Source organism: Lagopus leucura, unplaced genomic scaffold (assembly GCF_019238085.1).
Source record: "Lagopus leucura isolate 7727_CA_CO unplaced genomic scaffold, USGS_WTPT01 Super-Scaffold_100047, whole genome shotgun sequence".
Classification (NCBI taxonomy): Eukaryota; Metazoa; Chordata; class Aves; order Galliformes; family Phasianidae; genus Lagopus; species Lagopus leucura.
In genome coordinates this window covers 196,413-260,939 of record NW_024962293.1, presented here as the reverse complement: position 1 = coordinate 260,939, position 64,527 = coordinate 196,413, and the positions used below count along the sequence as shown (strand labels likewise).

At 40.0% G+C, this 64,527-nt stretch overlaps 2 protein-coding genes across 4 annotated transcripts; both read left to right on the top strand.

Annotated features, from left to right (window-relative positions):
* The first annotated feature begins 4,173 nt into the window (after positions 1–4,173).
* Positions 4,174–15,301, top strand: ZNF831 (zinc finger protein 831). Its single transcript, XM_042884944.1, has 5 exons — positions 4,174–8,400; positions 9,253–9,395; positions 11,046–11,215; positions 12,205–12,356; positions 13,454–15,301. The coding sequence occupies exons 1-5, from the start codon at positions 4,174–4,176 to the stop codon at positions 14,300–14,302; spliced, it is 5,541 nt and encodes a 1,846-aa protein (XP_042740878.1). The 3' UTR covers positions 14,303–15,301.
* A 24,736-nt stretch (positions 15,302–40,037) lies between these two features.
* On the top strand, positions 40,038–56,120 carry EDN3 (endothelin 3). 3 transcript variants are annotated; one of them, XM_042884941.1, is made up of 6 exons: positions 40,038–40,128; positions 40,207–40,454; positions 40,849–41,086; positions 52,808–52,972; positions 53,889–53,986; positions 54,797–56,120. In XM_042884941.1, the coding sequence occupies exons 2-5, from the start codon at positions 40,403–40,405 to the stop codon at positions 53,956–53,958; spliced, it is 525 nt and encodes a 174-aa protein (XP_042740875.1). In that variant the 5' UTR covers positions 40,038–40,128; positions 40,207–40,402; the 3' UTR covers positions 53,959–53,986; positions 54,797–56,120. The 3 variants fall into 3 exon arrangements, with proteins under 3 accessions (XP_042740875.1, XP_042740874.1, XP_042740876.1); XM_042884940.1 differs by having other exon boundaries at positions 40,079–40,454; XM_042884942.1 differs by having other exon boundaries at positions 40,079–40,454; positions 53,889–53,997.
* Positions 56,121–64,527: the final 8,407 nt, after the last annotated feature.

The window sequence follows — 64,527 nt, the reverse complement described above, 5'->3', positions numbered from 1 at the left end:
GTCCTTGTTTCTCTCTGCTTGTCTGAAGTACTGACAGACGTGAGACTTCTTTTGCTGAAATGTGAGCCTCAATAACAGGTATGTAAGCTAAAATTATTTACAAACTAAAGAGGATTCCTCTTCTGTAAGCCTTATGATATTATATTTAAAGTAGGCATCACCAGAAGTTGTAAAAAATGCAAAGATTCCTAGGGCAGTGCAGTGCATTGTTTGTTCAGGGAGTTGAAAAGCTACATCTGTATGGTAAAAAAAAGAACCTGACTATTACACCTACAGACTGTACCTGCAGACCGAGCCCAGGGAGTAGCACTGCATCTGGATTTAAGGATTATAATGTTAATTATAAAGAAGTGACATACAGGCACAGGCACATACAGGCACTTATACAGGAATAAGCAGTTACAAGTTCATTTAATGTTCCTGATTCTGATGGACAACTGGCAGTGTGTGTGTGCCATGCAGATAAGAAACATCACTTGGTTGCACAATCCAAGATTATTATAACACTGCTGATAAAAAGAAGCAAGTTTTATCAACTATATTTGGAATTAGGAAAAAAAAATATACAGAAATAGGGAACACATATATTTAGTCTTTTTTTTCTACCAGTTAGCAGAATAAAACAGGTTCTGTTCTGTTGATTTGTCATATGAAAATACTCCGGTTTTTGGCTTTGTAGTGTTCCAGGCCCACCTACAGTGCATACCTGAAAGTGCACTTCAAACTAGAGACAAAATAATTGCATTTAATTGAGTTTTCTTGACAAGTTTTGATAGCTCAAGAAATTAATTTTTTCAATTTTGGGCATACGAAATCCTACACTTAGTTTTGCTTATTGAAAACATTTATTTATCTCAGGATGATCAGGATTTGGTACTGGTAGCTCCACGCTACAAGCCACAAATGGAGCTCAGATGGTTGTGTAGGAGCCGCCCAGTAACAGTCTGGAGGGTAATCAGCAAAGGAAGTTTTCCTGCTTTAAGCAAGGAGTGCTGAGAATCAGTGCTGGGGTATAATTAAGTTGAGATAAGCTATTTTTATCAGTGTACAAAGAAATGCAGTAACTTCTGCATATAAACAACAGATGTGAAAAATGCCATTTTTCAGAATACAGATTGCTACAGAGAATATGTTTGTAGGGAGTACAAGCCACAGAGGTATATTTTGTTTGCTGTAGACTGCAGCAAACTTCCATAGCTGGTTGAAATGTATTATAAAACTGTATTACAAATGTATTATAAAACTCTTAAAACTATTCTGCAAGCACTTGGGTATTTTCCTCATAGAATAAATAGTACAGAACACTGAAAAGATTTATGGGATTACACTCTTTATGGAGCCTCAGAAAACTTAACAGTTTGAGTGAAATTACACAGATTCTGATACTTGGAACTAGAGGATAAATACTAAAAACAACTTTCCATTACAAGTCCTACTAATTTCCAGTCTGGCCTCACAGTGACCATCAGCTGTGCAGGCACAGGAGGATATTCAAAGAGGGATAAGTTTGTGGCTCCGGAGGAGGCTTAATGGGGTGGAAGCATGAATTGCAGACTTTCACACTTCTCCAGGAGAGCACAAACACTACGATCTGTTTTGTCTGATGTGGTTTACTTGTTAGATCTTCTAGCTATACATTATTCACTTTTCTTCGAGTCCTGTCTATACAACATCCTTGGCAGAACTACTGCAGGCCTAGTTTATGAATGCCAATGACTCATGTTGTATTACTTGCTGCTGTCTTTGTTAAGTACAGTTGCAATTTATCTGCACTGAGCAGATAAAGCCTGCATACTATTATACATTTTGCAGCAAATATTAGACTTTATTTCTATACAGTACTGGTATTTCATGGGTTGTGCCATCACAGCTCCTACCAATCAGCCAAGTTCACAGTGTGTAAGTGCCTACATATGAAAGCAGCTTAGGAACCTAGAAGGGATGTGAAATGTCTACCGCCTCATTTTGCAAATTAGGGCAATCTATTGTAGGGTTAACTGCAGTGCAGAATATGGATAATTAATTAATTCCACTAATAAGCCATAATCTTGTAACATCCTTATGAATACAGTCAACAACTTTATTATAAAGCAGCTGTGTGGACAAGAATATTATTTATTATGTTTTATTACAAAGCAGCAGGGAGTGGACAAGAAAACTGCAGACCTGATATGTTGAATTTGGTTCACAAAATTGACGAGAAAGAAGAAAAGATTGTTTCCAGAAGGAGAGTCAGAAAGCACATCCCCACATCCCAGGGACTGCATTGCTGTCTTTTCCTTCACTTTTCCAATTCTTGCAGTAAGCAAAGTGTATTGGAAAGAAAAAGGAAGAAGCTTTGGCAGTGAAGCAATGGTTGCCAGTCAGCAGGGATCTACAGATGTGGTGTAGAATTAGAAGAGTGCGGGATTAGGCACCAGGTATACTGGATTTTCAAGACAAGTACTTGCAGTTGCATTGTGAGCTATGCATAGGGATGTCATAACCAAAGGGATGAAAGGTAATTTCCTACAACACAAAACCTTTACATTTACAAAGGATTGCTGAGAGCATTGCTTTATCGTCCTGTTTCAATGGTGCATATATTTCATATGCAAAGCACCTGAATTCTTAGTCTATTTATTAAGGTGCTAAATAGATTTATCATTGAGCATATAACCCACTGACCTTTATCTATTCCACTTGATAATTAATAGAAATTTTTTTTCCCATTATTTCATGTGGTGTGAGGTGCTGCCATTTTCATCCAGCTATCAATTTACCATCTCTCAAGAGATCAAACAGTAAATGAGGAATACTTGAGAACAATTGTACTGAGTTCTCCATTTCTACTTTATATGAATCATTTGGAAAGTTCCCAGCAACTGCATGCAAAGGAGATTTTGTTTTGAACAACGCTCACATACTGTGTGCCATATGGCACTAATCAAAGAATATTTTTGGGCTAAGCATTTATTACTCTTTCCCAGTAATGGTTAACTATTAAAACTACGTAAGGAGGGTACTGCAATGCTGCTGCAGACTATTCAGTAAGGCAACAAATTGCATATTTCACATTTAGCCACTGATGTTACTTTGTTTATTTTTGTGATTGTTAGCACAAGAGCAGTTATATTCATACTGCATATTGGGCTACAGCTTGATGCATCCTGACTGGATGAAGAGGAGGCAAGCAATAAATAAGTAGTTGTGAATATGGCAGAATAAAAATAATTTGAATAAGCATTCAAAGATCACTTTCTAATTGTTACCCAAACTAGAATGAGATGATGCTGATGTCTATTATGTTTTCCAGAAATAATTGTCAGCTAGCTTGTTTCAAACAGTTTATTTCTAAGAGGGAAAAAAAAGGCAAGAAAATTTTTTTGTTTAGGAAAAAAAATCAGTCTGGACCATTACCAACCCTGAATGTATTTAGGCAGATTTTCATAAGAATGGCTTTACTTCATCCAAGAACTTTGGATATAAAATGTTTTCAGCTGGAATTGAAAATATCTAAAAATAAACGGTGTACCATCCTATTCCCTCTAATTAGTCAAATTGAATGTGGGCTGCACAAACAACAGCTTTAATTTACCCTGCTATTTCACTGGGATACCATCTTTTCTACTTCGTACATATTTATGTAAACCTCATTGGTGTAAAAAAATTGGTTCAGTTTTAGCCATATCTGGTTAAACTCAGACGATACAGCCATGCTTAATGTCCCGTGTTTGGAACGAGTTGCCCAAAGATGTTTTACCCTCAGTGGTTTTCAATCCAGCCTCGATAACACACGCAGTGACCTCGGTGTACCTCAGAACTCGCCTGGCTTTGCTGAGTTTGGGCTAGAGCTGCATTTGCAGATCTGATACTCGGATTTATTTCTAATGCTTTGTGCACCTATTGTAGGTATGAAGTGCATTCTTCATTTTTCTTTACACTATTCAGAACTCTTCAATTTCTAGCTTAGCAATAAAAGATGAATCAATTTAACTGGAAAATACAGTAATTATAGTCTGTATAATGCCTGTATGTGATTTGTTGTATTATTTGCTAGCATTTCAAGTCCAGTGATTGACTTATATATACTAATAAAAAAAATGTTTATTTTAGTTAGCTGTCTGAAGACTCCTACTGGTCTCATTTCCCCTTCCCTACAGATACACGAGTACCTGACAGATAACCTTTGAAATGGAGGCACAGAAGCATCCTGGTCTGACAGCTGCACTAGCAGACCAGCCACTTCCAACCTCTTCTCTTCAGCCTGCACAGGGTCCTTCAGCTCTCAGCCAAAGCAGTGCGGTTCCTCCACAGGAACAAGCACTGCCTCAACCTGTGTATCTAAAAGCCCTCACCATTCCCCTGTACCAGCCTGTCCAGCCAGGATGCTTTCAGCCAAGCAGTCAGCTAGTGGCTGGCAGGAGCTGTGGAAACCTGGATAGCAGTAATATACCTCTGATCCTGAACCCACTTGTTCCTTCCGAAGGCACAGATCAGCCCCAGTCAGTGTTTCAGAAACAACTTGGGCAAACTCTCACACTGAACATAGTGAGCACTTTACCTGTTTTATCATCACCGAATTCTTCTGTCGGCGCGCCTATCGGAAGCCCAGGAAAATCAAAAAATGCTGGGAAATATATCTGTAAGCACTGTGGTCGAGACTGTTTGAAGCCAAGTGTCCTTGAGAAACATATTCGCTCTCACACAGGAGAGAGACCCTTCCCATGCACCACTTGTGGTATTGCATTTAAAACTCAAAGTAATTTGTACAAACACAGAAGAACTCAAACACACGTCAACAACACCAAACTACCCTCAGACTCTGACAACACCGGTACACTGGAGCAAAGTGAGAAAGCAACAGAGAGCATCACATCACAGCAAGGCACCAAAGGACATGGTAGCAGCTATGAAGACCGGGGGATGCAGGTGAAACAGGTGACTTTAGAGACCAGTGCTGTAACAGACAGTAAGAAACTTAATGACCTTTCAGTGCCAGCAACAAGCAATTCGTCAATATTTTCAGAAAATCAAGAAAGAACTCATCAGTCTTTCAGTTCAAAGACTGGTCAGGAAGTTTCTGAAAAAGAACCTCCAAGTTTATCATTTCCAGTTGCCTTGCCAAATGGTCAGTGCCAGATAAAGAAGATGCAGGAGCAAAGAACTCCAGCTGCCAACAAGCACATTCAGTTGCAAAGGCAGCAAGCAACATCTTCAGAAAAACAGTGGGATTACAAGCCATTTGACTGCAAGCTAAAGAAGTGTGAGAGCACCGACTCAGGGTATCTGTCACGCTCTGATAGCACAGAACAACAGTTGGCATCCTCCAGCCCGCTGCACAGCCTCTGTGAGCACAGCACTGAACTGGAAAATGAAACTGCCGTCAGCAGCTCAAGGTGCGCGGCCGGAAGCAGTGCAAAGTCAGAGCCAGCTGAGAAAGCTACAGCCTTGATGCTAGAGAAAAAGAGGCTGGAGGAACACATTTCAAAACTTATTTCTCATAACAAAATTGTGGTGGATGACACTCAATTAGACAATGTGAGGCCCAGAAAAACTGTCCTTTCTAAACAGGGAAGCATAGATCTGCCAATGCCTTATACATACAAAGACTCTTTCCATTTTGACATCAGGACTTCTGACACCAACAGGAAAAAGAACTTCTCTCTTTGTTCAGCAAAATCCACCTTAGCACCCCTAGAGAAATGCAAGCCCATGTTTTTTCATTCCGTCCCCACACAGTTCTCCACAACGATAGATGCTGTGCCTGTCACACGAAGCAACTCCCTGCCATTTGTGGAAGGCACGAGAGCGGTGCATGACAACGCAGGCTGCTCAAAACCGCTGTCTCTTACTAAGCAGTCTGTAAATACAGGCGCTGCTGCTTTGCTGCCTAGCAACAACCTCATTGCAAATTCGGTGGATTTTCCCAGCAGCCATCCTCGAGCTCTAGTCAGACAGACAGCAGTGGATGACATGCCACTAAGTAACGTGGCTGATCTTCCTCCCTCGGAGGAGCTGCAGATGAGTGCGAGGCTTGGGACCGGAGAAACAGTCAGCACTAAAAACAAGAAACACAACCAAAGGAAGCTAAAGATGTTCTCGGAAGAAAAATGGCAAATGTATGGAGATGAAACCTTTAAGAAAATCTACCAAAAAATGAAAAGCAGTCAACATGCCAGGAAAATCAAAGAAAGGGGGAATAAGATTGCAGATATTACAGGCTCCACTCCTGATTCAAAGGAATCAGTCAGCAGTAGTGACACTGCTGAAGAAAAAGATGTCAGGAGCTCTGCAAGTGACAGCCTTTCCTCCCTTGTGACAACAGAATTAAACACTGTTAAATCAGAAACTGGTGCTAATGGTAACCATATTCCACACAGCACGTCCTTAGAGGAAACCACAGACAGTTTAACCTATGTAATGGAGACATCACATTCAGTAAATGCGAGTGCACATACTGCAGTGAGCAAAGCTTCCCAAGATCCCCATGGCAGCGACACAGACAAACACACGAGTGGCAACAACACGTTACCAGCTCCAAGCAGTCGAGAGTGCAGGCTGCAAAATACTCAGTGTCAACCCGACACTAACAGAATGAAGGATGACTGCTTGCCCGTACTGAGTAGCAAATGGGAAGAATCAAGTCCTGGGAAAGAATCCAGTACGTTTGAATCAGATTATAAAAGCACTTCAAACAATTATGGAAACCATAACAGGAATCAGGAAACTGTCCGGCATGCCTTGATGCCCCTGTGGCTCCACTGCAGCAACAGAGAATCCTTAGGGAAATCCCAGAATTTACCATCAGAAAGAAAAAAGCTGAAAGTTGAAGTGGAGAAGAAAGAAAACATTATTTCAAAGTGCTACCCTAGGCCCTGTAGTGAAAGCAGTGCAATAAATGAAGCAGAGACTGCCTGCTGCACTATCGCTCCGTGTCTTTCCACAGCACCAGTGAAACTCTCCAGTAAAACAGAGGAGCAAAACCCAAGCGCAAGAATAAACGAATCAGCTGGAGGTGCTGAGAATGTGGATTGTGTAAAAACAAGCAGACTCCCCACTGGAGTCGTTCATTATGGTGACATTAACCCTCTTTCACATTCAGCAGAGATCTCAAAAGCTTCATCTGTGGGATTTTTGAGGTCTGACTTCAGGGGAAGTGATTGCGATACTTTTGCTTTGCACAACACAACAGATAAAGATGTCAAAACATGTCTTGTGAAAACAGGAGTACCACTTTTCAGTGACAGCACTGCTAACGCATCTTCCAAAATCCATCATCTGCAATCTGGTCAGTTAACTCCAGACCCATTGAAAAATGCCTTTTCTCCAAAATATATCCTTAAATTGCCACAGGACCAGAGAAACTCTGATCTGTCGATCCTGCTTCAATCCGAACAGATTACACCTCGTACTTCTGTGACAGATTCCTTAACCAACCCACCCTGCTCTTCCAACAGCAGATCACCCTGTTCTCATTCCAGTGATGTGCTTTGGTCCCCTTTAAAATTTGAAGTGAGACAAAAAGGCAGCAAAGGAGAGCTACGATGGAACTTACATGCAAACTGGAAAACTCCAGTATTGTGCTCACCAGCCAGTTCAGAAACAACAAATATCTTAACAACAGTAGATGGCACCTTTTATAAGGAGGAAATTATGAGAGGGGCTTGGAAAAGCAAACAGAATAAAAATAAACTGAATTATCAAAAACAAACAGAAGGGAAGTGGGTGAGCATAACTACTTCATCAGCACAAACCCCAAAGAAGAAGATATGCTTTACTTCTATGTATTCCAGTGGTTTTGTCATATCAGCCGACATCGCAGAAGAAAAAGTTTTACATCAGCTTTGCTCAGGAGGTGACTCTTTGATGACAGCATCAGGCCAAAGGGAAGCTTCTAGCAAGGATGCAGAGTCAACAGTCATGGGGTGGGACACAGGTGGAAGCCCAGGCATTCTTAAGGACATGTCACCAACATCGGAGGATACGGAGCAGACTCAGAGATCAAAAGATAGCTCCACTTATTTGTGCCATTCCTTTGGCACTTTTTATTGCCACGCTCTCACCACTCACTGCGAGGAATTCCCAGCGCTGTGCAGCAATAGCCTGACTTCCTACTCTGAAAGTTTTACAGTACTGAGCACCAAGAGCACCTTCCCATCACTAAATGCTGAAACTCGGTTAACCTGGTGCTGTTTAACAAAAAGCCTTCCTCTGCCTGCTGAGCAGAAAGGGAATGCAGACTCTGCTTATTCCTCCATGCACATCCACAAGGAGTCCAGCAATGAGTGCGCACTGTCAAAATGTGATATCTCTATTTTCAAAATGAAAAACATTAGCAAGGCTGTGGCCTCCAGCTTAACAAACAAGAGCTTAAACACACTGCCTTCATCCTTTTCTCAAGGACAACAGATGCAGGAGGTAAGATTAAGGGTCCTATTTCCTTTCTCAAAAGGGTGTAATCAGCTTACAAGGACAATTTTAATAGAAAAACAAGAGAATTAAGAAACAAATTAAGAAACTAATGTCCATGTTTATGGACATTTGCAGGCATTTGTGATGCAGAATTTATGAGTTATATCGTTACAAGTCATACTTGTTTGGTGCATAAAACATGCATAATTTTGTGTATGTACCTTTCACTCAAGAATTTCAGTAGAAATGCTCTCTAGTGAGAAGACCATCATTTCCTCAGTTCTTCCCCTGGGGTATTTCTTATATTCTTTTGTGACAGTATTTGTATTTCATAATTTTCGTTTTAAATTAATATTTGAATTAGAGTAGGACTTATGAGACAGTCAAGCTCAAGATTTTATTTTACTTGGAGATATTTAGAGTCAAAGGCAGGCTATGTATCAGATGTTTCCTTATGGTGAGAGACAAACATCAACAAAATCAAATTGCATTAATACTCTGTAAGCGTTTAAAGCCTGAAAGCTTTTTGTTTTTAAGTAAGTGAAGACAGACCAGTCTGTACAGATCCTAGAACAGCTCTATAAGACTCAGCTTGCTTTTTATATGGGGAGAAGAATGCAAAAGAACGCACGCTAATTCCTGTACCGGCCCACAAAAGCAGTGGGTTGTTTAAACTTTATAAAATCAGATGGACAAAGTGATTAGAAAAACGAACATGAAAATTCTAGGAAAAATGTCAGAGAATCCTATCAACTACTGTGCTACCAGTGCCATCTAATGAGCACAGATTCCTGCTATCTCAGTTAATGTAATTCACAACTTTTAATGTGCTTTCAATTTTTTCAATGTTTTTAATAGTTACGCTCAGCAGCTCCTGCTGGTGCTTTCAAAAACATATCAGAGAAAAAGAAGAAACCATCAGTTTGCAAAAAGGAAAAACCAGCAGCAAATAAACTCAAGAGGAGCCACAAACAGAAAAAAATTAAACCCCCCCCCAAATGGTAAGGAATGTGCTTTCATATGGTTTCATCTTCCCTGGATACAAACATCATTTTGCTGCGATGGGTGTAAAAGTGTCCACAGAAAACAGAAAGCCACCCCCAAAGTTCAGCCTTGTCAAAATTGGGGGAGAAAATAAACCTCATAGCAAGATCTATTCCCAACTGCAGCAGTTCCACAAAGGTAAATTATCAAGATTATCAAAAGTGTCAATGTATTATTTGCTGTCAGGAGCAAACTTTTCTAAGCAAAAGAGACATACAGCAAAGAAAGATGATGACTGGTCAGGTGAGTGTTACTGTGCTTCAGAACTGATTCTCATCTGTCAAAATTGCCAGCACTCTGTTTTGTTTGAAGGGAAGCAAAATACTTCAGTTTTATTCCTGTTACAGTTAAAAGCTATATGCAAGACCCTTCTGTCCTCAGATCTGTATCTTTTATTCACAAGAGAATGCAGAGGAGAAAAGTCAAGTTTTAGCAGCAAGTGAATAAAGCCAGCCGTAGTTTAAATGATCAATCAGTTTAAATATGAAGCTGAAAGAACATAAGGCTATTGAAGGCACACTGTACCAATCAGTGCAGTTCCTCTGACTTCAGTGGCACTTCATTTCGGTGGAAGATTTAGCCTCTAATGTTTCAGGAGTGTGAGGCAGCAGAATGTCTGATGAAATGCTTCAGTAAGAAACACATCGTGTGTGCATACATCCCTCTTATTTAATCTTATGACCAAAAACAGACAGAGCTTTTCCTTCAGGACAAATCACTGTTGGTAACTTAATCCCCATGTCTACCTTCATAAACAGCACCTCAATTTTGAAGGATCATCGGACCACACATAGAACACTCAGGTCTGTATTACCCAAACTGTCTTCTGGCATTCTTCTACATGTTCAGGTTCTTTTTTCCCCTTCTTCACCCCCTTTTCTTTTCTGCCAGCCTCAGGATTGATTTGGCCATATCAAAAAAGTACAGAGATTCAACTGAGTACAGAGACCTGAAAGCCAATCTATATCAGTAGCTAGCTGGCCAAACTTTTAATAATGAAATGCAATATATTTTTCTTATACACCAAACATCTAAATAAGCTGTTAGGTTTACTTAGCATATAATGTTTGATTCTATTGATACAGGAATGGAAACTTCCAACGTAATTTTGTCCCAATCATTAAAATTAACTGAACTAGCTGGAGAAAATGACAAAGTCGTTGCATTATCCAGTGTGAGTTTTCTAAGTATCTGAAACATGTTGTTCAGCACTGATGATTGCTGATTAGGTTGCACATAAGAAGTACAAAAAAGAAAAGCAAAATACCAACAACTGTGCACTCATGCGATTCTTGTGCATTTCAGTATTTATGAGCATGCAGTTTTAAAACTCCAAATACAGAAAAGTGTTTCTAGATCTGCAACTCCTGAACCCTTTTCTCCCAGCAAGCCAAGGACATACTGAAATCCAACACTGAGAAGTTCAGTAAAATAATGGTTGGAGTATCTTGTTTTTTGCATTAACATGAACTCACATCGCCTCCACAGAAGTAAATTCCTGAATTCCCAGGAAAAAGGCCTGATGTTGTGGTATTATTTGTATTCTATGATGGCCAGTCTTAAATAGCACATATCTGTTTCACCTTTCAATGCCACTTGCAATGCAGGTACGGAGGAAGGCACATACATGGATACGCTCAGCTGAAAATGAGCCGACTGAACAAGAGACGCTGTTTTCCAAATGGAACACTGGATGTTTTGAAAAAGGGCTGCTCATCACAAGCCTGTACATTTAACCACTGTAAGAAGTGCCATTCTCCTCAGTCAAAGGTTCAAGGTAAGAATCTCAAATATTTTTGAGTGTACTGAATGTTTGGCTTTGAAAAGGTTGAACGTTAGCAGTATTTCTGATATGTACCTGCTTTACATGAACTGCAAAAATGCTTTTGGCTTTCAGTATCTTCTGCAAGTGAAAATATAACCACACGACTTTCATACATATACTTAGATAAGTGAACTTGCAAATTATGAGGTCATTTAAAAAATAAATGACACAGAATAACCTTCCATTAGGAGCCTGCACAGTTTAGGATCAATATTTATCATTTTCTGAAATTAGATTGTATGTTTGCTGTATGAAGTGAGTGTATGGGAACTGCTGAGCCATGGCCTGAACCTCTGATTGATCACCTGAGGTGAGCCATGAGTCAGCCAGAGGAGCACAGGTGAAGGCAATTCTCCTGTGCTGCAGGAAGGGATGGAGCCTGGCTGCACCCCTCCTAGGCCTATTGAAGAGCTGCTACCAGTGGGGAAGGATCTCTTCTGGAGATCCTTCCTTCTGGTGTTTTGTGGTGAGCCCAGCATAAAGGTAAGCCTTCCATTTATTCTCTCTTGTTATCATGGTCCAGTTTGCCTAACTCTCTTGTCTATTTTGTGATTGTAACATCTTGATATCCATTGATTATACAAGCGAGTCTGGAGTGTTGACTTGGTTTCAGTAACCCAGTGAAAATATTCTGCTCCCTTGATTTAAAGGAGTGGTAGTAATGGAAATGTTCATGTTGTGACCTCTTTTGAAGCAGAGATGTTATCTTGTGTCTTTTTCATAGCAGATATGAATAGGTATTACTCTGCAAGACTTCTTTATTACCTTTGAAAACAAAGTTGAGAAAAGGTAGCTGGGAAAACCTATAAGGCTTAGGATAAAAAGTTACAGAAAGCAATAAATACATGAGAGTTAGATGAGTGAAATGATGAGAAATTCACTAATTCTGGCATGTGGGGGAACATTCAAAGTAAAAGTTTATTCAAACTTTTTCTCAATAGAAAATTATCTACACCAGCAAAAGGACTCATCTTGCTCTGTCTCAGACAAGCTGCTTTGCATAAGGAAGAAAGAAGGAAAAAATAACTCAGGAATATTTTCCCACATTGAAAACCTTACCCACGTTAAGCAAAATGACACAGAGGATAAACAAGTAGGTATTGCACCTTATGACTGTTGATTATGAGAAGAAAACAAAACATACCGGTAATCAAAACTTGAACTTTAAAGCTGCTAAACATAATGCAAGTTGAGAGTGCTTTATCACAGATTTTTACTAAAAATGTATTAAAGTTATTCTGGGGCGCTGCTGATGGAGGTGCCAGCAGATAGGGCGCTCTGTGCCACGTGGTGGAGCAGTTATTAGCTTATCACTGGGAAAGTGGGGAGGATGCTAAGAGACACATGCAGTGAAAAGTGTGTGCATCCAACATGGCATCAGGGCTTCTTCAGCCATCTGGGTACATCTGTGGGGCTACAGTTTCAGTACTACCAAAGGCTGCATTAGCCAAACGGGGCTTTAGGCACATCTGTGCATGCTGCAAACAGTGCTGTTGTATGCAGTGTCAGCAAAGCCTCTGGGAGAAACAGTCTATATCCTTATCCTAACTGTTTTACTTTTCCCTAGACTAGCCACAATCAAAAACAGATGCTACTGAGCCAGACTGGTTTTGTGTAGCAGGAGCACTGGTTCCTCACATAAAATAAGCATTTAGGAGAATAACTCTTATGATGGGTATTATTGTAGGAAACAAAATTATTTCATATCTCACAATCTCAGACATCATATTTCTTAAAGATTCATCCTAAAACTTTCCTTCAGTGATGCATAAACATCTTTGAAAGATATATATTCAAATATCTTAATAAAAAGAATGCTGTCCCCACACATACACATGCAGCTGGAAGTGTTTGGCTCCCATTACCCAAAAATTATTAGCATGATTTGTCACCTAACCAAGAAAAAACACCTTAGAAAAAACATAAAACATACATCTATCACTACACCTCACATAGTGGAAGAAAGAAAAGCCTTCTCATCAAAAGAGGGATGAGTAACTCGGTCTGCAGTAATGAGTTGTTTGAATAAAGGTTGATACTATCCTTAGCTACTCAGTTGATACAAGTTACTGCACAGCTAAATGCCTTCTACCAACAGAGTTGACGTTATTATCACACTCTTTTAAAGGACGGCATTGCTTTGGATTGAAAATTCTTAATATAAATGTTTCCTCTCCCTAATTTCTACAGGACATTTCTGGGAAAATCAGGGAACACGCAAGAACAAATTTCTCTTTTCAGACTATTGCACCTCTGGAAGTACCTATGGCAGCTCATTCCCTTCCGTCCTCAGTCACTACAGCCATGCAGGAAGTCAGCAGTGATGTGGAACCTCGCTGTTCAGTGACACAACCACTCGTGCTTCAACAATCACTTCCAGAGGAGTCGCAGACAAATGTTCAGACAGACTCAGTGGCAACTTCTTTTTGGTCTTGTCCTTTTGGTCTTACAAATACAATCAAAGGTGGCCAATCTATCAGCACAAACTCAGAGACTTCTTACCCTCTTTCCTTAAGTCTAGAGGTAAGACAGGAAAATGTACCGAGTGCAGAGTTAGAGATTCAGAGCTTTGGTACGTTAGATTCAATGATTCGGGCCTCAGGAAGAGCAGAAGATCAAACTGAAGAAAATACATGCTCATCTTCCAAGGAAAACTCAACTCACAATTCCCAAGCTACATGTTTGCATTCACTGGGATCAAAAGCAGAATCTCATCTTGAGTCAGTCTCTATGGCTAAATTATCCCATACAGAATGCACAGAGCAGGAGAACTCTCAAAAAATCCTTCACCTTCGTGGAGCTGCAGCCAAGAATGGAGCCCACCAGCAGACAGAGACCTATGGGAGGCAGCACGAAACAGCTTCTTCTACATTTAAAAAGCCCTCAGTAACACTCAGGTCCCCTGAATTCAGTAATTTCTCAGCAACAGCTTCCAAGACATACAAAAAGAGAGGTTTAGAAATGATGAGGAAGCAAATCAGAGTTGAATACGATGACACTAGTAGCGATGATGAAGATAGGCTTGTTATAGAAATATAAATAGGCTGCTAGTAGCACGCTTGCATGATGGCCCATTACATAGGAAATACCAGGTATGTTTGTATTTCTGAAGCACTTTAGGATCGGGAAAGCCATTCCTCTGTGCAGCATTCCCTTCTCAAGAGAGTTCTTTATTCAAAGGACTCAAAACTTTAAAAATAAAACTTATTTGAAACAAAAGGGGAAGCTTGCATCATGTACTTCAATGGAAATATTAAGCTTGCATTTATGAGGGGTTTCTAGCATTGTTGACCTTATTACCAGTCTCACCTAGTGCCCAGAAGCGCTAGCTGCCAGTGGTTGTATTATTAAAAGCCTGCAGTGTGTTTATGTAAATACACCCACCAACAGGAGCAGCAGCTAAGTTTTCCTGGAAGGATATGGATGTACTCCTATGTACTCTTTTTTTGTAGTCACTGCTAGTTGTTCTGGGAGTGACAAACTGGCATTAAGGGGAAGATGGATTCCCTAAGTGTATGTGATCCTGAAAGAGCCTGCAAAAATGCTGATCTTTCTCCATGTTGCACAAATGTCAATGCTTCGCTGTGACAAACGACACAAGCACGCTTTGGTTTGTGTTCTGTGCCTTTTATGCCAGTATCTACTCAAATATTCTCGATTTCTAGTTGGAAAACATGGATGTTCGCTATTGGTTCCTCCTTGTGGTAAAACATCTGACAGGCTCTTAGATGTAACTGCAGTGATGCTATTTTATTGACAGTGAAGAAACTATAAAAAAAGCTGTTCCCTAAATTGTGCTACCAACCCCCAAATTTACTGGTTTCTTTGTGAATAAATAATTAGTCCAGATTTGACCAGGTGTATTCACTTGATTAAACCAATCAGCATCCCTCACTTCTACACGATAGTCAAATTCTTTACTTAAACATTTACCAGTTTTAATACTGTGAATCACATATAGTGTTTTATAGAGAAATCTACGTGGAATACTTGGAATTGCCTTTGCTTCCGTTATGCACAATTAAGCTTACAAAGATCCTGCTTACAAATAGATCTAGTATACTATAGGGAAAAAAAATAAATGCATACGTGAAAAAGGATGCCAAACATCACATGGCATCAGCTAACAGAAACAAAACCAAGAGTTGAGTCCCATGTATTCCTGTATTGTCGTGTTTTATAAATGGAAGTTGTATGGGAACTACTGAGCCTGAACCTCTGATTGATCACCTGAGGCGAGCCATGAGCCAGCCAGAGGAGCACAGCTGAAGGCAATTCACCTGTGCTGCAGGAAGGGGGGGAGCCTGGCTGCACCCCTCCTAGACCTATTGAAGAGCTGCTACCAGTGAGGAAGGATCTCTTCTGGAGATCGCCTCTATTGGTGTTTTGTGGTGAGCCCAGCTGAAGGGTAAGCCTTCCATTTTATTCTCTTTTGTTATCATTGTCCACTTTGCTTAATTCTCTTGATTATATTGTAACATCTTGATATCCATTGATTATACAGAAGTTCTTGAAAGTATCCATACAGAACTTAACAGTTAGACACAATTTATGTTCACTAATGTACACCGTTACAGAAAATAAAAATAGTGACAAAACATTGCTACTTCTAATGTTAAAAAGTTAGGAAAAAATCTACTCTTTCAGAACTGAGGATGAGCCACAAAAGTTTTCTCCCCTTTTGAAAATGTCACAACTCAGAATTAACACAGAATTTTCAATAGCATTACATAAATAATTGGTGACAAAACTGCGAGGAAAGGAATCTAGGAACATTAGTTCAAGGAATTATGCATTTCCTCCTTTAGTTCTCATTTACTAAATGCTGAGGTTATAAAACCTCACAACTTGCAGCTCAGAAATACAGTCAGTTCTCTTGCTATACTTTATTGCAAATTTCTGTAAACATCAGTTGTATTTCCACGTGCCACACAACAAGAGGACAAGATGGCCTCAGATCTTGCCTAACTTGGTAAGCTTTGGATTCAGAGCTCAGCAAGCATGGGTGTATATCTGAAGAATGAAAGGCATCAGCAGTGGTATGGCCCTGTGAATGCTGTGTTTTGTTGACAAGAGAAGCAGTACGAAATTGCCATTTAATTTAGAGTGATACAGCTGAAGAAGCCTGATACGGCTCTAGATTGTTTTTATATTGTTAGAATTTTGTCTTTATACTGCTGAGTTGTTTTATCTTAATAAAAATAAAAGGTGAAGATCAAAATATCACTAATATTGTGCTAGTTACTAGGGGTAATTTATAGAACCAACTGCAGAGATGGGAGCTCAAGAATGTCTCTATTCTCAGGGTATAAACTAAGCACTATGCTATCCATAGAATTTCACAAGCAAATCTTTTCTTAACTACAAACATGGACATAATGAACGAGCTGCCAGTTCCTGTCTCCAATCGATAGTAGAAACTCACAGTCATTTACTAGAGAGCCTACACAATTATTGTTTTTTTCCAAAAATACCATTACTACTCAAATTCAAGCATATTGAATTTTAATCATTTTTAGTCATACTTGTCTTAGATTTCTCAGTCTACATCAAAACTTAACAGGAGATCTAATGGGTTACTTTGACACCTCTGAGAGAGAGATTAGCAAGAAAGTTGTTGACAACATCGTAATTTGCCGAGTTTCACTAAGTTTGGCATTACCAGGACTAGAAAGATCAAAGAAAAACCTAAATTGTTCTTGTTCTGCTCAGTATTATTGCTCCACAAACAGTGGGGAGTTTCTCAGTGACTCTTTGGTGCAGAGAATATTGTGAAGTCAAAGAAATACAATAATGTTAATCTAAATTGGAAGAAGAGAGGAAAAGAGAGGAAAGAAGGGAGAAGGAAGAGATGTCAACATAAAGACTGCAGAAAATCTTGTGAGAATACACAAAACAGAAAAAGTTCCTCGAGTACCTCATCATTAAATACCAAGGAACAGAAGTGATTTAGAAGAAGAAAATCCAATCACTCTGACTGACTGAAGAATGTGTTGGTTGGTGTCCATAAATTAGAATAATAAAGTAAGGACGCAATCCCTGTCATTTTTATTTCGGAGGTTGAAATGGAAGTAATCCAGAAAGCTTTATGTGACAACAGTAAATATAAACAGGAAAAAAAATGCCTGTTTACTGTCCAGAAAGGTGCTCACTGCAAATGCACGATACCTAAACTTAGAGAATACAGAAGGTGTTGTTCAGATGGAGTAAACTCGGTTCAAATACAGAGGCCGAACTGAACTACCAGGCATCCCATAAATAACAGAGGTGTGACAAACTGTCACTTATCATAGTTAACAGATTCTGCTTGTGACTGACAGGTTGCAATGCATACCTGAGATTCAGCTCAGCCAATATTTCTTTTTAATTCAAACTAAAGATGAAAACACTCTACTTTTTATGAAGGAACAAGTGTATTTATGGCCACTCCTCACTCAAAAATGTTAAGCATCCTTACTAATGAAGCCATTTCAATTCTGAGGAGTCACACTGATGTACATGTATAAGTTAACTCAAGAAAAGCAATTCCTTGCACTGCTACACCAGATATAGTACCAAAGTATCATGTCCTTACAGTGAAAAGCATTCTCCAAATCTGTTCCCAACCAGATTTCAGCTGCTATTTTATTGTGCTGAGGAAAACTAATACCAAGCCACTTGAATATTGCATCTCTTTCCTAGAACCATTGGATAGCAGTAGTCTGATATAAATATTTATGAAGTTGCAATAAGGATGTCTGCTCTTCAAATAAACTTTCAAACTTTCTCCATATTTTTGTTACTAGTAGCACGGATGACAAAAATATGGGTTTTTTGCAGTTTTTAATCAGAATTCAAAGTTCCGTGCCAAAAACCTAAGAAAGTAAAATTTCTGATGCTTCAAAGCTTTGCAAAGTCTCCTAAAAACGAGTCTTTTAGAAAATCTCTGTACCTGTCAAATCCAACCCAGATGTAAAGAAAACCTTTGACGATGACATTTAGAAAGCACAAGACAAGACAACACCTGTATCAGACTAGACCAGCAGCCTCCACGTTAGCTATATTCACCTCATGCTTTTGCAAGAGTTCTCTCATTAAAATAACTTATGGATGTGTAATGAATTTGCTGTAAAAAGTTTTTTCTTGCATAATGGCTAAATGATGTCTTTTAAAGTGGAATTTCTCAGTAATGCTGAAACATTCTAAAGAAATTCAGAAATGTTGTGTGAAGAAACATTTATCCTCTGTAGATTTCGCAGCATTAAATATAGAAATTTCTTTGTCATATCACAGCTGTAGCTGGAACAAAAATGGGATGATTTCAAGCTAGATGAGAAAGAATATTTTAAACTATTTCTTGACAGCAGTAATCCCTGATATATTAACTCAGTATGAAGTTCAACCATTTGATTTAACATTAGAACTGAAAACTGAGAAGAAAAACCATCCCCCTTTAAAAGCATTAACAGATCTGTTGTTGCACATTTAACAGCATCACACAGGGAGGCTGTGACTCCAGCACTCTTTCTGGCCATGCAGGAGCAGGGTCTGAATCACATGAATTAATGTGTGAAAACTGTGAGAAATGCTCTTAAGTTACCGAAGTTGGAGTTTGCGTATCCAAACCCAGCTGGCCATCTGGCGAACAGCAGATTTTGGCTTTCTATGCCATACTGTACTCACAGAACAAGGCTGCAACCGGGTTATGTAGGAAAATTATTCTCTGCCTTTTACACAAAAGATGTGTCAGCTACGCAGTGATATTTCTAATTAATTCTCAAGAAGCTGAATATCAAAGCCACATGAGGGCACCAGCACAGAGAAAAATCTGTCTCTTTGTCCTTCAAAGTCAGCAGCAGTTCTGATGGATCATTACTGTGCTATGAAAACATCTGAAATTTCTTTTCATGTGTGTGATTCTCATCATAATTTTACTTCTTCTGTTGAAGAATGCAAATTAAAAGGCAAAATCTGTCACTGTCACTTAAGATCTATATACAGCACCCACTACTCAAATAGGCTGTAAATGTGTGAATGTTTCAGATTTTTACCCTTCTTTAGATGTGAGCAAACAAGTTCTCATTATTTCAGACTTTCCTAATAATCTCATTAATAACTGATGTTTCATTGATCTGTCTGGAAAATCATAACTCATACATGCAATTTCACTAGGGTGGATGAGAGGCGTGCAAACCAACCAGAGCAATCCCAGAGATTAAGAGACATGAAGATATTTTCACAGGCGTGAAAATATAACCTATAGGAAAAGATACCACAAACCTGTTCAGCATCAGAAAATCAAGGATGCATGAACAAAACGGGAACGCACTGTCACATCCATTCTGAGAGGATATGAAATAATGGGCTTAATTTGCAGCAAGTAAATTGCATACTAAGTAAAGATCCCTGTTGAAGAGCAACTGAACAAGTACCAAATAGATCAGGGAGGTTACAGACTCCATTATTTGGGAACTTCAGTAACTGTTTAGATGAGTGTTCTTATTATAATATCATTTGTTAATAAATTCTTTTTTTTTTTTTTTGTCAGTAGCTTCCTCAAAACACCACGCAAAAATATTTAGTATTTGTGTGGCTGTTTATGCACTACTTGTGTACACACACGGAACGGTATCTAAACACATTTGATTTGCATTACTCAGAATGTATACTGCAATGTATATCTGGTATTGTTTATTGCTTGTGTTTTATTTACACAAATGTTCCTGGTTCATGTCATAATTATCATCATGTAGTTAAGCAGCTTTGCTAAACCACTGTACATTTGGTTAGTTGTTTGTTTTTGTTTTTGTTTTTTTAATTTTAGCAAAGCTTTTGATGTGTCTTCACAGTATCTTTCCAGGCGAAATGTGAAGGATACAGCTAGGTAAGTAATATGATGGGTGAAAAATAAATGCCCTCATGGGATGGGATGGATGGGTTACAGTAAATGAGATTACATCAGGCTAACAACCACTCATTAGCAAGGTTCTGCAGGAGCCCATTTTAAGTCCATTCCTCTTCATCTTACATGATGTAGATGCAAGATTTGAATGCATACTAAGTAAGTTTGCAGATAATTCTTAACTAGAAGGAGATGCTGACTCCTAGAGTATAGAAAGCCTTTGTAGAGAGACTGACAAACTGGAGGGCTGGGCAATCACCAACTGCATGAAGTTCAAGAGGAAGCACCAGATCCTGCACCTGGGATGGGGCAAGCTTAGTTACATGTACAGACTGTGAGGACGAGGGGCTGGAGAACAGCCCTGTGGCAAAGGCTCTGGCTGACAACCCTTGCTTTGTTTGGCCCGGCGTAGAGGAGGCAGAGAGGACGATTCATGGGAGCCTACAGCTCCTCACTGGGAATGGAGGGCAGCACTGAGCAATGCTCTCTGGTGGCAACAACGGGGCCTGAGGGAATGGCATGGAGCTGTGTCAGGGGAGGGCCAGGTGAGGGAAAAGGTCTGCACCTGAGAGTGGGGGGGAATTGAACAGGCTTCCCAGGGCAGCGGTCATGGCATCACGACTGCTAGAGTTCAAGAAGCTTTTGGACAGAGCTGTCAGACATATGGTTTGATTTTTAGGTGGTTCGGTGTGGAGCCAGGAGTTGGACGCAGTGATCCTTGTGGGTCCATTCCAACTTGGGATATACGATGATTCTATGATTAATTTTACCTTAAGGATTTGTGTGGAATTAAGGCTGCAGATTAAGTCTCCTGGTCTGTATTTTTCATTTACCGTCAGCATTCCACAAAAGTCATGTGGACGAAAAGGTCAATATTATTTTTTTAAGCCATAAAATACTGAGAGATTATAATAGTACATTTAAAGTGTCTTGTTGGAGCTGGATAAACATCACGTAGAAGCACAGAATGTAAGAGCTGGGTCTTCCACAATTTGGTTATAAGCAATTCCCTTAACCTCAAGTAGTACTCAAATATTTAACAAAGTGGTCCTCTTTCTCACAGTCCATGTCCATGCACCTACTGACAACTGCCTGAGAATCCTCTCTATTTATGTAATACTTGAGTTTAGAAGAGTAGGTTAAACAAGGGAGAAACTCTCTGGAACATTTTTGGATGCTTTACAAAGTGGTCAAAAAGTATTCTAGTGCCAAGGGACAATGTACTGTTTTATTCTGTCTCATTAACAGTCCCTCATGTTAAGGTGTTTGTTTTCTTGGAAAAGAAAAACAATTCTTTCTTTTTTTTTTAAATTAAAGATAAACAAAACAATGATTCTAATAGTCAATCCATAATTTACTTTCTTTAAGCTTCACAGGTTTTGTTTATATGCATTTGTAGCATGTATTTGTTTTGCTGACTGACAAAAACAAGCAACGCTAAGTACAACATGATTTATTATTAGGAGTATGTACTTAATCCAGCAATGATTGGAAGTGTTTCAGAGTCTGAGCAAGCTCAGATATATTAAACTCTGATTCTTCTCAAAGATTATTATGCCATTAACAAAATGAAAAGTTGGATGAGAGCCATGGGAGCTGTGTTTCATAACCTACTGCGGTCTTGTTTTCCAGATGTCTTAAATGCTACTGAGGTCCAGTAGTGCTGGTGATGAGGTCAGTCGCTCTACATAAATGCAGAATGCTAAGCCTTTGTGGAGTCAGACTTCATTGTATCTTCCTGAATTACACTGGACCTCTCTGGGCTAAAGACATTAGAGGCATTCACAGTGCAAAATTAAGGTCACAACAGTACCTCTTCCCGTTCTTTTTTCATAGATTTTTAGAGATAAACACTGGCTATTACTTCTCATTCTTTACGTATCATAATCCTATTTTTCTTGATAACATACCTCTCATTTCATTGTACATTCCCAAGCAAAAGATTTTGTCTTAAATACACAGCAGGGAGTATGACAGGGCATTCAGATGAGCTGCCTACTGTCCTCCATAACAACATGCCATTACTGAATCTTCCCTCTCTCCATCACAACGCTCAGAGCAAAAAGAAAAGAACAAACCTTACTTCCGCAGCATATTTTGGCAGCAATGTGGGCTATCAGCTAAACAGGAGGAGAGGTGCCAGGGTTCTTCCTACCTATGTAAGGAAACTGTAGTGTGAGAAGAGGAATAAATCACGGGGAAGCTCAGCAAGGCGTTTAATAGCATGAATCTCAGAACCTACATGTACAAATGCAATTACAAGATTGGCACAGCTAGCAATTTAGATAGCGATGTGCACATACATGTTGATGCGTGTTGGCTGGAGGGAGGAACAGCGAAAATAACACCTCTTAAAAAGTAATTTGACCATTAACTCTACAATGCTTCTTAGTGTTCCCGTTGCTTACAGAGAATGATTTGCATCGAGCTCCTCAAATGAAAGGCAATATAAGCACATAAAACAAATCATCACCACCTCTGCATACCACAAGTGTTTTTATTCCAATTCTGTACTCATTCTTCTTACGAAAACGTTTTGCATAACTTTGTTGGTTGTAGTCATGGGTTATGCTAGCTGTAAATGGAGCAAATATTAAAAATGGAAATGATACAAAAGTCTCAGACCTCAGATCACTTGATGTCCAGAAGCAAGAAAGTAAATACAGCCAAGTAAAGCTGCCTCATCCTGCGCAATATTATAAAGTTTAAGACATTATATAAAAAGGATTTGCAAACTTTGATTTAAAATTATGAACAAAAGCAAAATGTTCATTATTCTTACATGTTCGGTATGAAAAACACAATAGTTTTTTTTGGTTTTTTTTTTCTTCTTCTCATTATTTGTTCCAGATGTGGGTTTGCAGATGTGAATGGCTGGACAACAGTCAGAGAAGTGGAATTAGGGAAATATCTGTAATTAATAACATGCCTGCGGAAACATGTTCTGTACTTCAAAAAGAATTCAGGTGCTATTAGATCTTGGAGAACCTCCTTCCCCTGAAGATGTTGACAAATTTGAAGAAATTCCAAGCAGGAAAAAAAGACTGGAGAAATAGATTACTTATGCAGAAAGATTAAATGAATCAACCTTCTGCTCTCAGTTACACCAATGCAGTCCAGTTAAATTAAATGACAAGGACTAACATAATGAAAAGGAAAAGTTAACTCAAATTTATTAAGAGTTTGTTTAGAAGTGCTTAAAGTAAGAAATCCCTCCAGGAAGGAAAAGAATTGATGAAGTATTTCAGGGAAACAATAGGTCATGCAATAAGATTAAACTGAAAAAAAGAGAAATAGGGTCAGGGAACGTTCCACTACAGTTACATCTACTGAATCCCTCCTCTGGAGTATTTAAGTGGGGGTAGAACAGAACTACTCTCTGTACAACTCTACACAGGAGGTCACTAGAGAATATGATCAAGCAGCTTTTCTGGAAGTCTACTAATGATTCCATCATTCATAGAATCAGACAGTGTCTACATCCACTGTTTCTCACTACATTAACTCACATAGTAGTTGCTAATGAATTACAATACCTTATCCAAGCTGGATTAGTGTACTAAAATGTAGTTGCACTGCATTGCCTTTCTATGTTAAGAATTTTGCTTGACTTTCCATTTTGCTTTCATCAAGAACACAACGTGTAAGGAAGCTCAAATAAAAGTAGAAAAAAAATAAACGTCGCTGTATCGGTTTAATTACAACATCACAGCAAAAAAGTAGGGCCAGGAGAACAACCTTACCAGTTATCTTCGCCTCCTGAATAATGCAGTCAAGAGTAAGTCTCTAAGACACTCTTGAAAATACTACATTTGCTGGTATCTTGTCTTTGGAAGTGGCAGCTATCCTTGGCATTTTTAGTTTACTACCTACAAGGCAAAGAGATTCAAACCATGTGTATTTATGCCCCAAAATCACCAAAATTCTGCTACTGGGAATCCAGAAAGATGCTTGCAGAAACTTGGTCTCAATGTAACAAGGATCCTAGCAGCAGTCAGTTAAGCTTATTGTCGTGAGTATATAAGTGGTCTGAATTATTCACTTGGACATTATTTAGCATTATCCCAGAACTACGCGTTTATCCTTGCTGAATTCCATCAAGTTGCAGTAGGTCCGTACCATTTTTTCCATCCATCCATCTGCCCAGGATAAGATCCTGAATTGGACACAAGGATGCTGTGGGAAACCGCATCACAATGTTGCTAAAGTTCAGGTAAGCAATATCTGCTGCTCTCCCCTCATCCTAAGCTCCAGCTATCTCAAATTGAAGAACAACGAGATATGAAACATGGAGAAGTCAGTACTCAAAATAGCAGTTCTGATGGAAGGTTTCCAAATCGGGCTGTAGCAACAGTAACTATGTAGCAGTAAAGCCAAGTCTAAAAAAGCCACAAAAAGATATACAAAGAGAGACAGTCACTTCTTCACGCTTCCGCACATGCACATTTCCATCACCCTTGATCCCATGCTGCGTGACTGCAAGAACATGCTGCGTGACAATAAGAAAAGGGTGCTTGACTCAACAGAAAACTATTCAGTTGACTGTCCTGAAGCTCTTCACATAGCTTGTATCACTTTAAATATCTTTTCTCCTTGAAAAGTTAAATCCATTCCACATTCTTCTGGGAAGACCCGGGGCTAGCATTCCAACAGGCAGTTAACTTGGACGTTGAATTCCCTTTTTTAAAGTGTGTTGGACAGTGTTGTTGAAAAAAGAATATATTTAATCCACCTTCAAATGGGTCTCTCAGTTGTTTCCCCAAATCTACGTAAGTGATAGCACAGTAGCAAGTTACATGGCTTGCTTCAAATACTTTCTGGAAAGAAAGCCAAGAAAGTATTGAGTGCAACTACTAGTGCTCATGCCTTTCGCTTAATTTCAGTGATAAGAAATGAGTGTCTATAATATATTTACACCAATGGCAGAACAGGTTTGTAACATTCTCTTATTTTCTCTCACTAAGCGCATTTTAGACTGTATGGGAACTGCTGAGTCACGGCCTGAACCTCTGATTGATCACCTGAGGTGAGCCATGAGTCAGCCAGAGGAGCACAGCTGAAGGCAATTCACCTGTGCTGCCGGAAGGGGGGGAGCCTGGCTGCACCCCTCCTAGGCCTATTTAAGAGCTGCTACCAGAGGGGAAGGATCTCTTCTGGAGATCCCCTCTCTTGGTGTCTTCTGGTGAGCTCAACCAAAGGGTAAGCACTTCCACTTATTCTCTTTTTGTTATCGTTGTCTGCTTTGCCTTACTCTCTTGTTTATATTGCGATTATAACATCTTGATATCTATTGATTATACACAATTATATTGTGATTATAATATCTTGGTTATACGTAGACCTCTGAGATATTTGAATAAAGTACCTTCATTGGATACACCCCAAAATACCTATTATTGCTAAAAACAAGTGCGAGTTTAGCAAATTCTTCTCAGTAAGTCTTTTCCCTGTGGGTATCACATCTTCTGAAGAGCTTCTCAGGAACACGCTGATTCCTCATTGCCACATCTCCTCCCTTTGCTCCACTGTTCTCTCTTCCCTTTGCTCCAAACCCCCCATATACATTCTGGGTGGGCAGAGCCACACATTTCTGGGTTCAGGAAGAATTGAGTTGGGTCTGTCCGAATGCTTATAACTACGGTTAATATTGTTAACATGGAAGATCAGAACAGATGAAGTTGGCTTGAAGTAAACCACCAAGTTAGAGTCTAATCATGACTATTTGGAGTTTCACCCAAGCTAATAAATCCTAAACCCTACTGAGAAGTCCTGGAACTTCCACAAGGGACTTCTTAAAAGAAGAGCTCTAAAGCATTGTACAGATAGCTGTGTCACCAGACTAACTTGGTTCTTGAAGACTGATTTAAATGCAATATCTCAGGCTTGGGTATGTGGCCAGTCTACTCACAGAATATCTAAATCAGCATGTCCAACTGGCCGAGTTAACATGATTTACAAAACTGAAGAAAAAGCAGCCAAGGGACTCACAAAACCGGTTTTGATTAATTTGCTAGTTCTTTATTTCTAAATTCAAATGGGAGAGGAGGAAAATGGCTGGGCCACAGGTCAGTGTGGAAAAAATAATAGAGAAAGGACACTGATAGCTATCTGCTAGAGGATAAGTCTGTTATTCAATCAACCAAAGAGAGGAAGTGTCATTCTGGAATACAGGAATTCAGAACAGGAAACAAAGCACAAGAATGTGCAACAGAAATGGGATGCTGCAGGGAGCTTGGACGTAACTGCAGAGCAAAGTTCAGATACAAAAACTTCTTGATCAGCTGTAAATACATAATTCTGGAGAACATTTTTAGGGCAGATGGCATCAAGGAGATCTCTGGTGCTTTTCCTTGCTATGAAAACAGAAAGATGGCAGAAGCTCAGGGGATTAGCTGATAAGCAGGTGCTGAAAACAACAGAGATAACCTGAGAGCCTGAAAAATGACCATGGGAGCAGGATCAGCAGCAAAGAAAGAATGCCATGAATCTCACATGAATTAGTGAGACCATTGCTCAGATGTAGAGCAAATGTAGGCTCATGGCACACAACAGATTACAAAGAGATTTAGAGTGCCACAGCAATACTGGACCAAGAAGACAAGAACTCTGTCCCCCAGACAGCATGGTGGCATTTCTTAGTAGCCATCTGCAGGCAGCACCTATAAGGAGCCAGTCACCTTAGCAAAGTGGAACAGGTTTACAAGTACTTTCCCTTCCTCCAGCGACTGAGAAATCAAAATTATGAAATGCAGGGAAAACTAACAAAGGGTTTTACAGAACAGCTCAACTTAAAACAGACCACAAGGCTGTATGAAACACATTCATCTGTGAGCAGAAATACAGAAAGTAGCAACTAAATTGCTCCGAAGACTCCTAAGCCTACAACCTTTGCTGTTCTACTAAAAAGCAGATATATAAAGAAGTCTTAATAGCAATAAAATCCTAATAGCCTTTTGTCAGACCAAAAGGATTTAAATTCTTCCACTAAATCAACCAAGTCATAACATTAATTCGGAAAACATTTTACTTCAGCGATGATGGTCTGTAGGATTGTGTGACCCAGGCAAACATAAAGGCTGCAGTCAATGAAATCAATGAAATTAAGACCTGTTCTTCCACTCAAAGCCATAGATCAGATAGCATTTCAGTTTGTAAAGTTTATATGTTCTGTTATTTTCCATGTGAAAGCGAGTCAGAATATAGACTGTAGACATACAACATTGGAGAGACCACAGTTTAATGAAAAACTGCTGTTTTCAAGTTTTCTAATAAGAAATGCTTATATTTTGCCAACTTAGTGAACTTAGCATAATGGTTTCCTCTAACCATTGTCTGAAGTGGGTAAAGGATGCAAATAAACTTACATGGGAAGATTTTCAGACAAGAATAGGTGTTTTTCTGTGTAACCAATAATTGCTTTACCAGACTGAATCTCTTTGGGACTGCAGTTCTTCCTCCCTAAGAAGATCTTAGTTGGTGAGGCGTACCTAGTTAATATCCTCACTTTACCAATGTCACACAGGCTCTCCCACAGCAAATATAGGCATATTTACAGCAATGAATTTGAAGTAGGTTTGTAATTTCTACTTAATTCAGATTATACAAATAGAATGCTTTTCTACCTTTTCCTCCCCTAATCTGGGCTGAAATAGAGCTCTGGCTACAATGCATTTCAAGAGGAAACATTCATATCACTCCTTGGGAATATTACTAGCCCACTTTGTTCAACGGTGGAACAAAAATACTTGGTTTTATTGCAGCCAAAACATTTTGTAACTGGCCCAGAGAAAATTGATAAGAAATCAATCCCTTGTGCCAGCTGCATAATTTAATCCATAATGATATTCCACCTTTTAAGTGATATCAAAAGAGCACAGGACCTCCCCAGATGCAGAAAGGAGGAGGCCCACACTACTTTGTTTTGAAGACACTCTCACTTGCTAGCTAAGTTCAGCATGTGATGGATCTCTATACGTATTACTTTTTAGGGTGCCATTGCAAAACAGGTTCTTTTATTCTCTGAACAAAAATATCTGAGCACTAAGGGACATCTAAATTGCACATCAGGTTGCAGACTAGTTTTGAAATATAACCAACATTTATTTACTGCACGACCTTATATTATAGATACCGTCCCGAAGCTTATAGCCAATTGCATATGCAGGCTTTTATATTCAGTGAACATTCCTACTTCTACCTCACACTGGATTTAGGAATAGTTAACATGACAAGTATCAGCTCATAAGTTCCATCTTTATCATAGACACACAGGCCTTAACACCTTCTATGCATTTTATTACATCTCACTTAATTCCAGAGCTATACTTAACATGATAAGGAAGAATGCTCTCTCAATTTGTGAGAAAGGTTTTAGGTTCCTTGAAGGGGAAACAAAATCCAGCAGGACATGGCGGTAATACTGTCCCACAACTCACACAAACCACGTTTCCAACTTTCTGTTGATAGAGAACAGCCATACACAGTGTTAAAAAAGCAGTTTTCCCATAGGTGCCCTAACAAAGTTAGGCTATTCAAACACAGAGGCATAAATCAAGAAAACAACACTGGTGCAAGATGTTACATGTAAGTTATACTACGACTTTAAAGAAAACCATCTGGGCATAAAATGTAAATACAGCCAGAGTGCAAAAAAGAAGAGCAAATCAGCCACACTTTTTAAATGCCCCAAATACGGAGCCTTTATTCTGTAAGACTGCTGAATTTTAATTCCAAACACCCATCTCAAATAAAACAGCATTCAAAATATCACCGAAACAGAACAGAAAGGTTTAAGCAAGATACATTTATTTTCAACTTCTGGCTTATTTAAAATACACTTCTTTGAGATTAGGAATAATCAGTACTTCAGCGGTGGACAAGAATTAAAGATGGAGCTTCCTAGAAAGACTTACTATTACATATTTCATTTTTCAGTGGCACCAAGAGACAAAATGCAAACACTGAGATAGCATTCACACAAAGGACAAGAATAATTTGCCTCAAATGTTATAACCTAAATAGGCCCAAAGAACACCATCTGCCCAGATTGCAAAATACTTCCAGAAAGAGAAGGTGATTTCCTAAATCATCATGGGAAATGTATATCAGAATTAATTCTGCTTCTTATATTGCTGTATTTTTACTTTCCAAATGGAAAAGCAACCTGGACACGCTTTACAGACCTAAGAGTTTATATGAGCAGCCCTGAGAAACAAATGCAGAGGAAATAAGCACACGGTGCAATACACAGCCCTTGGACAGAAGGACAGTGTAATACTGAATGAAGGTTAGAAAACAAACCTCAATACACCGCTATATCCATAAAGCAACTGCATTTTGGAGGTATGTTAGAGTCTGAGCAAAAAAAAAAAAAAAAAAAAAAAGGAAAGGCCTTTTTAAAACCAAAAACTACATCTTAAGGGCATGAAATACCAGTACTCTGGGTCTTCATGGAGACTTTGTACAGATCATTTGTATAAGCAATGCACTTGAGATTTGATTACATACTTAGTTCTTCTGTTTATTTATTTACTTTTAAACAGGATGCTTACTTGGCTTTAACTTAGTTTGGAAAAAGGGAAATAAGGAAGATTTTGAAAACAAACAAATTACTTACAAATAGAAAAAAAATAAATAGAAAAAAAAAAAAAAAGGTCAAAAAAAAAAAGGTCTGCTCTGCCCAAGCCCCTGTGCAGGGGCGTACACTTGCACTTTCCTCCTCCTCCTGAGCCAGCCTAGGAACTGGTAGCAACCAATAGCTGTCACCACTGACAGATCCCAGCCCAGAAACAGGAGACTGAGTTTGTCACTGATTTCTGAGATATTTACTGAGACAGGGAATCCTGGCCTCAGTTCCTGATTCAAGAAGGGAGTATGGGATCCCAATTATAAACCATAGAGGGAGAAGCAAATGATGGTTTAACGGCATTTAAAGCTGAAGTTTGTATAAAACAGATGTGAATTTTCAAACTAAACAACAGTTTTACTGTGAGTGAAAAAGTTGAAGCAACAGAGGAAAGAGCTGTGTCCTCCTCTGCAGCTGAAGGACTGAAAGGTGAAAGATGGTTCTCTTTCAAGGAAGTTTAAGCCGTGTGTGGCTTTTTTGATGGGTCTAATCTGTTCAAGTTCCCAACTGTGCAAACCTACTGTCTTGACCAGGAATGGAGGAGGCAGGAATTGCTTCTTCCTATGGACATGGAGTACCTCTAGCAATCACATCCTTCTGTTTTGGCCCTTTGAGTTAGTGCTATAATTTAAATATAAAAGAAATAATAAATAAATCATAGAATTGCTCAGATTGGAAAAGACCTTCAAGATCATCAAGTCCAACCGCAACCTAAGCAGCTTCATATCATTTCCAGGGAGGTCTGCGTAACGGAGTGCTCTTACATTCTGTTCTTTATCACTGAAAAATTAATGCTGATTATTAAGCTGAGAAGGCCGTGGTGAGTGTCATGAAGGCAGGAACAAGAAAGCCAACATAGTGCTTAAAAGAAAAGTGTTCACCAAAAACTGGCAACTGAATCTGAAACCTTAATGGAAAACCACAGACTTAGAGCAGAATTTTCTTTCTGCATTAGAAATAATATGTATCCTTTAATCAAAGCTTGACATGTTTCTACCAAAGCACTGACGTGAATACATGCAGAAAATACACCAGAGAATTACAGTGCATGATGTGGCATTGCCCTGACTGTTGCTGGTTTGGAAAGAAGTGGTTTTTCAGGAATGGTTTAAAGTAGGACCTAAGCTTTTCATGAATGACAGTCTCAATTGGTTGAGATATTTTGAAATGATAGAAACTGTCTGATAAAATATATCTGTATCTTTCCAGGGAAATGGCAATGGCACAGTGCCATGGTACCTGAACTCTGCAGAGTAAGTGGAAGAAATGCATTTAATCCAACACTCAACTTTCCCTCCCCATTGCCAAAACCCATGAAAAAATGTCTTCTGATGGTTTTAATAAATAATCATGAAGGATTTATGAGAAACATATTCCATTTAAATGATGCTGTGCCCTTTTTCTCATTGCAAGCTGCAATATCTAGACATGGTGCACAGCTGCTCTGCTTGTGTGTACTCACAGTTTGCTAACAGGAACCACAAATGTAGTATCTCTGACAACTGTAAATCTCTTATTTGCGTTGCTGCCTTATAACTTCTCTCTGATCTTGCTTTCTCTACTTATTTTACTGGCAGTAAAACTCAGTAGATTAATAATATTATTAATACTTTACTTTCTCTGCGAGATCTTCTTGGGTGGCCGGTTTCCAGAAGCAAAACTAACCTTACTTGCACACATACACTTCATGCCAATCCTTTTTTTGCATTTTCATTATATTCTGCAAATCTTAAGGTCCCAGTGAATGTTCAGAATGTCAAACATAAACTATTTGAACTATTCTAAGCAAACACATTAAAGCAATAGTAGTTATGTTTTATTAATAACCCATGCATCTCTTCACCAAGTAACTAAAAGTAAATAATAGTGTATGATAGAAACGTTGTCTGATCAGATACCTATTAAACTATCTGCTGCATGACAAACTGACAGTCATTACCAATTTCATATTTTATTCTATTTAGCTGGAATCTTTAACCTTAATCTATTTAACTGGAATCTTATACTTAATACTGTAAGGTAGCTACAATAATACTTGTATTATTGTATTGTATTATTAATACTTGTACGAATACTTGTAGCTACCTTACAGTAAGATAGTGATCTTCTGCCCGTTACCATCATGATGGATATATAAAATCTTTGTCCCTAAATTCTGTCATCACAAAATGAAGATGAGTACTTTGCCCTCCTCAATTAGGTACTTTAATGACACACAGCCACTACAATTTAACTTCAGCTGATAATAGACATTAAATCTATCTTTCTTCTCAAAATTGCAAATATCAGAAGCAGAAAGTCTGTCTCCAAATTCTCTGTTCCAAGTCTGACAAAACATGAACTAGCGAGAGAGGAAATTTTCAACAGAACAATAAATTATTTCACAGCTACGAACAGTTACTTTTTGTATGGCCCTTATAATGTGTGAAGCCCTGTTATTCAAAACTCAGACATGGAAACAATTGTGCTTCAGAGTGAGAAAAGCTTTACCACAACTCTTTTGTTCCTGTAGCTCAAATGTGTGTATGCACATCCACCCCTTGCTACCAGCTGTGATGCATTCTGTCTCAGCTCACCAAGGTATATCCAGATTTTAGAGAACAGCTTGAAGCATCATTGTTTCTTTGGAAGAGAAAGTCAATGAAAACACTGACAAAAGAGCACAGCCAGACTGTTAAAGAGTTGTACAAATTCCAGCCCTTCTTCGTTCCCTCCCCCACTAAGTTCTTCAATCAATAAAACAACTTTTTGAACTTGCCTTTTGTTCCAGTTTACCCCAACGTTATTTTAATGCTTATCACAATGCATTGTCCAAAACCATGGAAAGTACCACTACTGAGAAATAATCACCAGTTGCCTCTCTTCTCTTGACCTTAACAACACAACCAAGGCCCAAAAATATTTGTGTCTGAAGAATTTTTGCCAGGGAAATAGCATAATACCCAGGAAGCTCAAATAGCAATCAACTAACCTAAACAGCCTGGTGCCTGGTTAGCTATTTACTTTACAGAAGCACTTAGGAGCAAAAGTAGAAGCAAAATTGTAGCTGTGTTGACTGTCAGAGGGATATACTTGACCCTTGGGACAGATTAGCATCTCATTTTCTTCCTCCATCCTGTTTCTTTATTCCTTTTCCCTACTTATCCCGTTAATTTTCTTGTTGAATTATTTTACTTTTTGTTTTTGGTTGTGTTTATACAGAAAAGATATTTATGTGAAAAATCAATTATTGACTTTCTTTTTTTCCACTGCCTGTCTCTGGGTTTTCCACATTATCTTTCCTATTTTCCTACTAAACACTGCTGTCCTATTTCAGCTAATGTCCCAGTATTTATCCCTGCTAACTGGATGGGTTCTTTTGGCACCCATCCCTTTCTTAGAACTCAGTTTACCACCACTTGCTTTACCAGCTCTGACAAGGTAGGGTGAAATGCAGTTGTGGAAAGTGTGAAAAGGGGGAAAACTATCAGCTGCATCCAAAACTTGTGTGCAGTTTGTATGGTATGCTCACTTTTCTCCTCTTCCTAACCTGATGTTTCACCCATCAAGAAGGCAGCTTATGACTTAAATGTGCAAAATGTATGGAATTTCTGCAAAGTCTGAAGTATTCCATTGTTATTATTATTAGGCATGTGTTATTAAACTGAGTGTGAGGTCAAGACCCTTGAGAATAAGTACAATAATGTCAGTGAGAACAGTTAAATACATTAAGAATTCCCTTGTTACATTAGGCTTATATTCATCTTGTAACCGTGTTTATTTTGCTGACTTCAACCTCTTCTGGAAACAAACGTTCCTTTTCAGCCATCAATAAGGATGCTGCCATTTGTTCTTCCACCAAATCAGATGAAACACAATATGGCAACAGATGAATTGCATAGTTATAACTACCTTGGATATCTATGCCACCTCTTTTTTTACCGACAGCATCTCAAAACTTACAGAGGAGAGCTTCTGGAAACTGTGTAATGACCCTGTAACCTGGCTCTCAATGGCAGACTCTGTGCCATCAGGTGTTCTAGGCCCACAGCATGCACCTAAATGGATGTTTTGTGAGGTACAAAAGTAACTGTGCCCCGTAAATGCACGGCAGAAGGAGTTAGAGTGTGGCGTGCTTTGGCAGTGCAACAGCTTTCTTAACCTCATTTACTTAAATATGCACCAGCCCTAGGCCACATAACCCGCACACATGATCTGCAGTTATTATCCCAGTTTTCATGCTGCAGCTCGTTACCGATATGCAGAGTCTTTCCAGGTATTACAATGATTTAGTCTGCACAGCCTCTGCACCAAACTTGAGTACTCCCGGGTGACAACATCAGAATCCTCACAGCACTGATGCTCAACTTGGCATTGCCTTTGTGTTCAGACATTTATGTGATTTCATGAATGGTCTGAAGAAAATCTGGAGGGCTGTGATATCATGCCAGCGTGTAATGTATGTGCAAAGCTAGCTTCAGTTACTAAAGGTTCAGGTTCAACCAAAGCTTATCAACAAAGAAAGCTGCTCTCAGAGGGCTAGGTGTGAGCAGCACTTGCAGTTTGTCATGTCACACTGTTTAAATAATAAAGGTTCATTTGTCATTTTATTTTCCCTTTACTAGTTCATACAGGCAGACACTTGTTTATTTCTCTCTGGAAGTCTTTTCTTACTGTGAGATAAGTTACTTGGGGAGAGGAAAGGTTATATATTCAAACATGGTGTCAAGATTGTTGCTAGGCTGATGAGACTCAGCTGTTGACCCTCCAGAAGAAGAAATGGTCAGACCTGCACTTGCATTTAAAGATCAGTCTTACCAAGAAGTTTCAATAGAGCACACTGACTTCATTAGTAGCTGGCAACTGCAGCAGAACTTCTATTTATACTAGACTACAAATCAGAGCATCAGAAGCATTAGTCTCCAACTAATGTTGTTTAGTACAAATATGAAAAAGAGATTTAAATCCCTAAAAAAAAAAAAAAAAAAGTATTTATGTCATCCCATTTGGCTTTCATGCAGGTAAATGAATTATTAGCACACAGTTTACTGACTGCTGTATACATTTTCACAGTCTTATCCACCTGGATACATCATATAAAGCAAAGGAGGTGCTTTATATGATGTGCACATTTTTTTTCTACTATACATGTAATTAACCTTTGCTGGTTGCTATAAGACAGCTATCTCATTGACAGATTTGTAAAAGGATGCTCCTGCATCTGATCACTAAACCACACTAAGAAAAAAACAGAACAAAACCGATTAACAAGGCAGATGGGAATTGTTACCACATAAATAGACCAAACCTATCTGCAAAATCCGATTTATTAATTCAAAATCCAGCAGATGTTGTAAAGATCTCTTCACAGCCAGAGGGACTAGGAACCACATCATCGGTAACACCAGCATTAGGCTCTTATTCCAGCAAAGCTACGTCCCTGAAGAAAGCCAAAAATCCAAGGTAAAAAGCAGCATCATGGCCATGTTCACTATAAGCTGTTGCTTCATCTAGCTGCTAGGAGCACAGCAATGGCAATGGCAGACTCCCACCTCGCTCCAGTGGCAGTCCAGTGTATCCCTGATAGTGGCTTCTCCCTGCAGACTCTGCTCCATACAGCACAGCTGGCTCACGGTTTCTGATCCTTTGGCTTTCCAGTGAAAGCAAAATATGTCCTCTTCAAAGGCACCCATACAGGCTTCAGATATGTGCACCCCAAAAAGGGGAGCTCTCCAGGAATTGTTGTTAGAAAAGCATATAAATTTCACTTTTTGGATAATAGCCTGAAGGCCAGCCGTTTCTTCAAGGCACACCTAGTCTCTAGCTGCTGTCCTGCATCTTACTTTTATACCTCCCCTTCCTTGTTTTTTTTCTATTACTCATGGCACAAACAACTGACCACAAATATCCTATCAGGCTGCTGAGGAAAGAAAACCAGGCCAGAACCCAAATCCTTCTAAGTGCACACCACTCCCTCCCTCTTCTCATCACCCCTTCTGCCAGTGCATCTCCTGGAATGGGATGGCCCTCACAAGTGGTCTGCCCTTCTGCCTTCCTCATTTTGTAAATGTGCCAAGTTCTTTTGGCAAGACAACTAGCCCAGTTTTCAGCCTCCAGCTTCTTGCTGGCAGCTCTCAGTCGCTATTCTTTACAAACACAGAAGTGTTCAGCTTGATCATATTTTAACAGGGAATTCTCTTTCTTTAGGAACGTGCCCGCATTTCAATAAATGTATGTGAAAATAAGAGATTCACGAGCAATTTGGTTACATGAAGCAGGTAACAAAACAGTAAATTGTATTCTTATAAAATCACATTATTTCCTCAGTCAGAGATTGTTTGGATCCAGGAAGTAAGGTCAGGTTCAGATCCTGGGGAGAGTGGTGGGCATTGATAACAGCACTTAATGTTTATGCAGCATTCCTTATCCAGAGATCTGAGCTCTGTCTCCAGCATATTACAACAGCAGGATATGTTATCTTATGCAAACTCCTTCCTAAATTTCACAACAGCTGAAAGAAGCAGAAAGCATTAAATATGTGTACCACTGCTCTATTGCTATGGAGGCTGAAAAAACAGCCATGGAGCTCGTTCCTTACTCTGCTCTTATCTAAATATTGCAATATGGTCAGAGCAGGGACACTTGTCCTCTTCAGTGTTTACCAACTATCTACTTCTGATTGCACACAAGTATTAACAATAATAAAAGCGGTGGGAAAAGAGAAATAAGTAACACAACTCTCCTCCTTCAAGCAAGTTACCTAATTACAAACTATACAACATGATCAGTTGCCTTTTACTACATCTGGTTCAAAGGCCACTAAAAATGGAATTCTTTCCACTGACATCAAAGGGATCTGAATAGGGCTGTCTTTAACAGGAGGGAGAATAGATTAACTTCAGTTTTCTGGCTACAGAACCCAAGTGAAAAGTAACTAAAATAATAAGCAGAAGATAACGTTTTCTTAAGAACCCACTGATTTCTGCACAGCTTTTCAACCAGCTACAATCTGTTATATTGCTTGCACTGCGTGAATGATGCAGAATGTGCTTCTAAACACACACTGCACAGTGAACTGACCTTTCCTTTCATTAACAGAAAAGAATATTGTGATTAAGAATCGGGACAGTGGGAAAAGAGACCCTTATAGCATCCAAGCACAATAAACAGTTTGGTTGCTTTTGCTTATTATCATATCTGTATTGATCAAGTTTTCCTCTTGACCTGCTGTGAAGCTGTAAGAATAGATACCAGTGCCAAAAATGCCTCCCCCCTGCCATACTCTACTGTGTATTTTAAATACAGGCTTTATTTCTACTGTAAATGTTTCCTCCAAGGTTAGCTTTTCAAGTGGTTTCTCTCAGTAACCAAAGTTACTTAAAAACATCTGGAACTTCTTTACAACTCATAACTGTTTTGTGTAGTCACCTGTGTTACAAAGGTTAAATGCTGTGGAATTACTGCTAGGGTCTCTGATTGCTTCACAATCACTGCAGTGTATTTATAAAGCAGGGATAACAAGGGACAGAGAAATACTAAACAAAACCAAGATTATGTTCCTAATTGAAAAGGCAGTCCGGGGTTTTCAAATATAAAATCCGGAATCTGAGCTTACTTTTCCTACCATCATCTGTTACAGCTGTTCCACATTCCAGGACTCCTTCAGCCTTGACCTCATCTCTAAGATACGTTCTCCTTTCAGCCAATTGTAAGTTCTTCTCAAATATACAATATTTACACCCAGCAACAGCACAGGTCTACTGATTGCCTTCCCTTCAGCTGCTTGGGTGGCCTAAGAATGGGGAAGTGTCCTGGCACAGGGGAATTCCCCTTGCGTGTAGAGAGCATTTCTGCAGCAGTGCTGTGCTGGCCCTGCACAGGGGCAGGAAGGAATACGTTGGAAATGAGGAGATTAGGAAGTGTGAAGAGGATTAAGTCCATACATTTGCCTAGAGCTCTCAAGATTTTTGGAAGTACCCATCCATCCTAAAGATTTGGAAGCTGAAACATAAAATGGAATCTGGAAAGTTAAACCTAAAGAAACAGTTGTAAAATAATATAGGTCGGATCAATTTGCTTCCAGTCTCTTGGGAATCTGCCTCCATAGCTGCTTGAAAAACAAAGAAAACAAAACATTTTTTTCCTCATGAAATAGAAGTATATTCCTCAAATAGATGTACAAAACCAGTATCATTTCACAGGTAATATGTAGCACAAACAGATAACTTGGTAATCAGTGTAACTGAGAATCAGGCCCACAACATCCAGAAGAACCAATTCCTTTGATGACAGTCTCTTTCTTCCCACATAAGTCTTACGTCTTATCTTCTTTTAAAGCTTAAATACAGTCAACTTTGCCCTTCCTAATTTCTGAACCCTGATAGCTGATTTCAGAATATATTTTATTACTTCTTCTGTTTGCACAGCATTCGGTATCAGTGCTGATGTTGCCTCCCCTGGCTTTTCAGTATTTAAAAACACATGGAAGAAAAAGTAGGGCCATGTAGAAGAGGCCTCCAAAATATCATTAAAAACACAGATGAGTATTTTTTGGAAAATCTGCATGGATCAGTTCACAACACAACACCTTTTCTGCCTTTTTTGTTCACCCATAGCTATGATGCAGTTACACGTTACCCATTTTAAACTTTTTATTACTGTGATAGTTTTTACATTGTTTTTTTTTTGTTTTTTTTTTGCATCACAAGAAATAGCATTAAGTGTATAAACCAGAATTTGGAATAATATATCACAGCTTATTACAGCAGCAACGAACAACCAGTACTTCCTATTGGGTGCATAGAGGAATTCTGTTAAACAGTAACAGCACAACAAGCTTCTATTTTTTTCAGAGAAGTTCAAATGCAACCACAAGCATCTATCAAAATCAATCCTATATAACAGCACTGGAGTACTAGACCTAGAACTGCCTGGCTTGAAGCAATTACTTTGTCTACTTAAGACGTAATGGAACTAACATCACAAATATTCTTTTTTTCAGAGGTGCTTTGTGACTATATCTTCAAAATAGCAGCAGACATACAACACTGCTGATGCACTGCAAGCATGACTTTAATACACACAAACTCAGCATCCAGCAAAACAGCGTATCTGAAAATGAAGGTCACTGCAATTAGTTGTCCTATAAGGAAAGTGAGAACTTTGCTAGATTAAGCGTGAATTTCAGTGCAATACTAATTCCAGGAATTTGCATAAATTTGCTGTGTTTGTTATGAGGATATCAGAGACTTGCAGTGAAGCTATTTAAAATTATCAGAACTAAAATTACCAAAGCGCTTTCCCAGCTCTGTTTGGTGGTTGAACGTTATCAATACTTTGGAGAGCTGCTTGCATTGCTGCTGATATTTCAGTGCTATATTGCAGTCTTGTCATTTCAAAGTCATGCTAACCAAGCCGTTTCATTGTCCACAGAGAACCCTGGTGTCAGCAAAACTGGAGAGAAAGGAACTCTCCAACTATTAATGCCTTTAACGAGCATCATGATTTTGTTATTAGTTGGGAACACGGTAGACCAAAGTTCTCCCCTGGGACTCTCAAACTTTAGAAGCTGACAGTGGCATGGTTTGACAGACTGACAGGACATGGCATCTCGATGATGTTTTGTAAGTGGTGCTGCTCAACAGCCCACAACTGGGGTTGGGGGCAGGGCCAGAAAAAGAATACGAAGTGGCAGAGAACTGTTGAGCATCAGGCCTTCAAGTAACGTAAGCTGAGTGATTCTGCAATGACTTTCCTACTCATGAAACAGATTCTAAGGAACACACTGAACTGCATGAAAGAAATGCTGATTGCAGCTCTTTCTATTGAAACACACCTGAATGTCTTGATTTTAAATACTGACAATTAAATTTGCTAATCTTTCTCTGTGAGCTCTCTACAACACACGCTCTCTGTAATAGGTTATAATTGTACTGCAGTGAAGGACATAGACTCTTTTAGCCCTTAAATCTTGCCTACTAGCACTGAATGGTTTAGATGCTGATAACAGAGCCACGTACAGCAGTCTTATTCTAGGCACACGTGCCAGGTATGCATGCAGTATGAAACCCTTCCATAATTTCCAAAGTCAGATTTGAATCACAAGCTCTTGTTCCTATCACACAAGCCGCATTCCTGAAACTGCAGACCTTTGAAAAGCGACGGACGAGGAGCCCCATTAGCAGCGCCAGGAGGGACGCGCCTCCCGCTGCCGATAAAGCAGGCTGCGCCGCGCACTGCTGCCGCCTGCGCCTCACCTGCACGGACGGGCCGGGGGCGGGCAGTGCCAGCAGAGCCCGCCCCGGGGCCGCAGCTGTCCGCTGGCGGGAGGCGGCTGCAGCTGGGAAACAGCAGCTCCGGTTTCTGAGATCGGATTTGGGGGTGGGGTGGGAGGTGTGTGTGTGTGAGAAAAGCCGAGCGATGGAGCTTCCCTTCTTTTGACAACGCTCTCCCCTTCAGGACTAAGCCTGCACTGGAAGAACTACGTGGGAGAACAGCCGATCTCACCGCCGCGTGGGAAGCGGCTGCGGAGCAGCGTGTGCCGACAGCCCGAGGATATCGCTGCCTGCACGCCGCTGCGAGCCCGTCCGGAACGGCTCCGCCGCCTCTGCACTTCACCGTTGCCTGCAGTCAACTAACGTGCAATTTGGGTTTAATGGAGCTGGGCTTATTGTTCCTCTTTGGACTTACAATTACATCGACTGCAGGTAACGTGAATTTCTTTCTTTCTTTGCCGTTTACACGCGTGCACACAAAGAAAGGCTGCTTCGTTGGTTGGTTTTTTTTTTTTTTTTTTTTTTTTTTTTTTTTTTTTTTTTTTTTTTTCCTTCTTTCAAAAGGCAGCAGCCCGGTCCGACGCGCGGTATCTAACTGGGCACCAAAGACATCACTCGGCCGTGCGTGGGTTAAGAACCCAGCGGCTCCAGCCGTGCTCCCCAACCTGCGGGGCTGCACTGCACCGAGTAACGGCATAACGGTGCGCGTAAGAGCTCGGAAAGTTTGCCGGGAGCGCTGTGCTCGGAGTCCCGTTGCGGAAGGGGCTGCAGGGCTCGGGGTTGCCGAGGGGTCGCTCAGCGCTGTTCTTGCCTTCTCGCGGCGCAGGGTCCTCGCCGCCCCGGCCCCGCTCCCTGCCGGCGGGCGGAGATCCGCGCTCGGCGGCGCTGGGGCAGAAGCAGCGGGAGGAGAGCGGAGCGGCGGCGGTGCCGGGCGGCGGCGGCAGGGCCAAGGCGGACGGCGGGGTGCTGAGGCGCCGAGCACGGCGCTGCACTTGTTACACCTACAAAGACAAGGAGTGCGTCTACTACTGCCACCTCGACATCATCTGGATCAACACCCCCGAGTGAGTGAGGGCCGGGCGGGCCGCGAAATGGCGGGCCGGGCCGCGAAGGGCGCGGAGCCCCGCGCGGGTCGCCGGGAGGCGAGGGGGCTGCGGGGCGGGCTCGGCTCCGCCGCGGGGCGGCAACGGGCGGGGGGCGCCCGCCGGGGAGGGCAGGGCTCGGCCGGAGGGCCGCCGGGGGGAGGCGGCGCCGCGCGCTGCGAGGTCAGGGCGGGACGAGGGGCGGCCGCCCGGCAGCGGGGTCCCGCAGCACCGCCGGGCGCTGCCTCGCGGCCGTGCCCGACCCGACACCTGCGGGGCTCCGTGGGCTGACGCAGAGCCGCTCGCTCCGCATCCCCGCGCTGAGGGAAAGCGGGCGTGGGGGAAGGAGCTGGTATTTTGGAGGAGAAAGCTGTTCCTAATAAACCACTGTTTGGGAAAGGAACAATAGCAGTTTGTTCCTTTTTGTGCAGTTGTGCTGTTTCTGATAAAAAAAGCACGGCGGAAAATGCTTTGACGTTAATTTTTGAAAACCTCAGCGTACCAGACATAAAGCGTTACAAAAGTGTCTCGGATAATTATGTTTATGGGAACGGTAAACAAGCTTTTGTTTCAATCCATAATAAAAACAGTTTTTGAAAACATAATGTTTCCCACGAAGTGGAAATTCTGAGTTTCTCCCGGGTCAGAGGGGTGAAGCGCTCCCAGTAAGGCAGGAGCTGGTACAAACAGCATCCAATTGGAAAAAATGGTCCAGGAAGAGTGACGCTTTGCCTACAGCCAAAGGGTTTGCGTCCTCCTGGGCCACTGTACATATCCTGTCTGATAACTAAAATAGGTACTCAGTTCAAGGATGTTAAGATTTTCACAGGCTAAATGGTATCAGTCCTGTAGAAACTCAAGTGATCAGTTCATTGAAAAGTCATCAGGAGAGCTGATGAATCTAACATTAGAGTTCATTTAATGAGCTTCAGCAGTCGGATACTTAGAGCTGTATGACTGAGACTTCTCACCCCAAGTACTGCACTGACTGCAATTTGGGAATGTTTCTGTTAGCCTTGTACTCCTTTGGATCAATTGCACAGCATCAGATTAAAATAACAAAAGGAGTAGAAAAGGACAGAAAGTAGCAGTAGAGTAAGTTAACTTAAATAGGATTTACAGCACTGAATTTGCAAATTCTCTTGCACATCCCAAGTCGAGGCCATGTGGGATGACAAGTCCTTTGAAATTCTACCAGCCTGAACGTATAATATGTTCACAGAAGTCAGTGAGTTATTTGTTTGCTTTCATTCCGTTAGGAAAATTTGTATGCAGTCCTTCAGAATTAATTGTGAGCATTAATTCACTGATGCGGAGTGTTCTTAACTGGAAGAGACATGTCACAGAATCATGAACTCATTGAGGTTGGAAAGACCAATAGATCATCTAGCCCAACTATCAACATGTGGCTGTGGCCGTTCCAGATGATGTCACTCAATGAACATCCACCCTTACAACAAATACTTAAAGTAGAGAATGAGATGTAAAGCATTTTGATGTTATATATAGCAATAGCAATGAGGTATTTAAGATAATTCAGATATTAAGCTGTTGGGCCTATGATTCACAACTTTCTAATCCAAAATCAACTGTACATAAAATAACAGCATAGCTCTCAGGTATGTAAATGTATTTCTGAATGTGAATGAGAGACATCAGGTCTGCCTGTTGATATACTGAACAAGCTACACAACTTCTTAATGGAAGTAAACGTTGGATCTGTACAGACTGCACATCTGTTTATAAACAGGGCTTTCATGTTGCCGTGTGCATGCTGTTGAGAATTTTAATGTTTACTAATAAAAATGTGGCTCAAATGTATCTTTGAGGATCAAACACTGACAAGGAAACCAGAAAAATCTGTTGGAAAAAAAGAGGTTTTCACAGAATCCTTTAAGGTTGGAAAAGACCTTTGTGTTCCTCATGTCTAACCATCAACCTGACCAAAAAGCGTAAAGGTGTTTTGTGTCCATTGCTGGTACCTCTACTCCTAAAGGTGCACTGATTTGCATCTAGATGTGTCTCTCTTGGTTACAAGTCAGTAAACTTTTGGAGCATGTTTCTTAAATAGAATGAAATGTCTTGAAATGGGAAGGACGAGGATCGAGTGCAGTTCCTGGCTTCATACAGGACTTCTGGAGGTTGGTGGCCCTGCCTGCTGCAGGTGGGTTGGAACTTGATGATCCTTAGGGTCCCTTCCAACCCAACCCATTCTATGGCTGCCTAAAAGGTCAAACCCTGTGTCTGAGGGCATTGTGCAAATGCTTTGTGGGCTCTGACTGGGTGCTGTGGCCCTGGGCAGCCTGTGCTGGTACCCAACCCTGAAAGCTGTTGATTCTGATCTTCCTGCTTACTTGCTTCTAATGTACCTTTTTCAGTTTTATTTCTTACATCAAACACTGCAGTTGCCTTTTACTATGTTATTGTTACTTTATGCTTCTTTTCTATTTTTTTTTCCCTTTCTCATTTCTCTTGATTTATATCCTGTACTTTATCATTTCTTGGCAAAAATTCCCTAATATTTTCTTTGTCCAGGTTACTCTTTTGTCCACACTTCACAAACTATACTTCCTAGTTTCTTTCCCCTATTCTTTCCAACAGAAGATGCTATTAAGCATTGTTGTGTTATATCCAAAACAAATCACTGTCTCTCCTTCCCTGAGAAAATGGTTAAAATTTCAATGAAAGCAGTGCTTGAGGCAGAGGCCTTTCCAGTACAAATCCTATTTCTGCCCTCTCTGAGAAAGATCAGCAAGTTGATAGGTGAAGAAGAGCATGTGATGGCAGAATGTGCACTGTTTGACTGCAGCTATTCCCAATTAAATGAGAAATGGTCTGTGCATACGTTTGAGTATTGCTTTCTACTTGTCTGTGAACCATTTGGGTGAATCCAGAGCACTGAGCTCACCAGTGCTATTTCGACAGTGTAGGGCTTTCATGCTGGGAACAGTGACAGTCTGAAGACAGAAGTAGTCCTAAAGAAAGTCTGCTAAATCAGAACAGAGTAACGCAATTATGTGGTGCAGACAACAGTTAACATATCACAATAAAGATAATTAAAAGCTGGTAAATTGTTCTCACTGATAAGATTGGTTACTCAGAATTAGTTTGCAGTGTGTTTTTTATCACGTTACTAATTATGCTTATCTTGATTCATATCTTGATCTATAGTTACAGCCATTTTAAGAGAGGAAGAATGACTTGTCTTTTAAACAGTACCTACTGATGTAACACAGCTGCAGCTTAGTGCTTAATTCCACGTATTGAGGAAAGCACTTCTTCAGAGGGGTTCTGCGTTTCAGTTAATGACATCAATGTTAGTAAGCATGAAACACGACAGATGCTCAGAATAACTAGGAAACAATTAAAAGTACTGTAGGAAAGTAACGCTGTTATGAGGACACAGTATCAGATAGTAAAGTGGCCTTCTGACATAAAGTATAATGAGAATTTGTGGCAATAGTCCAGAAACTTTCTAAGGAGAATTAGCATAGATGAATGTTTGTCAGGGCACTTCCTCACTCAAACTACCAGATTTCTTGACGAGGCTAAATCAAAGCAAAAGTTTATGTTGTATTTCTTTATGCTCACAGGAGGAGTAACTGAATGAATTCTGTGGCCATGTTATAAAAACCACTTTACGTAATCTAACAGTTCTGTCTCCCAGTTACATAAATTTCTGAATCAGCAGAATTGGATGGATAAAGTGAGAGCAAGAATTGGATCTATTATCTTTGCATTTGCTGCTCTGATCCTCTGTACTTAGATTGTGTTTTATTGAAAGGAAGCCTGAATAATCTTACTGAAAGAACTTTTCACCCTTATTGTATTGTTATTCCACTATTTTTTGAGAATTATCTCCATCAGTAGGTAAATATACACACTGTCCTGTATATTACTGGAAATAAAGGAACACAGCTAAAGATTTCTTGTTCTGTAAAACAATTAAGCATTTGCTTATAATCTTAATAGATCAGACTGAAAGTTCTGCCTAGCCAAAGGCATCATGATGAAAGAGTGGCTGCAGGCCAGGCAGAGTTGATCTGTTTAATGGCACACACGGTTCACCATCAGAACCAAGTGCCAAAAGAAGTGATCAAGTAATGAATCTTATGTTTAATTGCGTTTACTTTGTGCATGAAGTTTGCCTTACATTTGAAGACTTCCAAATTAGACTGTGCACGTGCATCACTTGTCCTAATGCAGCCCAAATGACAAAACAAAAATCTTAGCAAGCCAGTAACCATTAATTAAATAAAACTATGGAATCTGTGGCCATACTCATTGCTGAAAAAAATTAATCAGGCATAAAGCAGATAAAAGGAATTGATGTAAGGAATGTTAACTATTTTTTTTCTTTTAAGTTACAACTGTTTTATTGAAAACTTAAATGAGATGGTAAATCTCTGACTCTAAAAGCTGGAAGATTTTTCTATGACAAAAAGCTGCACAGAACTTCATCAAAGGGAGAGTATTTCAAATCAATTTACTGAAAACAGTAATAAGTTCACAACAGTAATATGTTCATGATGAACAATCTGGTTTGATTATTAGGCTGATTATACAAGCAGTTATTTTTCCTGCATATGTAAATCATGTATTGACTTCACACTGTGAGTTAGCACAGCTTTAACCTCACACATTCATGGCAGATAAGCCTCCTGACATCTTGTTCTTTGCCATTATTACAAACACAGCCCACAGGTTTCAAATTAAATCCTTTAACACTTCTGTTTTTGCACACTGACTTCACATCTCTGTTGTCTGCCTTCAGCTTTCATGCATATTCTTACATAGACAAGTCAGTTTGCCTCTCATTTGCCTTTATTAAAATGCACCTTATTAGCGAGAGCAGTGCAAGTCGTTTGCACAATCAGAATTCTGAAAGCAGCAAGATAAATATTAACATTGAGGAAAAACACCTTCAGAGTAGTTCAGTAATGCAATATAATGACACAATCTTTAACTTAAATGCAAGATTCTTCTAGGCTAAGAAATAGCTCAGCTTGCTTTTCGCATGCCTATTCTCTTTGAAAACAAGGGTCATAATACTCTCTTGGATGAACTAGATCCAGTGTTCCCTTATCCTAAGTTAAATAAGTAGGAATGGCTTTGGTTTTTAGTGAATGTCTTCTGTCCAATTGAAACAATTCCCATTCCAGCAGCTGCCCCAAATTCACACTCTCCTGCTTTGTGTTCTGCTCATTTCTCCTAACCAACTGCTCTTAAACTAATTTGTTTTGAGATCTCACCCCGCACTGTTCAGCAATGTTCACCTTAAATGTCTTTGACACATGCACAGCTTGCACGCCCTCCACATCTAAACGTAGAATATATCCTCTTCCTGAGAGCCTTATTTACACAACTTGAGGTACTGATGTCCTAACAGCAGTATCCTCAGAAAGACCTGCAATTATTATTTGGCTCTAAAGACTAAATCCCACGGCGCTGTGGGACCCAGCCCCACAGAGGATGGGGTCAGGGATGAGGCACACCAATAGCTGGTGCCTCGACATTTCTCTACAGCTGCTCATGTTGGTCTAATTCTAAGAATAAACAAAGAATAGGCATTCTCTAGATCCATCAAACCACAGTCACTTTCATCAGCCTTAAAGTTTAAGGCTATTTGTTTTCCCCTAGGTTCTTGCTTGCTTTGTTTTTAAACCAGCAGTGGGTTTTAACTCTACAAGCTGCAGGGAACGGTAGAAGCATGCGCTGGAAGTGTTTTCTGTGGGAACTTCAGGAACTAGAATAAATACTCCAAGTTTTGCCTTGAAAATCCTGCCATTTGCCACTTTGTTTATCTTATTTTTCAGCCGTTCTTGACTTTTGTGATTTACGCCAGTCTATTTGCTTTAGAGCTGCCCCCTCACTGATGACATTCCCTGCCTGTCAGAGGAAGAAAAAGGAGTAACGGGAGCTCGGGCCTCACAGACAGAAAATACTACACCAGTTATGTATTTTTTTAAATAACAATCACAGCACTTGCCACTAAACTGGGAGCAGATCAGAACTGGTGTGAGGTACTGAAGGATATGGGAACTGCTGTTTTGAGAGAGGTATTCATGTTAAACAATAGTCTGAAGAAATGCACTCCAAGTTTCATTCAACTCAGATGTTTTTCTGATCACATTTGATAGAGGAAACACGTAACATCCTTCTGCTGGCTACAAGATAAGGATTTCTAGTGCCGAAATTAAAATTTACAGTAAGACTTTTAATAAAAAAAGCATCTGTTTTGATTTGGCTGTTCATTTATGATGTAATTATTCTCCAGATCTGCTTTGATGCAGGTTGTACTGCTGAGTTGTCTTTGCTTGTGAAATTATAGGCATTTATATAATTTCACGCAAAGAATTGTACATAACCTTGTCGTAATTAAACATGAGTCCTCTCCTGTGATTTAGAAATGAAGAATACATTCACTGCAATATTGATTAATTCATCGACTTTTGAATCAGTTTATTTTGTAAAAAGGACTGCATGGCCACCAGCTCTTGTATAAGAAATAAGGTACTACTTATTTCTTATGGGCTTCTTCTTTGAAGCCCAGTTCTACCTCTCTGTTCTACTGCTGAACAGAAATCACACTTCCACTCATGCTGGGTTTCCTGTGCTTTTGTCAAGAGAAGTACTGTGAAGACCCCCCAACAGAATCTTCCCCAGAAAGCATCCTGGATAAGAACTTTCCTATGACTGCCAGCCAAACCCAAACTGCAGCTGATAACAACAGCTACAAGTGTGCTTGTCACCTGCTGTGGTTTGACTGGCTGTTCACAGCACTGCACCAAGGCACAAGTGTCCTCCACATCGCATTTCTCACTTTCTAGAAATACTGCACACTGTGCATGCAGCCCGTTTTCATTTTTCAGTTGACTGTGACAACACTGGGTAACTGAGTCTGAGGTGAATAGGCAGGTGTGCATTTTGCTAGGTAGATAGTGGGGTTTTGCTCAAGCCTGCGTTGTTTTAAGGCTGCTGGGATGCTAAAGGAAGATGCCCAGGGAAACAATCTGCCTTCAGTTCTCTCACAGTAGTTACTTGGATACCATAGAATCCCAGCAGGAAGTAAATCAAAGAACTCATCTGATCAGTGAGGCTGTATGCTGAAGTAGATATGTGCAGTCCTGGCTTACTGCCTAAGTTAGCAATAACTAATTAATTTGGGGTCCTCCCAAATTAGCAAGTATTAATTAAAAGTATAAGACTGAAAAGAAAAGAAAAAAAAAACAGTGAAAGAAAAACCAAATCCAGCAAGGTTTTGGAGCTAGAGCTTTCTGCATAACAGTAGCCTATGTAGATGTACAGGAGCAGTGACTACTACTAAAAGGAGGAGGTGGGAAATAAACAAGTTTTTACACTCTACAGCCACACCTTTATCTCATCTGAAAATAATTTTAACTGTGAACAGCTAATTAGAAAACGTACAATTTCTCTGGATAGAGCACATGATTAGAATGACACAAGACCAAGATGTCCGAGTCTTCTCTGAAGAACATCCCTGAAGAGCACTGCATTTACATCTTAAATGAGGAGGAAGAGAAATAGATATTAGAGGAGGAAATCCTGTTGTAAACTTCTCACATTTAAACAAATTATACCTCTTGCAGACAGCTGGAGTGAACTTTAGGAGCAGCCAGTTTCTCTCCTGCAGTAGCTTTATGTGAAATTGAACGTAGAAATATCTGTTATTTTCCCCAACATCTCTAATCCTAGATGGGTTTGGGTTTACTTGTACTGTGTTAATTTTTGCTTTCTTTTGGCATTCTTTGTTCTCAGTGGTCCTTGCAGGGATCTCATACATGTTAAGATTGTCTGAGAACATTGGAGACAGTTGGGAGCCTTGCTGGCCTGGATACCTGCCAGAAAATATATTGCTGAATACTGAAATCACAGCATCTAAGATGAATGCTGCAACCCCCTCATCCCTTTGTTTTGGCTGAAACTCTCAAGTGCCCTGGAGGTATCTACTGCGCTTAAGTGGCTGGGAAAGTAGAAAATAATAGCAGCTCATAGGTCAATTATAACACAGCATGAGAAACTCAGCCACATGTTATAAGAATTAAAATAAACCGTTTGGATTCAGCTGCCTGAATTCTGAACGTTCACCATAGTATGAATGAGGGACAGCAGGACATAAGCAAACTGTACTCTTCCCAATTAGACTCGAAGGTAGTGGTCATTCTGTGGGCAGTTCTTTCTTTGGAAACTTGTGCCAGTATCTCAGGTTTAGAATGACTGTTTCAACCATCACTCAGGACTTGTGTTTTTTTTTTTTTTAAAAAAAGCCTATATCTGTTAATTTAAAGGCAAAAGCTTGCTTCAAAAGTCAGTTGACTTTCAGTAGCAGAGCTTTTATGTTGTGTTTTGTGGGTGCAAGTACAGAAATGGTCCAGAGTGCATCTGACTGATTTGCAGATCCCAATTGTATAGGCTGATCCAGAATTGCATGGGTTTGCTTGGTCTCCTTGGAGAGAAAAAAGGCATAAAGGACACAGTGCCCATTTGCTCTTTAATATGCGGAAACCCATTTTGCTGCTTTAGGAGAATTCTGTTCTCCAGAAGGAAAAAGTGATGGGTACTGATTTGAAGGTCAGGCCATACTTGTGCAGACATTTTTTCTTTAATTCTTTAAATCTGTGGGTCTTAACAGAAGTTTTCAAAAATTTCCTAACTGGCTCTGAGCCCGTGCTGAGGGAGCTGATCATAACCACAAGGAACACAGTGCAGGGGAACTGGTTGCTCAGGATCCCCAGAAGCCCAGCAAGAGGCTAGCCAAGAAATGGGCCTCTGCCTAGTTCAGGTGTCCCTCATCTTCGCTGTGGGGAGACAGACTGCCCTGGTATGTGAAAGCCAGCAAGCTTTGACTAAAGAAGAGAGATACCTCACCTGAAAGGAAAAGCAAAGTGACTTCTTAGCTAAGCAGATGCTTGGTTGGCAATTAAATGCTGATAATAATTTCCACTGAGCATACTGAAATTGAGATTCTACATCTGTCAGTTTGAACCCGAGCATTGCAGCACCGTATAATTTCCTGCACAAGCAGCCTTTTGCTAATCACCTGTAACAATCTAAGATTAAGTAATGCTGCTAGGCAAATGCTTCTGATACTTGTTCAAATGAATCTCTCTGGCATCTCTTCTCACTTCTGAAGTACTGAGAAAGTGGCATGAACTAACTTGAAATAGTAACATTTTCAGCTGCTGGAATGATAGCCATGCACATACTAGCATTTGCTTAAATGGTGTGATTTATGAGTTGCATCTGAGTACCTGACAGGCAAGAAAACACCAGCCATATTATGTAGCTCTTTCTGAATCCTGCTGAAAAGACTCTGAGACACTATTGAAGTTCATCTCCTTTGGTTTTGAATTTTTGCCTTAGAAATTAAGAACAGACATACTGGGAGAAGGATTACATTTCCATCTCCGATTAATAAACGAGCACATAAACTCACAAAAATGTTTGCTTGGGCATTCTAGATAGAATTCTTATGCTTGAAAACTTTGCATTTGCATTTATTTTTGGACCATTGAGAATGAAGTGCTCTTGAATACGTTTTCTTAGCTATGAAGCATACTCTAACTATGCATCAAGCTTGCAAGTTGCATAGAACAGAAGGCGCTTCATTAGAAAGATCAGAAGTGTTATCTGAAATATCAGCCTCCTCCTTTGCTCAGGGCTGCGATTCATGGTTCTTATCACTTGTAATTACACCATATTGGCCACCCCTGCCAGTCTCTTGGAATTTACTGTCTCTTAAGAAAGCCAGCAGACATGTAATGGGCCCACAGTTCCCATACTGAGCTATTAATGTGAAATTGAAGTTGATTATGACTTGCGAACTGCAGCAACTAAGGACAAAAGCACGTGTGCCCTTTTGCCTCTCCAGCTGGGAAGGCAAAACCTCTGACACAGGCCAAGCCACAGCCTGGTCCCACAGAGAGATGCATTTACATAATTAGAATAAGAAAAAAGGTATCATATGTTGGAAAAGTGGACTCAACGAGGAACCTCTTCAAATAACAATAATAAAATACCACAGTATTTTATTTCCTGTTAATACAGTGCAGAAAGACATCTGTAAGAGCGGTGAAAGGTTCCTTATCCCTTTGCAATTTGTTTGCCATGAAATAGGGGTTTCACATTTGGTTAGACCAAGCAAAATTCCTTCTTTCACTCCAGCCTAAATCTGAGCAAGAAGTTGAATAACAGAATTTTCCCGGAGAGTTTCCAGCATTCCTCACCTTTAAAAATACAGGAACTTCTCCATGTTTCTGTCTCTGAAAGCCAGCAGCAAAAAAAGAATTATCTAAAATATGACTATATAACAGTTCTGGCAGAAGCTATCTGCATTAGCCAGTTATCATTCCTTACTCTGAACAGTGTAGAACAGACACACAAAACATGGCAGCATGAAATTACTAATACTGTTTAGTTACAAAGGGAGACTTGCCCCTAACCCTGAGGACAACAGACAGCTTCTCAAACGACTGCATGAGACAAAGGGACAAAATCAACTCAGAGTAATCAACTCTTAGTCTTAGGACTAATTTGCATATTCTTGATCTTCTCTGGTGTTGAGGCACAGCCACGGAATGAAGGAAGTGCTGAAGATACAGAACAGTTTCTGCACAGATGTTAAGCGGAAGGTCTTTCAGTAGCAGATGCTGCTCTAATGGTTGCTAGCACACAGAAACACTGCTTCTGGTTTTGTATCTTTCTGGGATAGATCCATGTATGATGGGCGTGCTGTGCTCCAGGCTGTGGAAGATGAGGTAGGCTGTTACAAACTAGTACGTACTAGCAGCAGTGCAGAGGTTTGAATAACTGATTTGCATCAGCAGAACTGATGTTACATCAGAAGTTATTGCAGAGATTACAAAAATAATGCTTCTAAACCTTTTAGCCCACCATGAGTGTGGGAAAATGGAAGATTAGCTGCTTCCCAATTAATAGCCTAACGATGTTTTTATGAAAGCAGCCGAAAGAAGTCCACATACATGAAGTTAGCGCTTCCAGACTGATTATTCAGACCTTGCCCTATAACCTCTCTCTAACCCTGCTATAACCACTCTTATTTCCTCTCCCCAACTCTTTTTTTCTCCCACCTCCACTCCTTTTTCTACCCTTGGATCTCTGTGGATCTGTGGTTTGCATAGCCCAGCCCTCGAGTGCTCTGAAACTTTGGTGAGTCTCCAGCCGTTGTGTGCTGTGAATCTGCTATTGAGATACTTGCACAACGTTTAGGAGAATAACTTCTGAGACATTGGCACGGAGTAATGAAGCATGTCCTGTCCTGATGTTACTGGCTATAATCCACAAATGAACAAAGCATGCCAGACTTCAGGAAATACAGAGAATTCTTACTATTTCTTGGTCTGCTGCTGTGAAGAATATGTATCTGCATGATTTTTCTCTGGGAGATCATGCAAGGAAGATCACCTTGCTTATTCTCACATTTGAGACTCCATGGGTCACGTTCCTAAACACAATGCAATAAACTTCTTTTGAGGTTGTTTTTTTCTAGCTACTTTATAGCTTCATAAAAGCTTGAGTTGTCTGAGAAGTTGTGATTGGAGAACTTTACATAAGCATAGGGTCTGATTTTTTTTTGCCATTATTGTTTGCATCACTAGCTCTGTTTCCTAAAATATCTTAATTGGCTCCTAAAATATACAACATTTGTGGTTGTCCCAACAGGAGGACTGTGCCATATGGGCTCTCCAACTATAGAGGCAGCTTTAGAGGCAAAAGATCTACAGGCCAGAATCAAAGTATTTCCCAGCCTTCATTCCGGTGCTCTTGTTTGGATATTTATGACAAACAGTGTATGCAGTTTTGCAGAAGAATGCAAGACAGAAGAAGGTGGGTACCTGTTCTTAATAATTGTCCACATTATTTGATTATTTCATGCAAGTTAATTATGGCGTGTATCAAAATAAGCTGATTGAGAAATGTATTGATTTTAAATCAAATTCTCATATCTAGTAGCATAGGCTGACCCTGGGTAGCAGCCAAGCACTCACACTGTCACTTGTTCCCTTCCCCCTCATGTGGGATCAGGGAAAAGTTGGTAAGAGCAAAATGGAGAAAACTCAAACATGGTGATAAAGTCAGTTTAACAGGTGAAGAGGGAAAAAACCACCAAAAACCAACAGGCAGCACAGAGGGTATCACCACCTCCTGCACAGGCTGATGCCCAGCTACTTGCCAAGCCATGGCTGCTGTAAAAGCTAAAATCCCCCTTCTTCTGTTTACTGTTAAGCATGAAGTTAGATGTTACGGAATACTGCTTTGGCTAATTCAGGTTACCTGTCCTGCTTTTATTCCATCCCAATCTCTTGCCACTGCTGGCCTGCTCTGGGGGTGGGGACAGAGGAGGAAAAAGAGAAAGCCTTGATGCCATGCAAGCACCAGTCAGCAGTACCAGAACAGTGGTGCACTGCCAACACTTCATCACAAATCTAAAGCACAGCACCACATGGGCTGCTGTGTCAAGAGTTGATTAACTCCGTCCTAGCCAGACTCAGCGCAGTAATGCTTTAGTTATTGTGTGCAGTTTTCTCTTTATGGTGTATTCTTGAAACAGCAGATCTCCTATCCAGCTGGGACATTAAACAGAACAAGTCAGAGCATTTTTAATATTGGATTCATTTAGAATAAGAAAAATGCAGAGTTGTATGCAATCTAAAGAAAAGTCTGACACTGTCACTTCTTGAATAGGTGTGTAAGGGTAATGGATGAGAACGCTGGGGGAAATTAACAGTTCTCTCATCCTCAGAAATCACGGATCAGTGAAAACAACAGAGAAGGACCAGTGCAGGGAAGAGGAGCACGCGTTCGTTCAGTAGCAGAGCTTGGAGGATTCTGAACAGCCAGGTACAGCTCAGGTGGCCACTTCTGTTTACTCTTGAATAGAAATATTTCTCCAAAATTCTGTTTGTATTTTCGTGAGCCTGAATTCTTTCATTTGAACATTATGGGCAGATTTGGCCCAGTAGATTTTTTTTTTTAAATACAATGTATTACACACAATTACTACAACCTTCCTCTTGCTGCTCCAGCTCCTTCAGGAATTGGATTCTCTGGCTATAAGCCAGCACACATTTTGGAAAAAGTCCCACCTTTTTTTTTTTTTAAGGGTAAGAGCTGTTCCTGTCTATCATCTCTTTACTCAGTTAGCACTGTACAACTTAAGCTGCACGTGACAGTGCACAGCTCCACTAAAACTGACATTGTCAAGGTACAGCAACCAAACAAGCTGTGGAAAAACATTTGGAGGGGAAATAAATCTGCTTTAAGTTTCAGATATGAAGAGGTTGCAGTGACCTCGTAGCAAGTTTCTGAAGATTCCAGTTTCAAATCTGTGCTTACTACCTTTAATACTATTGCAACATAAGAAATGAAAACAGTGTCACAATAAGCAAATACTTCCAGGTCTGGGTGAAATGAAGCAGCCATTAGAAATAGGGAACTTCAGAAATAAATACAAATCGCCTCATTACCCCCAGCATTATAGCTGTGGAGGGAAGTCCCTAGAATTTTTTTGTTACAGTTATGTAAGCAGAGCTGGCTGGGCATCTGGGCAGGATTTTCTCTGTGTTTATAATCAAAAAGATGAAGCAGAGTTCTGTCGGGATGTGGGCAGTTTGGATTAACCCAGCAGGTTTTGTTTGTTTGATTCTTCAGCTTTAACATTTGCTTGCTGAAGCTCAGAAGCAACAGCTTGAGCTACAACTCTCCCTTGAGATGGACAAAATTGATGCTTCAGTCTGATGCCAGCGGAGACTTCAGCAGTATGCAACACTTTCATTTCATCAGTGCCATTCTGAGGGCACGTGAACCTGTATGAAGAAGCTCCCTCCATGCTCCCCTCCTGAGAACCTCAGTAAAGGATCTGTGTCACCTAACCTGGCAGGGAACGGATCATCACTGGAGAAAAATTCAAAGGCAGATCCAAACTCCAGCGAGTTTCAGGAAACGTTTTTCTACCTGGTTTAAAAAGTACGATAGAAACATCCTGTTTCACTTTACTGCTTGCTACATGTCTGAAGAATCCATCCAGTGTTGTGTGGGCAACAGTAATTGGACAAGGTGATGAGTTAGAGGTTGCCTGTATGTGGGTGCTCAATAAGAATAAACAGATACAAAATGTTTCCTTTGTTAATGTATGCAAGCCTGAATCATCATATTGTAACTCTGTGGCAGATGTTTAAATAACATTATCTATGCAGAATAAATATGAACATCTAATATAAACATTACTATAAACTATAGCAAGTTAAGAGTATACGTTGAGTATTCAATAGATTACCAAATTTATGCACAAATTATTCCTGCACTACGAAGTTCCATTCAAAGACATTTACAGTGATTATTTAGGGACATGCTGTAATTGATGAGCAGAACTCCAATAATTAATCCCAAAGAATTTCCTAGAGATGAAAGGGCAGGACTGTGGAACTTCAAATGAAACTTCACACAAGAGTTTACTGTACTGGACCACATACTATCCAAAGCACTACGTACATTATCATCCATAGTTCATACATTCATCTTTGCTAGTACTTTAAATCACATTGTTATCTCTTCACTGAACAACTTGGAAACTTGGCAATAAGATTATTATATCCACCCCTGGACACTTCTCAATGGAAATGATTTCTTCAGAAATTATGGAATTCTTATTTTTTTATTTTTATAGGAGGATGCAAGAGTGAGTAAGCTAAAAAAAGCCTTGTTCAGTAATATAATTTAAAAAGAGAGAGGAAACCCCCCTGCTTGTGACATTGGAGATGTTTGGGGCTTTTTTGTTTGACTGAACTTCATGCAGACTTTCCCCAAGGTGCATAAGTTAAACTGCAACCAGATTACATTAAATTATATTTTATCAGAAGATGGAGACTAAAACAAGAACTGCAAAATAAAAGGAACTTAATGGTAAAAAAAATAAATGGTTATATGGACTTAAAACAGTGGTAATAGGTTTTGTTTGAACGAAGAAAGGGAGGTCTTTGCCAAAATATATGATATATTTTATATATATGTGGATATATTTCATAAATAAATTATTATAGTTATAAAAGTAAATATATTTGTCAGTTATTGCATTTGTTTCAGTGTCTTATTTGCTGTGCAAATGACTGCACATTAATTGAAAACGGATTATTTATTGTATGGAAACACTTCACATATTTTCCCACTTTTTTTTTCTAATTATGAAGAAAGCTCTGTGCTCATTTATAACACTTATCATCAATTATCATCACTACCTGGATTTGTTTTCTCCTGCACACACACACAGGTCACACAAAAATCTGCCATCTTCAAGCGATTGATAGTTCTGAAAGTTTGAATATGGAAACTAAACGAAAGTCATGCAATCACAACTATGCATAAAAGGTTAAATCTCAGTTTTGTGTCCTCTTTACAGTAAATATAATCCCTGTCTGAGTTCACACACCTCCATGCTTCTAAACTTGCACGGAAAATAATCACTTCTCCCTTCAGCACGCAGGTAGAAGAGCCCATGAATATTATTGCTCCTCCAACAAAAAATAATTCAGCACTTCACAACACGGAAGTTGCTTTCAAACAGTTCTTGGAGCTCTGGAGAGTAGCTGAAAACGCTGTGCCAATGTACCTCTAGCACTTCATATAAAAATCCATCTATTCCGAATACAGCCAAAACATCAACATGAGAAATAGCTCAGAACAGGAAGAGACAAGAATCAAAGCTTATTGTAGGCACATCCAGATGGTTTCTGAAATGCAGCAGATCTCCAAGCACTCTGAGTTCTGGGCAACCGGAGGTTTGTCTGACAATAGCTAACAGTCACAAAATTACTGCCTTGTTTTCTATATGTTTGTGGAAAAATGAACCACTTGCGTGCCCCAGGTCTCAGGGACTCAGTCTGCCCGTTCTTAATGGTACATACATCAGGCTAATTTGGAATCCAGTACTTAAGTTACACACAAAACTAATTGAATATAAAACTGGGGAAGGTTTTAAGTGAGAGAATTCCTGATAAACCACAAAAGGATGATTTGCAGAAATAAATGTATCTCCACGTATAACATTAGCATCGTTAGGTATACAGAACTATTCTGGGATGTTGTTTGGAGGACACTGCTGTGTATTTTTCTAACATGTTCCAGTTCTTACTCCACCCCACGTACAGCCATTTATATTTAACTCTGTTCTAGTTCTGTCAAAGTGCCATAGTTCTCATTCTAGTTCTCATTGATAAAAGTGCAATTTTCAGTTGTTAATAAGAATGATGAATGATCAGAAGTCTGGAAAACAATGTAGGAAGGAGGCTTGGAAGAATTTCTTCTCTAAGTTTCTCTTAGAAAAGAGAAGGAAGGAGGGTGTGTGTGAAAGCAGCCTGAACACGCAAAGGCCTGCAGCAGAGAGGAAAGCAGCTTGTCATCCTGTGTCCCCACAGCATAAGAACAAGAATGGGGGCTTACGGTGCAGTGAAGCCCATTCACGTTAAACTTATCAGTGAGAATGGTAAAAGGCCGCGAGGACAACAGTCATCATCATCCATCATCATCTCCACTTCTTGCTCCTTGTCTGCGCCCTGTGAAAGGCAGACTTTGGTGCCCAAGGGGTCAGAGCTATGAGCGTGCTGCTTTCCTGCACTAAGGGAGCTTTTCCCTGTGCAGAGTTCACGTTTCCTGTACTTCAGAGTAACACATCTCTTGCTTGCTGTACCTTCTTTTGAGGACACTGTTCTTTCACTTCTCATCTTCCCACAGATTATACAGCCTGATTATAAATTACAAATTTATAAATTTTATAAAGCCTAGAGCTGAGCTCTTCAGTAGATCCTTCTCCTGTTAAATCAACACAGAGATGACAAGGCATGAAAGAGGAAAGGAAGCAGAGTTTCAGTTGACTTTGAGGAAAGATACTTAATCTTTATAAATAAATCTGTACAAATCAAAATATGCCATTGATTTATTAACTTCCCTTACTGAGGGCTGTTTTTAATCTACTGAAGCTTATGAGATACATGGGTGGGAGAAGACGGTACACTGTAAGGTTGTCACACATGCAAAAATAATTTTCTCTTGGCCAGACTGTGACAAATCATTCCTCATCTGCTTCATGAATGTGCTAAAAGGAATTTACTATGTCCTCCAACTTGTCTTTAAATACAGCAGAACTGAATTGGGTTTCTTCTGTAATAAAAACCAAAGCTGTTGGCGTGATGTGCCAGCAAAGGCTGAATTAAATGTTTTTGATGCCTTTCTATCCCTGACATTTGACATCTAAGCCCTCCTCTTACAAAACACAGCTGAGGGAAAATGAGTTTGTAACAAAGTTCTTTGTGACAAAAATGCAAATATGTTGCGTGCACTGTAATATTCTCTTCATAATGACCAAAGGAAATAGTGGCCAACAATTCTGGTATGTGTTCTTACCAGATCCACCCTAGAACACCTCTAGTCGTGCAGCACTCAAGCTGGAATGATGTTCCTATTGGCAACGCTCAGCAACTTTTCCATACACACAAGATGTTACTATTATGAATCGGTCTTCAGAACAGCTAAGCAAAAATAACACTGGTGTGAAAAACTGCAGAGATTCACCATGAAAGTTTGGCTCAACATGATTTAAGATGACAAAACTGCGCATCTTATAAAAGTAAAATGCAGGCCGACAAGCACAGCTGAAAAATGTGAAGTTATTGTTAGAAACAAAACAGATTCCAACCGTATGAACATCAAATCTGTAAATCCATAGCTTGAAATCCACTGGAATAGAATTCTGGCAAAACTGCAAACAGATGAGATTGGAAACAACCTGTTTTCACTACCAGAGTTTTGCAAAGGAAAAGACAGAACCTGGAGAGCTTTATAATACAAAGAAACGTCGGGATTGAGAGACTCACAATATATTAAGTTAAAGCACACTGAGCTTTCTGTTTACCTTACAGTGTTATCTTGCCAAACTTAACTTAAAAGCAAATTTTAAGAAGTATTTTAACTTCCAACATTCTCAGTAAGTGTTTTGGAAGCCAGGCATGCCTTGGTTTGCACTCCAAAGTTCTCTCTGTATCTGAGTGACCCATGCTGATAGCCAGTAGCACAGCTGAGACACAAAAAGGTTTTGGAACAAAGTTCAAGTTCTGCCATGAGAAAAACTTCACTGAATTCTCAGGCTCTTAGTCTTAGCCTAATGTCACAGTACTATCCACACTGACAACACACACACACCACTAGTTCCAGCTTAGATCTCATTTTATCTTGATGTGCTCTTGGCATCTTCAATCTAGCTGTGATGTAGATCTCTCTAGATGGACTTGAGATTCATTCTGCGAGAATTCAGCATATTGGAGCAAGCTATTGGAAGTAAACATGAGTTCCTAGTGCAGCAACACTGTGAGTATTAACACAACAGAAGCGAGTGCACAAGCTGAGGCTGTGGCTACGAAGCAGCTGGTGCCCTATGCCAGTGTTTCATGAGATGGGCAGCTCTCAGAGGAGGGACAGATGGGCTACACTGACAAAACACAAAGTATATGACAGCCTGAGCTTGAGAACAATAGTGATAATGGTATTGGGGTAGTGTTATCCCATTACCCTGCTTGTGTGATGAAGCAGATTGTTATGCTATGAGGTGATGTCTGTTATTTAGCACGTTAAAAGAGAGACTATGCTCTTGTCCATTTGGAATTAGTTTTCCCAGTGCAAAAGCACAGGGGAATGCAGAGAAAGATAAACATCTAATTCATTAACTCATTAATAAGAGAAAATAGCTTGTGCTGATAAAGGAAACCCAGTTTATGAAGATGTCTCTAAATGGACACATGATCCATTTCAGAATTTAACTCCAAATCACACAATGGCTTTTTTCCTGCTCATCATAGCTGCAATAGGAGTCACTGTTGTATGGGAGCTACTGAGTCATGGCCTGAACCTCTGATTGATCACCTGATGCGAGCCATGAGCCATCCAGAGGAGCACAGCTGAAGGCAATTCTCCTGTGCTGCAGGAAGGGGGGGAGCCTGGCTGCACCCCTCCTAGGCCTATTTAAGAGCTGGCTGCCAGAGGGGAAGGATCTCTTCTGGAGATCCCTCCTTCTGGTGTTTTGTGGTGAGCCCAGCATAAGGGTAAGCCTTCCATTTATTCTCTCTTGTTATCATGGTCCAGTTTGCCTAACTCTCTTGTTTATTTTGTGATTGTAACATCTTGATATCCATTGATTATGCACACAGTCAAAGATTTTTCTGTGTGTTCTACACTGTAATAAATAATGTACAATAGATGGCTCTTTGCAGGCAGGGAATCAACATTTCTAATTTAGATGAGCTAACAAATACAACTTCAAACATAGAGTAGGTATGTTAAACTGCTTTTCTCTTCAGCCAAGTAGTCCCACAAACATGAATTCAAAAAGTTCTGGGTTACTAATGAAGACAAGGCTGGTAAAGACAGAGCCTAGCAGAAAACAATAATCCAGTTCTTGGCCAGTATTCTCAAAGCAGATGAAGTGAACTATGTAATCAATGTAAAGAAGGTGTTGAAACCAAAGCCCAGATGGTCTTTTAGAAGAAGATTCCTGGAAGTGTGCATGTTTTCACTCAGTGCTGATACTGCTAAGGCATGGTTCCCCAAAGAGGTGTTTCTTTAATCTCTGCTTTGTTTCCTTATATCTCAAAAGAGAATTCCATTAGTTTCCCAAGAATGAAGCCAGTTCGCAGCTCTTCCTGGTGCCAGTTTGGACAGTTGTGGGTCAGCTAAGGGTCATGTTGTGCAGTGATTTTTAAGACACTATAATTAAGTACCAGATTGAATCTGAGCTTTGGAATTCATGAATGTGAAACCTTTCTTTATACAAATCCGATCATGAATTAAAACATTCAAAACATTTGTGCCAGACCCTGAGGTTTGCCTTTGATTAACATTCTTTAAGCAGAATTCCAAAGAGATTGGATAATTTAGCTCTATATTTGGGGGAGCACAGAAGGAAAAAAAAGCTTAAGGAGAGGAAATTTTGCACCAGAGTTCCATAACCATAGAACCACAATTCTGATCCTGCTATCCCATCATGGGATCTTGGGCTAATTACTTACACACACTGACACACAAGCGAGGCCAAATACAAAGCCCAAGTTAAGACTTCCACAGGCCTTACCCACGTTTCTTTCCATAAAATACTTCTACTCATAAGCACTCTGGTTGTGTCAGGATACGTGAACGATCAGTGTCTTCCAGAGAAGCTGCCACTGTTCCTCTTCAGATATATTCAGCAATGGGTCTTCCATTACCCAGCAAATTTCTTTTTTTTTTTTTTTTTTTTTTTTTTTAAACACAAAAGACAGCAGCACAACGCCTGGAGGAGCACACACATGAGCTACAAGCTCAAACATTTGGTTCCGGTGATGATTCAGAGAAGCGCCGAGACGCAGCACAGGCTGGCTGCATGTTGAGGCCCATGCTGTTTGTCCTGAAACAATTTTTATTGCTCTGGCTGATTGGTTCCAGCCTCCCTGGAACCCCCACGCTGACCTATTTCAACCAAATGGCTTAGAAACATGTTAAAATGAAAGCTGATATGTCATTACTGTTAGATAATATTAGGTAGCGTTAGTAGAAGCCTAAAGAAAATTAAGCAAGAGACCATTTGATTATTAACTCACTGGCAATATAGATTTCATGTAACTAATGCACATAGGGTCCACTATGTCAACATGTTCAGAAGTGTTTCTGTACTGCAACCTCTTGTTACCAGCACCAGAGATGAGGACATGCAGCCCATGATGCAGCACTGCCCATACCTTCTTTCAAAAGGCACTGCCTGCTTCCAAAGCTGCTTCTGCCTTGCCTGCCTCGCTGCAACAAAAAGTACCAAGTTCAAAATAAACACCATCTATTGGAAGAAATTTGAAGTTCCAATCTTCTCTAATTTTCAAGAAATACTGCTGAAGAAAGATCATAGCATCGATGCAGAATGTAAAACAGAGAGGCCTCCAGCATCTGCTGCCTCCACTGCAGCAAGAGTAAGTTCAGCACAATCTTACAACAGCTTTATTAGAAAACATCCACCAGCATTTTTGATAAGTGTGTTTTTGTCATCTGGGCTGAATAAGGCATGACTTAAAAAAAAAAAACAACACATTTTTAATATTACTTTTATAGAAGGATGTCTAACAGTGTGAACTGGAACATCAGCGGTCCAGAAAATTCCTCAGTCAACTGTGCAAGTTTTCCTCAGTCTCCACAGAATGCAGTTCTCACCCTTAGCTTTTGCGCTTCATTTGTTTCCCCTATTTCAGACTGCACTCTTTGCAGATCTCATTTATGGAAAACAGCCTTACGATATTTATTGGGCTTGGTTTTTTTTTTTCCCCACTTAAAAGCCACAGGAACACTGCACACAGCATCACAACATTTTCATTTCTCTGTCATACGTACCACTAATCTGCCTGCATTCACCAGCAGCTCCTCTTAAATTACTGTCCCTTCCTCATCCATCCTCCCCATCCTCACACCACTACACATTCCATACAGCCTGCATTAACTCAGCCCATCATGGTTAAACAACTACCTTGCTGGGGAGCCTCACTTGATTCAATGTCAGAACGTGAGGTGTTTTTAAATAATCTGCTGTAGATGTAGACCTATTACAAAGAGATCATTCAATTGTTTATCCATGTCTGCTGTTACCAGCATTTCCCTAATATCCAAGAGTTCAGTCATAGCGCTTTTGAAGCAGCGGCTACCCAAGGATCTCATTCTCCTACTGCCGTTCTATGGCATTACAAGAGGTCTTCATCATTCCATGATGCTATGATTTGACCATCTACCACTTGATCATCTCACTTCTACAGAGAACACACTTTCTCACATTTTCCTTACTGCATGGCATGCACCATGGCTACATGAAGCTCTCGTGAGAGATGTCTCACAGACACAAAAGCTCCTCTGTGCAGCAACAGCAGGAGCGTTGCAGGATATCTGTGCTGCTTCAGAGCGTTGCAGTGTGAAGAACAGTTCACGTGAATAGAGTCTGGTTCATGCAAATATCATTTCATTTCTGTACCCCATTGTCCCTTTCCTCTGACACCACCACTGCAGGCTATGAGCAGCTCTGGTTTTATGTAGATTTGTTGCTCATACTCACAGAGGAGTCCTCATATGGGAATGATTTGTGGTCAAGAATAGTCTGATCTGCACTTAATTGATACAGACATTAATCCTTGAGTGTCTGCTGAATTATCCAAACACTTGTGCAAGTTGCTTTCTTTTGTTGTCACATGCCACCTCACACACTCTTAAAATGCACTGGATTTTAAAAAGCACTGGAGGCAACTGAATTTATTTAGATTTAAGGCTATAATTCCTGTGTTAAGTAGGCCTGTAACAGCCACGTAATAGCAGCTTCTAGTATTCTTAAGCCTTGACTTTATGTAACAAAGCTTTGATGTGCCAAAGTTACTAGCAGTGTTGTCTTCCACATCTGTACCTTTTCCATCTAAGGAAATTAAAGCATTGCATCTTTTCTTGAAAATCCAACTTTTGCAGTAATTCCTGAAGGTTGAAATGAAAGACTGGAGAGCAGCAAGACAGTGGTAAGTTCAACAGTTACTTTTATAATCAATATTTAATTAAAAGCTTTTTAAAATATTTTTAACCAGTGTAGAGTTTAGGGATTATTTGAGAGAAGTCTCTAGCAAAGGACAAAAGCTACAGTTCATTTTCTACTGAGGGTCATTATCTACAATAAGCCACATTATGGCCCATCCAGCCCCAAAGGCTTGGCTGATTAGATTTGGTGGCACACCTTATCCTGACAAAACTCAGTGCTGGTCATAAAATCCATTGGAAACAGTGGCAGTACTACAGGAATTAATGTGAAAAACCTTTCCTAGCAGACACACAGGGGAAAGCATAAATAGCTGTTCACTTTGGAAGCCTTGCCAGAAAAGAATGTATTTAGCCTCCTTGAGGACTGCACAGATTCTACCACACAGGCTAGGAGATCACTGCTAGCACTGTGACATGCCAGTATTTATCCACTGTTCTCAAAGCAATGCAGGCACATAAGAAGTTATCACCATTTCTGTTTCACAACCAACAAGCTGAGGCTGTGAACTGAGCACTGCATGTCCCAAATTCACCATCCGGAAGCAATGCTCTGACAATAAGACTGTGTTCATGTCAGGGGTTATCTCAGCATTTGAGGGATCAGAAATACCTACCTTTTAAATACGTAATATCTTGCAAAATTCAAATTCATGTTGCAAGTGCATCTGTATTTACACAGAGCTTCATTAACGCAGTTAGAAGAGGACAGACTCCACAGAGTAGGAGCAAACATTAGCAAATCAGTCATTTGAGTTGGATGAAAGCTTTAGAAAGAAAAATAGTGAGCAAAAGCAAAGGGAAAATTGTGATGGCTTAGC

Excerpts from the sequence above, each read along its gene's own strand:
- ZNF831 (XM_042884944.1), top strand. The coding sequence starts at position 4,174 with ATGGAGGCACAGAAGCATCCTGGTCTGACAGCTGCACTAGCAGACCAG. Across the intron at positions 8,401-9,252 it reads AAGGACAACAGATGCAGGAG|TTACGCTCAGCAGCTCCTGC; the intron begins GTAAGATTAAGG and ends TGTTTTTAATAG. Across the intron at positions 11,216-12,204 it reads TCCTCAGTCAAAGGTTCAAG|AAAATTATCTACACCAGCAA; the intron begins GTAAGAATCTCA and ends TTTTCTCAATAG.
- EDN3 (XM_042884941.1), top strand. The coding sequence starts at position 40,403 with ATGGAGCTGGGCTTATTGTTCCTCTTTGGACTTACAATTACATCGACT. Across the intron at positions 41,087-52,807 it reads ATCTGGATCAACACCCCCGA|GAGGACTGTGCCATATGGGC; the intron begins GTGAGTGAGGGC and ends TTGTCCCAACAG. Across the intron at positions 52,973-53,888 it reads AGAATGCAAGACAGAAGAAG|AAATCACGGATCAGTGAAAA; the intron begins GTGGGTACCTGT and ends TCTCATCCTCAG.